Raw genomic sequence first — 72,089 nt, forward strand, 5'->3', positions numbered from 1 at the left:
TTATGCTGCGTATATAAAGAGCCTGTTTTGCAGCAACTTATTACAACAGACCCGTTACCCAAAACATTTTGCACAAGCAGATACCATAATGGTAGATCCCATAGAACAGATACAAGTCAACTTCATTTATCTGTGTAAAGTAGCATTTTCTTAGCACACTGTCGTGTTCCGTGTACTCAGCCGTGCTTTTATTGCAGCAATTATAAAGAGTCCGTTTTAATAAGGGGAAACCATTTTAATTTTCTAGAGCAGACATGAAGTAAAGCAATGTTATACTTAGATGTTAATTACACTTATTTACAGACATGTATAGTGTTGTCCATTACAGCTTTTTCCTCTGTTTAAAAGCTTTACCTTTCGGCCCGCCCATTTTATTCTTCCCGCCCCCAAACTTTGGGTTTTTACCCGCCTTTGGGTGTTTAGAGCCAAATGCTCCCGGTTTCTTGGACCCGGTGTTCTTTTTCTTTCCCTGAGCAGTGGGGTGTTTATGTGGTGGCTGACGTCCCATATTTTTATGGGTGTTCTGTCCTTTTTTACCAGGTCTGGCTGATTGTCCCTTAGGGCTTTTAAACCCTTTTTGGAAAGGCAATTTACCCTTCTGATGTCCGGCCCGGCCGCCAGGCGGATGGGAATCTTGTCTCGGTTTAAAGGGTCCTTTAGATTCTTTGAATTTCTTTCTAGGGGGACCAGATTTCTGCCGAGAAAACTTCTTTTTACTCCCGTGAAGGAAGAGATCTACATAGTGGGTGAGGGAAAATTAGACTTTAGCACTAAAGGGTAATCCTAAAAAAACATATACATGGGATCCTAGAAAGAGACAGGAGACCCCAGAAAGACACCTAGCAATTGATAGCGGACCCCAGAAAGACACAGAGGAACAAACGTGGTTACACATGAAAGATCCAGGCTAGATAATCAACAGAGGGAGGGAGTGAGAGACAGAGTTCAGGATAGAATGAACAGTACATACAAAGTTACATAAATAAAATATAATTAATGTAAACTGATACAGAAATAAGCCAATGCTTCGGACAGTGAGCCAGAAGGAGTCAGGCAAATAAACAAGGGAGGTAGTCTTTTGTCCCATAATCTATACAGGCCTAGAGAAAAAAAAAAAAAAAGATACCTTTGTCTGGCTCTTCCCCAACCTCTTGTCTGTAATACTCAGCATCATCATCCTCGGACAGGTCGGCGGGATCGACAGAAGTCCCAGGGTCCTCCACTTCACTGTCGTCACCTCCGTCTTCCCCGCGTTTCCGCTTTATGCCGGCCAAGCTGCGCTTCCTGTGTGTGGAGGGGTCAGAGAGTGCCTTAGTGCACTGTTCCTGGGATCTCTAGGCCAGGTAATGGGGAACTTTCTCCTCTGTCAAAGGTCACTTCTAACGGGAGTTTGTTTTGCAAAGTAACAAAACCAAACTTGTTCTGTTGCACGTTATTTAAAAGCTTTCTTTGCCTTAGTAGGTAAGACTGTAACTTACCCCTCCTAGGTCATCCACACAGAAATCAGATACCCCATATACAGTACAATGATAATGCTACGTTCCCTTCTCATACATCTATCCCAGACTTGTGTTGGCTTTTGCAGCTGCCCCCCAGGCACTGGGCCCTCACTGGCTACAGACTGACAGCACTTCCCACTCACTTATTCTCCTCCTTCTGCTGCTGCTTCTGCTGCACGTTCTGCTCCTGCTGCTTCTTCCGTTCCTTCTTCTGTTTCAGCTTCTTCTCTTTGCGCTCCAGCATTGCCAGGATCTCTTCCTCTGTCTTTTGGACTGAGCATAAGAGGTGAAACCATCAGCTACAGGCATTTAGTTATATCTTATCTACAAAACGATGGAAGTACAACATTACCAGTCCCGTTGCTAGGGAGACATGAGGGACAGTGGGACACACATGCAATGTCTATGTAATAATAACAAATAGCCTACACCAATGGTGGTGTATAGCTTGTATTGGAACCCTTGGTAAATCATGAAATTTGTCTAGGGGTGCTCAAACCTTTGAATACAACTGCAAAAAGATGCCCCCACCCAGCGGATTATTGGCCATTTGCTCACTAATATGGCTGTAAGTTCTGGTGCCACCACGTCCTATTACTCACTGAAGCTGTGATATAAAACTTTGCCATCATTTAAACCCTCCTCAATCTTCACCAGCTGCAGAGTCATCCGGGGACCGATCTGTAGAAAAGGAAAAAAAAAAAAAAAAAAGGGTCCTATAAGAACCTGGAATGACATCACAAACATCAGTGCAGACGAGCACTAAGGGGCACAGACCTCAGTAAGACGCACGGCGCTCTGCTGCGACTTCATGTTGCCTCTGCCGGCGCAGACCTGGGGCAGCTCTGTGATATTGTGTTCTCCGTCTTGCTCGGCCTCACTCTCCGAGAGGTTGGCTCCTCTGAAAGATATCAGCAAGGTTTCCAGACATTGGTTTCTGTGTTGTGTGTCTGGCAACCACATCATATCGGGATGGTTTTCCCATCTCTCCACTACAAAACGGTTTCCACTAATTACCAACTTTAACTTACTGATCTTTAATTGTCCACATGCAGAATTAACTACAGATGTGTCCTCATACATATAGCCACAATATACCGCTTGCCTGGAGTGAGTGAGCTGCCAGGTCCCGTGCAACTCTAGTCGCACGCAGATATACAAGTGTCACATACCAATTTATTCAGCAGTTTACTGGTGCGTCCTAGTCCCATCACACTGCGACACACTGAGGACCTCATTCAGAGTCGGTCGTTGTGGCCGCACGGTTGTACGCCACCGATGTTCGCTAAACTGCGCATGCGCAAAATTCGCAATGCGCGTGCGCAAACTAGCTGTTACGATCGGAAATATCTCTCTCCTTGAACTTGGCCAGGTCGTTAATTTGAGTGACAGGATGAGGCGTTTGTGGGTGGTAACAGGGGAAGGAGCTTGTGAACCAGGGAGTGGAGATAGGAACGCAGGCATGCCTAATTATGCGAACGGCGTTTTATGGGAGTGCATAATTAACAAAGTAGTGTCATGGGACACGTGACATGGGAGGATTTTACACTGACTTGATCGTAGAGCTTAAGAGTGGGTATGGTCAACCTTAAGCTCTACGACCAGTTCCGATGGTTCCCGATCAATCCTTATATGCCCGGAGATGACGTGTTATGCGAACGAGAAGGGGGCGTATTTTTAGTCTTACGGCCGCATCCTCCCCTTGGTCGTCCAGCTAACGATCCCATCTTAACGACGCAACTTGCGAGTGCATAATTTGCATATCCGGCCCCTTCTCCCTTATTTTTTGTTCTATGTTTTTCAACATTGTCTTTATAACATCCAGCCAGTGTTATTTATGCTTCCCCAGTATATCATAAATCTCGCTTTGGCGCCCTACAAACATGAACTGGAAAGGACTTATTAGACCCTTCAGTGTCCCCATTTAGTTCTCCTGTTTCTACCATCAGTGACCCCACTGAGCATCTTCATACCAGGATCAGACACTCACTTGACCAGCAGCTCACTGATATCGTCCCAGCGACTCATGTTGGGAAACTTTTCCTGAAGCAGCTTCTTAGTCCCCTTACTCATTCCTACAGGAACCACTTTCAGGCTGCTGTGATGACACAGACACGACAATCATTAGGAATTCTCTCCAGACACAACAGCACACCCTAAAGGCTGTGAGGTGTTATTGCATCTCATTAATAACATTATTTTGCCTTTATCGTCACCAATATGTGAATCACAAAATAATTGAGTTGAAGAGTGACACTGCTTATTTTCTTTGTGCTGAATACTGGATATAAAATATATAGAAGCCTCAATACATGCAGAGAACTTGAGACTTCGGGTATAAGGATATTTTGGCAAAATGAAGAACCATCCTTTAAACCAATGTTCCACAAGCCAGGTTTTCACTCCATGTTGGAGGCCTTTGTCTGTGGATACAGGTAGGTTAATCAGTGACCGAGCCGCCTCTTCATGATTAAAGAAATCCATAAAACATGACCTGTTGACTTTGCTCGAGGACTATATTTGGAAAACACCTGCCTTAAACTTAATAAAACCCATTTAAGAATTACCCATCGACCCAACATTCTCCACTCATTACCGGGTGTAGAAATGCTTCTCCGATGGGAAATTTTATGAAAACTCACCACAGTGCATTGTACACAAAGTGCTGTAACCTCTAGCTACCACAAGTTGCCAGGGAACACTCATTATACTAGAAGAACGTGCATCTCATATCACTTACTAGTGCCTGAATTCAAGCAGCTGAGTGTCGTCATTGTAGTTGATGAGAATACATCTTCGGATCGTGTTCAAGTTTACCTACGACAAATAGACCAAATGTCAGACGCAAAGTCATAGAGGGGGGATGAAGTGGATCATGTGACCCCAATCTCGGCACATTACAGTGCAGGACATGAGACATTAAGACTAACCACCCACCTGAGAGCACAAAATAGTCTGCAGGTCTCTAGTGTTGGGACCATATTTTATACATTAGAAGTTCTAGACAACATGTACAGAATGGATTCTACAGCATAGGATATTCCTGGTCTTGGTGGACCCTTCACATCTGGCTAAGGAGGGCACAATGTAGGACTGGTCACAACGTAAGTAGAAAAGGACATTGATAACAGAAGTGGCCAGTAAGTACTCGCGTCTCACCTTGTGCACGTTAATGGAGGGGAACATGTTCTGGAACATTGTAGCCATCACCTTGACGTGCATCCCTTGTGTGCCAAAGTTATTGAGAACCAGGAGAGGAGGGTGAGTGAACTGCTGCTCGTGCATCCGGTGCTTCTTCAGGGAGGAGACCACATCCTTCACCAGGGAGTACTGCCCATAGGAGAGAAACAATTAAAACTCTGCAAACTAAAAATAAAGGCTTCTAACAAAACATGGTAAAATGTGTACACACACACAGTAATTTATACCAAGCAATCGGATTATAGCTTTCATTTTGACAATGTGGGGTAGGATATGAATGCAAAGTTTGAATTGGTTGTGGTCTTCTCATTCTCTGCCACATTCACCCAAACATAACAGAAGGGGGGGGGGGAGAGTATGTTATGTCGACATTCAAAATGTAAACATGTTCAAAATGTCGGCATTAAAAATGTAAACATGTTCAAAATGTCGGCATTTAAAATGTTGACAGTTAGAAAGTCAATTTTTTTTTTATGTAAACCTTACTTTAAACCACACTGTCGACATTCAAGCGGCCGACATTCATACCATGTCGACATTATGCTATCAACATTGTGACTGCACACCAACAGAAGATAGAAGAGACTAACACGTGTCTCATAGACCTGCTCTTTCAACTATAAAGTACACTGAAGTCTTAAAATTGACAGGACGGAAGTAACAGACACGGAGGATGAAAGAGAGGGAGAAGCGATGGACACAAACAGGAGGAGGAAAGGGCATGGGGACAGTCAGGGGAGATAGAAAAGCAGCCTCAGGGTGATAAGTAAAGGGGCTTAAATGATTCCTTCTGATATTTTTGCCCCTCTACAACGTGAGGGCATCTTATAGTCTGCTAAGGTTCTGGTGGTTGCTTTACAGCAGGTAAATATTATTTCTGCATAGGATATATTCCCACTGCATGGAATGCAGAAGAGGAGAGAGCAGATCACCAAGATAGAGCAGTGACTTTTGTTTTAGTTTTTTTTTATATGGAGGACAGAACAATATGGGGACCACTGATAGTAGAAGATGGACAGAAGGTCATTCAGTGTGAGAAAAGAAGAAACAAGAAAGGGGACAGAGATGTGGGATGGACAGGAATGATGGAGGAATAAAGCAGAAATTCTTGACAGATAATTAAAATGATACCAACCTGGGTCACCTGGAAGTGCAATGTGGGTCCTCTGGGCAAGCGGACAAATTTCTGCAGAGAGCGACAAATAGATCTTTACTTTGGGAATTCTGAGAAGGTGAGGGGGGTATTGAAAATGGGAAACATTCAACAAGGAAGGAGGCAAGACTGTAGTGTGTGGTACTGATGGCATACAGAAGGGTAAATATCAGAGACAAGGTACGTATACCATCCCAACACTTACAAAGTTGATGTTACTTTCGGTCTTGCTGAAGATCAGGAAATGGGTCACTCCGAGGGGACCGGCTACTGCGACAAAGTCTTTCAGGGCATTTTTCTTGCGGATCTAGAAATAAGGAACATTGGTATGATTACTTATTTACTATTTATCTTTGATAAAAAGACTTCAGTTGTTTTACTTTTAACAGATCTACTTCTCCTCCCATGACCTCTCTTCTCACTCATGTCTCCAGCTGTCTCTGTCATTTCCTCCTGGATGTCCAGTGCTTAACATATCTAAGACTGAGCCGATCATCTTCCCACCCTCCCGAGACCCCTCATCTTCCTCAATTTCACCATCTCTTCTATCCTGCAAGTCTGCTGTCTTGGAGTTATCCTTGACTCAGCCCTCTCATTCAAACCCAACAATCAGTCCCTCTCCAAGTCTTGCATCTATTCAGAGAAGGGAGAGCTTAGGGGCTGCCCGGCACGCCGTAAGTGCCGGGCACGCCCCCAAGAGTGATGAAAATGGGGCGATGAAAAGAGTGATGAAAAGAGTAATGAAAATGGGGCTTAAAGACTCGCCCCTTTTCTCATAGCCACCCCCCCTTTTTCGGGCACGTGCTAGACTGCCCTTTCTCTAGGTACAGTGCCGGACCTAGAGTGAAGACGATAGTCTAATAACCTCAGTGTTGTACAACTTGCTCCCTCCGCATCACGGATTACCTTAAGAGTGGAGGCTGTATATGGCTCCATCGCCCGTCTCACATCCGTAATAAGTTGCTGCACATTCTTCCCAATCTGCCCTCGATGGAACACAAAGGAGTGGGGGACACTGATGTATTCTTCCTCTGCATTATGAATGGCTGCTGCGCGGAGCTTCTTCTGGTTCTTAGTCTAAACTTGAAGAAAGGGGCAGAGCTGGGGTCACCTAATGTTCTCACTTATTGCTCCACAATAATAAACACATCAGTAGTATGAATAATGAACAGACATAAGACATCCTAAGCAATCTGTGGTTATTCAATGTCACAGGTAAGAAGAAAAATGTTATAGTTACATCAAAACACAGGTTTCAACAATGCAATTCACCCATGTACAATGAATCAACATGACATATTCAGAACACAGGTATTGATTTATATTAATACTCTTTGAAGCAGGAAAGGGAATAAATTAGGTACTAATCTAGGTTTGTCATAAGTAATTATGTTGGACAAGTCACTTCCAGACTAAAAATAAACATATTCGTTAATAAAACTTCTGATTCCTGACCTAATCCTCATCGGTGAGTCCATGTTGGGGGCTTCCCGAAGAGGAAACGTTTAATGTGACATATAAAACCTAGGACATTTTTGTGTTGATGATCGAAAAAGCCTTTACCACTTTTATACTAAGTTCCCGGGTCTGACCCGGTATTTGGAACACGGATCCAAACTGGGACAGCTCTCCCTCAGAACGCGGCGCGAGCCCGGGTTATTCCTGGGTCTGCGACGTTCACACGGGTGGGGTGTAGTGGAACTGATGTTCCAGTGGTTGGAGAGGACATCTCAAAATCTGGAACTCTCAGTCCTGTAACTGGGACCTGGGTTACCCGTCACACGGGTCATTCCCGTGTTAAACCCTGCAAACTACCCGTGTTGGATTGCCGGGTCACTCAACCTGGGAATCCAAACCTGACCCCTTTTACACCTAGCAGCAACCCGGGTTTTAGCTGTAGTGTAAAAGGGGTATAACAAACAGCACAAAGAATAGTTCAAGGGTAGGGTTATTACTAGTAGTGTAAATTAAACAGCAACCAGACACCACCATGCTAGAGAATGCAAGCAGATGTTGGATTGGCTGCTCTGGGTCTTTGCACACTGAAAGAAAAGCAACATTGCAGAAGAGTCCTTATCCCAACCCAGTTATCCCATCGAGAGGTAGCTGAGATCCCGGCTGACAGGATTTCGGAGCTCAGAATGCTGGCGCCGGAATACTGACAGTAAATATTGGGGTTATGGGGAGGGTTAGGCACTAGGGGGGGGTGGTAGGGTATCCTAACCCTGTCCGGATGCCAGCATTGGAATTCTGACTGCTGGGATCCCAAGCACCAGCATCCCATACCCATCCCAGCCACCTTTCCATAACCACTATATGGATTTATGGGAATTTTGTTACACACAACAGACGTGCCTGGCTGTGAACCAAGACGAAGATTTTATTGATGTTTATCTCCAATATTCTTATGTGACTAATCTTGAGAAACTACTTCCTAAACACTTTATCAGGTTATCTTTCTCATGCTGTACATAAATAAATACAGTTTCTTAGTCATACTTTATAATTAGAGTACAAATAACTGGGTTCAAATCAACTAGGGGCAATGCCAAATCGCACCATTCCAGGGCGATGTACGTGCGCGCACATACCAGTACAGACAGTAGCCTCAACTTGGGCATATTAGTAAGCAGTCCTATGGGGCTGCGAACTGAAAAGCACAATTCAGGAGCAATGTAGGGTGCTGGTGTTCCAATGCTATCACAATGCGGCATTGCCCAGAATTTAATCAACCTGAGCAATAATGACAACCCATACTCCATTTATTATCCCGGACAGTTACACACCTGTGTGCTTCTACTGGTAGTACTAGGTCACCATACATGAAACATATAATAACACCCACACCCACGCTGACTCCTTCTCCAACAGAATCCCTGGGGCAGGAGAGCTCAGGAACAGGCGATCTGCAGCCCTGCTCATGTAGAACTACAAGTCCCAGCATTTGCATTCCGAAACTTGTAGTCCCACAGCAGCTGTAATGATGACGCCTCACATTGTATCTGAACCAATGATGAGTAAATCCGAGGCTGGTCCCACCAAAAATACCCCCCTTCCCCAGCTAGTGCGGCTCCCTCTCTCACCTTATCCTTCCCCATGTTGCTCCTGTCTCCTGCTGCTGCCCCACGTGTAGCCCAGGCACTTCCGGGTGTACTGTGTGTCACATGACAAATCCTGGGAAACAGCTGCACCGATCTAATAGTTCCGAAGCACGTTAGTTCCGGGCTGGTGGACACTCTTCTCATGGATATGTTTGTTTGTTATGTATATGAACAAAAGTATGTGGGTGGGAACTATTTTTTACACAAACTGCTCCTGAGGTGTATTGCAATAAGCAATATCATATCACTAAGGCCAATATATAGGACATTGTGCTGCTGCAATCCAAATGCTGACTGTAGGCTGAATTACTTTTAGTCCATGACATATAAACACAGATATATATATATATATATGTTTGCTGTGTCATCCTTTTCATTTGGGACACATGTAGTACATAGATTCTCCGCACTCTGGTGGCTAACCTATTTTGGCGATGTTGGTAATCACGAGGTGCCAGCATGACGCCTGCCTCAGCAGTGTCCTGACGACATTTTGCGGACACCGTTGAGAATTGAATTCCCCCTACAGAGGGTAACCTGGTGATCCATGTGGTGGCATATATCTGCTTAAGGTTGCAGTGGAAACCATCCAGCATCAAACTGATTCCGCACTTTATTTGGGTTACTTCTATGGGCCTAGTTATCATCACCCCCCCCGCGCTGCCCAATTGTCTACACCACACTCCCAGCATTGGCAACTTTGATATACAACCCCTTAAATACAGATTATGCTGGAACTAGTAGTTCCACAGGAACAGGAGAGCAACAATTTATCAAAGCCTGTCCTTAGTATTGGGAGATAGGAAGTATGTCTGATTAACGCATTTGTTTTGGGTTGATGAAGGAATCTGTTCTCCTACTGAGTTATGTAGCTGTCCGTAGCACAAGAGAGGCCATGGTATGTCATACACCGGATTTACAGAGCGTATTAGTTCATTTAACCAAAATACAATAAAACAAGCAGGATTGCAGGACAACTAAGTAATTAAAAAGCGTAGAAGAATATATATGCTTAAGTGTGTGTGTGCTTACAAGTGTAAATATAACTTAGACTTGTCTGTTTGCAATCTTAGGAAATCTGCGTGGCTGAACTTTTGTCTGTTGTTGACGCCACTTATTCCCAGATGTGAGGGAAGCAGGTGCATGCACAGTTGTGTTTTCTGTCCGCTGACACAGGAGCAATTTATATTCAATAATTTCTGTGGCACACACTGATATTACTAGCCCCCTGATGAAGTCCATTAGCCTTGTAGCCAGACGAAACGATAGGGACCCTCCACCAACTTTTGTTTCCTGAGCTCTTCTGAATACTGGGCCATAGAGGACACCTGGGGCCTGATTCAGGTTGGATCGCAAGGCTGCAGTCGCACGCAACCGGTGATTCTGCATTCTGCACATGCATCGCAGTGCGCAAGCCTGCCACTGCGATCGAGTATGCGAACGCAGCGGACATGCTTCGGCACAAAGAAATGATTGACAGGAAGTGCCATTTGGGGGTGGAAAGGAGGGGGTAGTCAAAAGAACGCAGGCATGCCTGTGCGTTTGAACGCCGTTAAAGGTGCGTGCATAATTAAGCCTCAGCAACGAAATACGCAGCCAGAGCTCTGCATGGTGACAGGAAGCTTCGCAGGTCGTGAGGCTTGTTATGCTCAACCACATCTCTGAGTATGGGTCCGATGTTACTCAATGTTACCAATGTTTTCGCTGACTTGCAGATGTATGGAATGGGAAGTGGGCGGCTTTATGAGATGGGGGAGTCTTGGTATAGTGCTGCAATCGCATTCATTTGCATATTTTCGCTACGTGCGGGGGCGTGCGATTGCAGACTTGCGATCTGTGCTGAATCAGGCCCCTGGAATCCTGCCTTGGAACTTATAATTTACCACATAAACGTTATTATATTGTTATTGTGAATGCAGGTGCTGCGACAAGATGATGACACCATCATTTGTTTATTCCGGCACCTCTCCTCTCCCACTGTAGTGAACACAGACTTTGGGGTCTATTTACTAAGCAGTGTTAGGAGACAGGGTCTCATTCAGACCCGCTCGCAAGCGGGTCAATGGTGCCCAAGTGCGCACGACGGAGGGAGCTCCGTCGTGCGCATGCGCGAGACCCGCCGATCGACGGGGAAGCTGTCGCTCGGGATCTCGCACCAAAGGGGGCGTGCTGTCGATGGTGATTGACAGCACGCCCCCTTTGGTGGGCGTGCCGGGGGCGTGGCTGCCCAGACGGAGGCGTTACCATGGGAACGCCTTCAGTCTGGGTCCGGCCCCACTGATATCACTAGTGATGTCAGTGGGAGTGATTTTGGCTCTGATAGAGCCAAAATCACTCCAGGGCTTGCGGCCACGAGACCCTACCGCAAGGGTCTCGTCGCAAGCCCGATGGTCGCGATGGTCTTGTCCAAGAGGCAGCTCCAATTTTAGGTAGGCCGGCCCTGATTCAGAGCGAGCGCTCTGGTCAGAGCGTCCGGCTCTGACTCAGGCCCACAGAGTGAAAAGTGATATGGTGCCAGCCAATCAGCTCCCAACTGTCATCTCACAGGCTGTGTTTGCAAAATGACAGTTGGGAGCCGATTGGCTGGCACCATATCACTTTTCACTCTGTCTCCTAACACTGCTTAGTAAATAGACCCCTAAGTGTTTTTATATCCCTTCTCTTGTTCCCTAGATTCCCCATGTTATGTCTACTAACGTATATTTACATGTGAGGTTGATTTATTTACCTATTTAGACAGCGCCGTAACAAGCAAGGACCCCGCAGGTAGCACATCGCATCTTCAGATCTGCCGTGCTGTAGGGCAGATCTGACAATCTCAGTCACGATACACTGGAATAGTTAGGAGGCACGATAGATCGTTTGTCACATTGGACAGTTTTTAACACCAAATCGAATCGTGCCCACGACTGTCGGGGAGAGTTCAAGGGGATATCGGGCACAATGTCGGATCGTGAGAACATCGCCAAGTGTGTAGGCACCTTTAATGTATGTGATCTAGGTGCACATGTTGGAAATAATACCAAAGCAATATAATATAACTTTTATTGGATCAAATAAAATCTATAATTGGAATACAGCAAAATATTAAGAACAAAATATGTGCTTATAGGAAGAAATAAAGTGAATAATAAACTTTTGTTCAAAGACCAGTGTGCGCCATTTAGGAGTCATTTCTTCACTGTAAGCAGTCTGTTATTGTAAGAAAAAGCAGCTGTGTCTGCTAAATATCGCTTTACCAAAGACACTATGAGACTTCAATTAGTCCTTATATACGGGACTAAAAGTTTATGTTATAGACCAGTATTAATATACCCACCATAAATATGGAAGTGACTGCTGAGAGACTTTTGTTAACAGGTCAATTCTTGTGCTTTAGTGTGTAGGGGTATGGATGCAAGACTGTCTTTATCTATTGTATAATTAATTACCCAGGTAAGACAGAGTCATCATTAAAACCCTGGTAAGTTTAGCCTTGTGATAATTCAACCATAATAGATTGCTTAATGACACAAGCACACGTCTTTTATTATGTATAGATTTACCCTTATATTCCCGCTGGTTGGTACATGTATTTATTGGTACTCATAAATTTTAGTGGGTAGTGTCTCAAGAAAGATCTTTATTCCTTTATCACAAATATGTGCCAATCCCAGGACTACTTAGCAACAGCCATTATATATGATGGTACAGGTCAATGTATTCCGAATTGTATTCACTGGAGTTAAAAAGCAGACAAATTTATATATTTTATGATAATGGTAAGAACTTACCTTTGTTATCTCTCTTTCTTTGAAGTCCATATGGAGACCTTGGGGTTTAGGTGATGGCAAGGAGATCCAGGCACTACGCAGTTAATTTTTTCACTGGGCCTCTCTCTATACCCCACCCCCGGGCCAGAGGCACCTCAGGGCCTGATTCAGAGCCGGACGCTCTGACCAGAGCGCTCGCTCTGAATCAGGGCCCTCCTAACTAATATTTGAGCAGCCTCCTGGCCGCTTGCATAGCTGTGGGTGACCACCCACAGCTTATGCGAGCAGCCAAAAAGATGGTCGCGATGGTCAAGACCATCGCGACCATCGGGCTTGCGACGAGACCCTTGTGGTAGGGTCTCGCTGCCGCAAGCCCGGAGTGCTTTTGGCTCTATCAGAGCCAAAAACACTCCCACTGACATCACTAGTGATGTCAGTTTGGCCGGACCCAGACGGTAGGTGTTCCTATGGGAACGCCTCAATCTGGGTAGCCACGTCCCCGGCACGCCCACCAAAGGGGGCGTGCTGTCACTCACCATCGACAACACACCCCCTTTGGTGCGAGACCCCGAGCGACGGTTTCCCCATCGCTCGCCGGGTCTCGTGCATGCGCACGACGGAGTAGCCTCCGTCATGCGCATGCGCTTTTGGGTAACATCGACCCGCTTGCGAGCGTACAGCGCTCGCGAGCGGGTCTGAATGAGACCCTCAGTTCATAACAAGCCAAAGGCCGGAGGAGGATAAAAGAGAGAGAAGATCTGGAACACTCAAGAATCACATACTCACTTAGAAGGAGATGGAAAAAACGATGACCAGAGCGAAGCCCATCTGAAGCCAGGTGAGTCATGGTGGGTGCCCTGTGGACCCTATGGACTTCAAAGAAAGAGCGATAACAAAGGTAAGTTCTTACCATATCTCTCAATTTCTTCTTCAGGGTCCATAGGCTCCACAGGGAGACCTTGGGGTTGTCCCAAAGGGGATGCAATCAGGAAGCCGAAGGTCCAAAAGCCGACCGCCGGCTTCCCGACTATCAAATCCTGGCAGGGTACTAACGATAGGCATCGAAATCCCGACGCCTGTCATTATACCTACTCTGAGAGCCCGACGCCCGGTATACAGATCGAAGGTAAGCCAGGTGGCGGGCGCAGACAGCCATTGGGGTGAGGGTTCGGTAAGGGGCTCCCAAGGGGGACTTAGGGTTAGGTACCCCCCCGGGAGGGTTAGGGTCAGGCTAGGGGAAGGGGGGGTTAGGAACCCCCGATGGGAGGTTATGGTTAGGCCCCCCCCCCCAGGAAACTTAGGTTAACGCTGCGGGGAAGGGGGGGTTAGGTTTAGGCACTTAAGGGGGGTTAGGCAGCCCTAAGTGAGGGTTGGGGGGGGTAGGGTTAGTTATACTCACCTAAATCCCCTGTCAGGATTTCCACTGCTGCCGGTGTCGGGATTTGAACCGCCGACTTTACAGGTCATTCATACTGATTCCGTACCAAAGCAGTCCTTTTAAGGATGGGGACGCTCCTGTGCTGAGAGGAGAAACCGCTGCCCAAAGGAAGCATCCTGAGAGGCAAAGGTATCAAAAGTATAGAACCTCAAAAGGTCTGGACAGAAGACCACGTGGCCGCCTTACAAAGCTGAACAGCCGAGGGACCCACAGACTGAGTAGAATGAGCGGTAACAGAGGGCGGAACAGAAAGGCCCTCCTGAGTGCAAGCCTCAGAGATAGTTATGCGCAGCCATCTAGCCAACGGCTGCTTATTGGCTGGCCATCCCTTCTTGAGAAATCCGTAGAGGAAAAGCAAGGAGTCTGACTTCCAAAGGGAACTGGTACGGTCCACATAAATTTTGAGGGCTCGCACCGCATCCAAAGAGGCCTCACCTGCCGAGAGGTCTGGAGACTGAAAGGCCGGCACAACAATTTCCTCATTAATGTAGAAACTGGAAACCACCTTAGGAAGGAACCCAGTCCGAAGCACCACCCTGTCCTGGTGAAATATTAGAAATGGGGAGCGACAGGAGAGTGCCCCTAAATCTGATGGCCAGAAGAAAAACAGTCTTTGCTGTAAGTCATTTGAGATCCACTAAAGCCAGGGGTTCAAATGGAGGGACCTGGAGGGACCTAAGTACCACAGCCAAATCCCAAGGAGCCACGGGAGGGACAAAGGGAGGCTGAATCCGGAGGACACCCTGGAGAAAAGTCTGGATATCAGGTAGAGGAGCAATTCTCTCTGGAACCATACGGACAGAGCCGAGACATGAACCTTCAGCTAGGCCAAATGGAGACAAAGATCCAAATCCACCTGAAGGAAGACCAACACTCTGGAAATCCGAAATGTCCGGGGATCATAACCTCCAGGATGACACCATTGGATGTAGGTAAAGCCTGGCAGAGGCTGGTTTCTGCGCTCTGATCATAGTATCTACAACAGAGCTAGAAAAATCCTTAGACCTTAGGAGGGATGTCTGAAGAGCCACGTTGTCAAAGACAGACGACCCAGGTCCACGTAAAGGCAGGGAGCTTGACACAACAGGTCTGGATGTTGAGGTGGAGACTCCGAAGATCCGAGTACCAGTGCAGTCTGGGCCATGCTGGAACCACCAGCAGGATGTATATGCGAACTGAAGAAGTCGGCCCACCACTTTTGGATCCCCCAAGGGGAGGCCCGTCCCATGAGGCTGAAGACTTGTGATTGGACTTGGCCACCGGACGTCTGGTACTCCAGGCCTGCTTCTTGGGCTTGGTAATCTTTTTGAGAGCTGACTGCCTAGGAAAGGGCTGACCCTTAGGCTTACCTTCGGGCCGAAAGGACGAGGTCCGGGATCCTGAAGTAGTAGATGCCGAAGGCAGACACGCCAACTTAGCCACTGCTAATTTATCCACAATCTTGTCCAGGTCAGGACAAAACAAGATCTTACCATTATAAGGTAGACACTCTAATCCTTTCTTAGAGTCCGCTTTCGAGCGCAGCCATAAGGAACGGCGAGCTGACACCGCAGCAGCCGAAATCCTGGAGGATAAGAGGGTGACATCCAAAGCAGCCTCGTTAATATATGCTGCTGAATCACGTAGGTTACCCACCAGAGCCACTTGATCTGTGGTTACCCACCAGAGCCACTTGATCTCTAGGGAGTCTGCCCAGAACTCCATAGCCTTGGCCACCCAGGAGATAGCCATAGCCGGTCTGGAGACTGCCCCTGAAAGAGAATACATTAACTTTAAACACACCTTCCTATCCGTGGTATCCTTTAAGGAAGAAATGGACGGCATAGGCAGAGTAGCACTTTCAATTAAGCGCGTCACATGAGAGTCCACCACAGGAGGTGATTCCCATTTAGTGCAATGTTCCTCAGGAAAGGGATAGGCATAAGCCAGGCATCTTTGAGGCTGATATCGCTTCCCAGGCGATTTCCACGCCACTTCCATGTGCTCCACTAGCTGATCAGATAAAGGAAATACTGCTGAAGTAGTCCTTATTTCCTTGAACAGAGCATGTTTGGACTGGGGAGTTGGTGGTTCGTCCTCCTCTATGACTAGGGCCGAATGGACAGCACATATCAGAGCTGGAATACTGATCTTAGACTTAGACTCCTCCTCTCGCTGAGAGGGCTCAGAGTCATCTTCCTCTATAATCTCCGCGGTATCAGTGTAATCGTCACCATATTGTTTAGATTGGGATGACGGCATAGGCCTTTTACCCGGTCTAAGGGGTTTTTTACCCCTGCAACATAGCCTGGAGGGTATTAAGGTGCCCTACCACTAGACGATTAAATTGAATGATAACGATATCATTCAATCGTTCATAAATCTTTTGCAAAAATCTAAAACGACCAGCGATGCGCGCTCCCGCTGGTCTTTTAGACATCTGCAAACATGCTGGACAACATGTCAGGTTCAGCATGTTTGCAGATGATTGATGTGCCTACACTGAACGACTGCTCGTTCAGTGTAGGCACATCACAGACTGACAAACGACTGCACGATTACAATGTCGTAATCGTGCAGTCGTGAGGTCTGCTAGTGGATGAGCAGCCAGGGTCTGCACTGTAGTAGACAGTGAATCTAGACATGTAGGGGCCACAGACTGAACCTGCATGGGTGAAAACTGTAGAGGCAGGCCCTGTGGGGGCAAAACCGCCTGCTGTGTGAACCCCATCTGTGGAAAAACAGGGGGGACTGCCCACCGCCCTGCCATGGTTGTCAATGCCTGAGCAAAGCACGCCCAAGGAGGCTCCTGCAAGGTGGCTGGGACTACAGAGGGGTCTGGAGGATTATAACACCTCACACATAATCCCCCTGAGACCATGTCCCCCACACCTAGTCCTGCAAGACACGACTTGCATGATAGCATGGCTGGAGCAGAAACGTGCACATCATCCCCACTTTCATACATTGCAGGGAGGGGAGTGTACCCTGATTGTGATAAACCATAATTCAGTATAAACCTGCAATTTGTCCGTTTCTTAATATGATAAATATTTCACCTAAACGAAAATAATTATTCCTATGACCGGTGGTGCTCCCCTTTGAGTCATTGAGTCAAATAACAAGCAAGAGAAGAGAAAGAAGACTCTCTATGTGGGGGCACTCACATAGAGAGTCTTATTTCTCTTCTCTTGCTTGTTATTAGAATAAAGAAGAAACACAGACAGACAGCACTAGCATAAAGTCACATACAATGCAGAAGAAACACCTGCACAATGGTACTACAAGTCAACTACCCAGATTTAGTATCTGGCAGGCTATAGTGCTAAATACGCTGACCAGGAGGTGAGGTATGTAGGGGGACCTGGGCTCCGCGTGTCCTGAGAGATCTGTGACTCGCCAAGGAGAAAATGGCCACCAGAGGCCACAGAGGGGGCGTACCCATGGAAGGAGTGCTACCTCAGCTAAGCCAGACCACAGTGGAAAGAGGGGAGGAGCCGCTGTAAACAAAGGAGGCTGGCTCCCCTGGCCAGCAATTAACCCCTGGGATGCTGGCTTGCGCACGAGCATGTGTCCCTGGTGGTCTAGTGGAAGTGCCAGTTATGTGTGCCTAGCTCCACTGCCGTCATCCCCGGTCTGTCCCCTAAGATCCGGAGGAAAAGACTGCCACAAGCGGATCACCGCAAACGGTAATCCACTTCTTACCTGCCCCCCGTACATCCGGCCGCAGTACTGGGAGTCCCGCGAGGTCTGGCAAGCACAGACACTTGGGTCTCACTGCTATCCCCGGTTCAGTACCGGTGTCTCAGCGCCTGCAGGGTGATGGAGCGGCAGTGTGGAAGTCCCCTGGACTGTCCGACGGTGTCCGCTAGAAGTATCAACTTGAAAAACTCTTCAGTGACCCGACTCCGGCCGGGCACCAAACGAAACTGAGGTGCCTCTGGCCCAGGTGTGGGGTATAGGGAGAGGCCCAGTGCATCCTGGGAATTAAAAAATTAACTGCGTGGTGCCCGGATATCCTTGCCATCACCTAAACCCCAAGGTCTCTCTGTGGAGCCTATGGATTCTGAAGAAGAAAAAGACTTTTGTACTGTATGGATGTCTTCTGTAGACTTAATAAAACCAAGTTAAGCAATTTTGAAAAGAATGTGTTGGAGTACCTAAAACAGAACGAAGATATAATTTATAAAACAGACTGATATAGGTGGAGGACTTGTAAATAAGAATTGAGAAAATTAGGAAAAATAAGCCAGACTACTTCTAAACGAAACCATCCAACAGAGCACAGGTTCTCAAACTCTGTCCTCAGGACCCCAAACAGTGCATGTTTTGCAGGTCTCCTCACATAATTACTAGTGAAATAGTTAGTTGCACCTGTAGATCTTTTAAAATGTGTAGGTGAGTAATGACTACACCTGTGCACCTGCTGGGTGACCTGCAAAAAGTGAACTGTGTGAGGTCCTGAGGACAGAGTTTCAGAACCACTGCAACAGAGGAATAGGAGACAAATCTTGGAACCCTTTGGTCCATGGTATAAATGAGGAGATTTTAATTAAATATAAATATTTAACAAAAAACTCAGTTACTCTTATATTTCACTTTCTCTCCAAAATCCAAACGTCTTGTATAAACTCACAAAGGTGACCAATTGATTTGGGTATTGCTCTTGACCTCCCATCATATCACTAGAACAGTTTTACCATAAATTGAAATCATTATGTGGGAGAGTAAGTGTATGTAGCCTACCATTAATGTTCATTCACTTCACACATCGATTGAACATGAGACTTGAATTACTTCTTGTAAAGTGCTTTTCGGTAAAGACCCTCCAACGAGTAGCCCACACAAGGATTTTATATGCAATTTAACCCAATTCATTTTAAATCAGGGATGGGGAACCTCCTACCAGGGGGCCGTATAAGGCCCTCAGAATCATTTGGCCTGACCCTCTGAGCTTCTTTTTTGCTAGCCTCATCTGGCTAGCAGGGTGCTTAAATGGCACACTGCAGCCAGAATCTATGCAGCAGTGCCGCCTTGAGCGTCCTTGGGACGCTTCAGATGGTCACCCAGCTGCCCTTACAGTTCCCCCAAGCATCCTCAGGATGCTCCTGGCATTGCTGTAATCACTGGCAATTGTTGCTATGCCCCCATGTGACGTCAAGCGGAGGGGGCGTGGCCTGCACCAGGGCCGCTGTTATATATATCAAAATGGCCCTCGGCAGAAAACAGGTTCCCCACCTCTGTTTTAAAATCATATTGATTTTAAATTATTGGATGATTTTTATCGGCAGACATGTGGGACAGCGATGGGGACAATTTTTGCCATCAGTTTTGCTCATTTGCACATGGGCAGTTGAGAGAGTAGAAATATCTACAACAACAAACCATGCAGTGGAAATTGTCAACTTTATAAAATAGGACATCATCCCAGTATGAGAAGGGGATGAAGAGACATACCAACAATTTTTACATTGATAAAAACAAAAATAATTTAATCTTAACATCCAAAATAGGTAAAGAAAGAATTAAAACCTAGATGTCACTCTCATAGGAGGAGGCAATGAAACAACTACAAAAAAAACTATAGATACTAATAGCTACCTTTACCACAAGGGTGGCCACATCACAAAGTGGTTCACGTAATATCCCTTATGCTCAGATAGAATATGCGGACCCCACCCTCAGTTTTGTCATTCTCCTTACAGCATACCTTCCAACTCTCCCTATTTAGGCACAACAGTCTCGATTATAATGGCTTGTGATGTCCCACCAGTTATGACTTTGGTTCCAACTGCTGCAATGTCAGGAAGCATGTCCTGCTCACTACCAGTTTGGCAGAGGAGTCATCAGGAGAGGGAAGGGGTGTTGCGGCAACCTAGCTCTTCAAAAGTGCTAAACACACTCCAGGTTGATGTGGCCAAAACCCAACCAATGATATGATCACATCCCTGATATGGCATTGTAAAATCCCCTATTCATATGGGGCTGGGGGTAGCAGTATCCTAATTCCAACAAACAGACTATTGGCGCTCAGAGGTAAATTTACTAAAGTGAGAGTTTTTAGAAGAGATGTTGCCCATAGCAACCAATCAGATTCTAGCTATTATCTTCTAGAAGATGCTAGTTAATGGTTAAGTAGAATCTGATTGGATGCTATTGGCAACATTTCTTCTAAAACTCACTTCTAAAAATGCTCACTTTAGTAAATTTACCCCTTAGACTCTATTCACTTAGTAATATTTGCAATTTAATAGAGAGTTTATATGCACTTACTTATATAGGACCCAATTATGAGTTGGACGGAAAGCTAATGCTAATATCAGCCTATCTTCATGTGTATGGCCGCAGCGCCTACTGTTTTTCCATCTGCAGCCATCAGTAGTATTGGCACTTACACCCACTTCAAACTGGGTGCAAAAGATCTGCATCAAACAGATGACTACCATCTCTGTCCACACACCTCAAACAAGCACAGAAGTCGGCCTACACCTCCACAACAACCCCACGAGACAGAGCTGTTCCGTGCGTCAGCATGGTAACCCCTGCAGATGCTGCTTGGAAATGTCTATTTAACAGACGGCAAGAAACAGCCATGTGCGGAGCAAAATGACCACTCTCGTATCCGCTGGCAAGGTGCATACGCATGGTGTGATTACTTTTTTCTGCTTGCAATCGCGGGATGCGTGCATTTTTTGGACTTGCATCTGATTCAGGATCACCCATAGTGACAACATCCAACACGGTGTATACAGTGCATCCGGAAAGTATTCACAGTGCTTCACTTTTTCCACAGTTTGTTATTTTACAGCCTGATTCCAAAATGGAATAAATACATTTTTGTCCTCAAAATTCTAAACACAATGGGCCTGATTCAGAGCCGTTCGCTATTTGTGGTCGCTCGTTTAAAAACAAGGGGTGGCTATTCAAATGATCCGTACACACATTGCAGTCTGTTCACACCTCTAAGTCTGAACGAGCGAGCAAAACATACGCTCGTTTATTTGTTAAAAACGCCCCCTGGCCGCTCGCATCCTACGTCATGTCCGCTATTTATTAGATTAATCGAGTACATCGACCAGCGTATGAACTGCTCGCTATTCTTGTGGTTGGTGTTTGCTACCACAAATTTGCGAGCAGTTCTGGCTATAAAATAACCCAGTGACGTGGTCAATGACGCTGCTGTTTTAAATATGCACACCCATAAAACGCCCGTTTTGACCTTTAAGCACGCCTGCGTTCGGATCTCCACTCCCCATTTTCAAGCACCTTCCCCTGTTACCACCCACATACGCCTCATTCTGTCACTCAAAATAGCAGGCCCTCGCTATATTGCGTACCAACGATTTTCGGCCGCACTGACTGGTTCGCGCATGCGTACTAAAAACCGTACGCATGCGCAGATGTGCAAACATCGCTCGGAACGAGCGTACTGCCGCTAACGAGCGGCTCTGAATGAGGGCCAATATCCCATAATGACAACGTGTAAAAAGTTTTTTTGAGATTTTTGCAAATTTAAAAAAAATAAAAATAAATCACATGTACATAAGTATTCATAGCCTTTGCTCAATACTTTGTTGATGCACCTTTGGCAGCAATTACAGCCTCAAGTCTTTTTGAATATGATGCCACACCTATCTTTGGCCAGTTTCGCCCATTCCTCTTTGCAGCACCTCTCAAGCTCCATCAGGTTGGATGGGAAGCGTTGGTGCACAGTCATTTTCAGATCTCTCCAGACATGTTCAATCGGATTCAAGTCTGGGCACTGGCTGGGCCACTCAAGGACATTCACAGAGTTGTCCTGAAGCCACTTCTTTGATATCTTGGCTGTGTGCTTAGGGTCATTGTCCTGCTGAAAGATGAACCGTCGCCCCAGTCTGAGGTCAAGAGTGCTCTGGAGCAGGTTTTCATCCAGGAAGTCTCTGTACATTGCTGCATTCATCTTTCCCTCTATCCTTACTAGTCTCCCAGTTCCTGCCGCTGAAAAACATCCCCACAGCATGATGCTGCCACCACCATGCTTCACTGTAAGGATGGTATTGGCCTGGTGATGAGCGGTGCCTAGTTTCCTGGAAAAACATAACGCCTGTCATTGACGCCAAAGAGTTAAATCTTTGTATCATCAGACCAGAGAATTTTGTTTTTCATGGTCTGAGAGTCCTTCAGGTGCATTTTGGCAAACTCCAGGCGGGCTGCCATGTGCTTTTTGCTAAGAAGTGGCTTCCGTCTGGCCACTCTACCATACAGGCCTGATTGGTGGATTGCTGCAGGGATGGTTGTCCTTCTGGAAGGTTCTACTCTCTCCACAGAGGAATGCTGTAGCTCTGACAGAGTGATCATCGGGTTCTTGGTCACCTCCCTGACTAGGGCCCTTCTCCCACGATCACTCAGTTTAGATGGCCGGCCAACTCTAGGAAGAGTCCTGGTGGTTCCGAACTTCTTCCATACCACAGGTAGACTCCAATTAAGCTGTATGAACATCTCAAGGATTATCAGTGGAAACAGGATGAACCTGAGATCAATTTTGAGCTTCAAGGCAAAGGCTGTGAATACTTATGTACATGTGATTTCTTAGTTGTTTTTTTTTATTAAATTTGCAAAAATCTCAAAAAAACTTTTTACATGTTGTCAATATGGGGTATTGTGTGTAGAATTTTGAGGACAAAAATGAATTTATTCCATTTTGGAATAAGGCTGTAACATAACAAAATGTGGAAAAAGTGAAGCGCTGTGAATACTTCCGGATGCACTGTATAATAATCTCTTATTGCTTATTACAGTGTGGAGGGACAAAACTCCCCATGGCAGTGTTAGGGTAAATGTAATGACTGAATAAGAGGAGACTGTAACAGATAATCTGTACTTAAACTACTGAGCAATTTATTGCTGACAGTAATAACAAAGAATATAGAAATCTTAATATCAAAGCAATAACAAAGCATGTAAAATAAAACAACTCCGTAGCGATGCAGTATAGTCTAAGAAAATAGAAGAAACATCTTTAACAGCAATGAAATGTCACAGGATCTATATACCATCAAATATAGAAATAATATAAAATAAGAGTGAGTTAGTTTATAGAAGTATAACCAGAAGTCTACTTTAAATATGGATACAATATACACACATTATGCGATGCCCGATGACACAGCTGGCTGTTGGTACACACTGCACGAGCTAGTGACCGTCCGCTCAATATGTCGTCCACCAGCACCATTAAACTTGCTGCCGTCAGCAACTGGGTCGCTCTGTTGTCGGTGCATGCAAGGACGATAGAACGACCCTGATGTCGGGCAGAGGGGGCGCGCATAGTGGGTACACTCTAGATGATGTGCCCAATATGTTATCCGAATCCGTGGGATGGGACGACATATCATCTCATGTGTACCCGGCGTTGGTTTAAACAAGGGCCTAGATTTATCAACAAAAGATATTCTTGCTAGCACTCGTTACTCATTTTAATTGGTTCTCCAACCATTCAGCTCCTGTCATGTGTTTGAAAAATGACAGGTAGGAGCTGATTGTTAATCTTAAATGGTTCTCCAACCAAAGTGTTAAAAAGAATATCACTCGTTGATAAATCTGGGCCTACAAATCTATTCTGGTAACTCAACTTTCCCGACCCCACAGGACAGAATATTGTAATACAGAAACTCTGATAATGTACGAAGCATCTCACAGCCTCCCTAAAGATAACCAAGATATATACAAGTACACACGCTATACTTAAACCAAAAACAAGTGACATGTATAATGGCGCTTTGAATTAACAAACAGCAAATAGCACTCCCCTATTAATGGGATAGTCCTCCTTCCAAGAAGAGTTCAATTGTAACATGAAAGAGAAAAGAAAAACATACAACCAATCGTGTAATCCTGTTACATGACAGATAATATACAAATAAAGTTCAACGACATATTCGTACTTGTCTGCTCTCCCTAAGTGTCAGGGAGACTCCAAGATTTTGGACATTTCCACCAGAAGAGGATGTCACCCCCTATCCCACATCCCCTCATTTCCCTAATGAATTGGACAGGCGCTTGTTATAATGTCACCAGAAACATATCAGTCTTCAATAACTCTTCTCCTTCAGGAGATTTACAGAGACAACATCCCATTCACCCCCTGCATACATCACAGCAAATAGGAGCAAGGATTGCACTGTCAAACCGTAATAGATAATACACTGAATGACAGTTATTACAGCCAATCACGGCCTGTGAATTAGAGTTGGACAAATCCCACAGAAACCTATATTTATAATGAAAGTATAACACAGTCCAACCATGGCTACATGTTCCACCAATCAGATTACACTCCCTGTTATGTCACCGGCCTCCTCATTTCTTTTTGCTCATATCTCCCACAGTTAGCATTATAGAACCACTGTATACACAGAATACAGCATGAAGGGGCTCAGTGAAGGTGGCAGTGAATGTGTGTAAGTGTCTGATCGGGTCACACAGAGAATAAAAGGACAGCTCTCCAGCCTCATAATCCAGACTTATCCGTACTCTATCACAGGGAATCTTGCTAGGTAACTGGATGTCTTTACAGTCATGCCTCACTAGATGCTGACTATAACTAGGCCAGCCATTATGATTCACCTTACACAACCCCCAGGACTTGTTATTACTTCCAATGTATGACTGATCTCCTCTCCTCTCTATACTGGGATAACATAGCCCTACCCTCCAGTGACTTGATTTACTGACATCCATTTCCCAGAAATGTTGTCCAGAGGAAAAACTCCTGATGCTTAACACCTGTTCACACTGGAACCGCTCTGGTTTTTCTGGAAGAGATTGGTAGGAGCCTGAATAAGATGCTGTTTTCATGTAATTGGATATATGTATAATTCTTGCAGCTGTGTTTATATCCAGTAATAGGTCTGTAGCTTCCTGCAAATAGATCCCTGTATTTATACCTGTTATTATATCAGATAATTTGTGTAATGTCCCTGAGATAAGACCCACATTCAGACTTCCTACATCACGGATCCTTTCAGAATGTCTCCCTTTATCCTCAGCATCACAGAAGTCACCTGTGTCTGGTTCCTGTAAGACAGTCACTGGATCAGACATGTCACACAGCTCCTCAATGTGACGCATCTTCTTAGAAAGCTCATCCTTCTTTATTTCCAGCTGCTGGATCAGATCAGAGACTGTAAGTGAAGTGTGCTCTTCCTGTCTAGAGACTTCACTCAGGACTCTCTTCTCCAGGTCTTCCAGCTGCCTCTGGATGTCTCTAAACAGGACGGTGACGCTCTTTTTTACACCTGCTGCTTTTTGATGATAATCTCTCCTGAGCTCTTGCATGCTCTGGACTTTTCTTTCAGTCTCCTCTCTCTTTCTGGTCAGTTTCTGCAGAACATTTCTCAGCTTCTCCTTCTTCTTCTCAGAGGCCTTATCCAGCATCTCCACCCGGTGTCCCCAGTGATTCCCGGCCAAACTGCAGGACACACAGATACAGACTGCATCCATAGTGCAATAGTATTCCAGGATCTTCTTATGGACGGAGCATTTCTTTTTTCCCGGGGAAGTGGTGGGATCACATAAGACATGTTCTGCTGACTTGCTGTGTACCCTCAGGTGATTATCACACAGAGAGGCTTCACAATGCAGACAGGATTTAGCAGCAGGTACATAAGAGTGAAAACAGTAAGTGCAGAAGATTCCAGTCTCCTCCTGATCTGGCTGAGTGGACAGGAAACTCCCCACTATGTTACACAGAGTTACATTCTTTTGCAGTGCAGGGCGATCCTGACACTCTGCTCTGCATTCAGGGCAAGTATAAACTCCAGACCCCTCTTGTGTATCTAGCGCACGATCAATACAGACTCGACAGAAGTTGTGTCCACATTTCAGATTTACAGGGTCTGTATAAATGTTCAGGCAGATGGAACAGTCCAGCTCCTTTCTCAGATCATACAGAGATGCCATCCCTGGCAGGAGAAGAGAGAGATGAAAATGAAATTCTCTAAAGCTGGGTACACACAAGTACATATATTGTTTGAACGATATAGTGGTAGCGAATCGGCTGGTCTGTATACCCGATATGTCTGTGAACGACGTTGTTCGTAGACATTTCAGTTCATCCCTGCAGCACAGCCAATGCTGATATCATGCATGTGTATACGGGCAACCCACCAACCGCACGTACACAGTCTGCAGGGACCGCCGACACGGACATCACAACTGGGCGGGAAAATTTAAATGCCCATCCAGTTGGGATATCTGGCCAGCCATATTTAGTGGCCAATTTGTGCGTATAGCTTACCAAATCGGCCGCTCAGTCAGAGTGACGACTGGTCAGTTGCTTGATCGGGTATGTGTGTATGTAAAATAGAAACCAGTGCATGCGTTTCACATTCAGGGATCGGTTGAGTTTATCACTCATATCAACAGGCATCATTATACTAAGGCACAGGTTCTCAAACTCGGTCCTCGGGACACCAAACAGTGCATGTTTTCCATGTCTCCTCACAGAGGGTTCTATTTACTACAATCCACATCTAGAATGCAGATTGTAGCGTGATATTTCCGACTGGCAATATCACAGGGATTATTAAAATCCCTTGCAGGAACAGAGCTTGCGATAAAGCTCTGTCCCTGTGAATCCCTCCCCAGCCTTATCACTGTATTTTTCGGAAAAAATAGTGACAAGGTGGCGCGCATGCACGCACCGACCGGCCGCCACCCTCCCCCCCCCCCCCCCAAGATCGCGTAGAAAAAATACTTTGAGCAATAAAGTTGTATAGTTTATTTAAAGAAAATAATACATTGCAAAAAGAAAATGCGTTTCATTCCTGAGCATATAGTAAACACTTAAATTGGTTAATGTGGTTATTTAAATGGAAAAACATCAGTTCTCTTTACCTACTAACTTTATTAGAAAAACTAGTTTTTAAGCAGGAAATATATAACTTTTATAGACAGGGGCTGCTCTAGGAATCGGGGTCCGTTAAAAAGTTTGAGGGGCCCCTGCCTCTGTCACTTACATGTAAAGTAAGTACTGTACATACGTAAGACAACTTTCAGCTAGGAGAAAACATATAACAAACAAGGTACCGACCTTAGATCTATATACACAGCAGCTCAGCAAGCACATCCGTGCACAGGGCGGGTGTGGCTATACTGCTGCTTTGTGTTGCAGCCAGGGAGCGTGGCCAACTGCCCTGTCCAAGATATCCTGTAGTATGGGGGGGTTGATGCTGAGCAGCCCTCTCTGTAGTGACTATAATAACCCTGGTCAAAATCCTCTGTACTAAGTAATTATAATGTAAAAGTAAATGTACTGAAGGATGAGAGGACCGTAGTATGAATCGCTCCCTGCAGTGTTTGATAGATTAATGCTGCAGGACAGGTTAGGGAGCGTGTCACAAGGCTGTTAGTACAATTCAATCTATTAAAATAATACTAAAAAACAATCTGATTAAAAAAAAAAACACAAGAGGGATCTACTGCAGCTTCCCATCACCACTTCTATTTGTATACAAAGGTGTGTTTAGCTGAGTATTTGGCAAAAATAAATAAACAAATATTTTATTCGCTATTTTTGGTAGCAATTAATCAACACGCCCCTAGGTCACAGACTTTTCCTATTCACATTACGGGCCTGATTGGATGCAGCTGCACAGGGGTGTAGCCAGAACTTTGTGGGCCTCATAGCAACATTTTGAAGGGCCCCCTGCCCCAATGCTTCTAGAGAGATACCTGTTGCTCATTTTACGTCCCATCCAGGGCCGGTTTTACAGTTACGCGGGCGAGTAAGGTGTCTGACTCCACCACGCAACAGCGACAGGCAAATAAGAAACTCACCTGCCTGGTTCGGAGACTCGCACAGCAGGCAGTGTTACTGGTGCCTGTATCCAGCACCGCACTGACTACAGTCAGTGAAGAAACTCAAAATAAATTACAGCTCCCAGCAGCCCTTGCTGCCGGGTAGCAAGGGCTGCTGGGAGATGTAGTTTATTTTGAGTTTCTTCACTGTAGTGCATCCCTCCCAAGTGTCCCGCATTCAGCGGTACAGTCCCGTTTTTCTGGGACTGTCCCGCTGTTCCACCCGCAGGCCGCAGTGTCCCGCGGTGGGGGGGAAGCATACACCGCTGCTCTCACCGCTGCTCTGCATGCCCGCATAGCAGAGCAGCGGGCATGCAGAACGAGAATAGATGCTTGCGCACAACATCTATTCACAGTACAGGGGGAAGCTCGGGGGCAGACCAGCATCTCAGATATGCTGGGCACGCCCCTAAGTGATGTAAACGGGAGTGTCATCAGGCCACATCCACTTTACTATCAGACCACGCCCCCTTTTCAGGAGCGAGGAAGTCCCAAATCATCTGGGACAATTGTTGGGAGGTATGGTAGTGTAGTGTGGTGCTGGATACTGGCACCAGTAACTGCCTGCTGTGTGAGTCTCCGAACCAGACACTACCCAGGGGGGCACACCAGGGTTCGTTTCTTATTTCTGTGGGCATAATGTGTAAGGGGCAGTACTACTGTGGGCATTATGTGTACAGGGCAGTACTACTGTGGGCATAATGTGTAAGAGCACTATTACTGTGGGCATAATGTGTAAGCAGCACTACAACTGTGGGCATAATGTGTAAGGGACACTATAACTGGGTTTTTCCCATGATACAACGCCCCCTCAATTTTTTCAGGTGCTTGCCTTCAGTGTGGGCAAAAGTATGCCGGAATGCGCCAAAATATATTTTTGCTTACCAAAATAATTGGGCTCGGACCGACTCTGGCCCCATTGTTGTGGCCTACTTAATAAAAGCTGTAATCAAGGAGAAGCCCATTCTGTGACTGGACTAGAGTCACTGATTAGTCTGAGAGGGTTAAACAGGAGCATGGAATATGGATCATACCAGTGTGGAGCTTTACTGAGATGGAGAGACCACCACCTATATGAGTGTTGACGAGTCCCCCTTTTTAGACCTGGAAATGGTACAAACCCAATTGTGTAGCAGGAAACTTTGGGAACTTGGTAGACTATATGACCTGAATCCCAGGGCCCCGTCAGCCTGTGGGCCTCATAGCAATGGCACCACCTGCACCCACTATAGCTATGCCCATGGCCTTACCACACCTAGGCAGGTCTGGAACCTGCCAGGCCTGCATACCCATTACATTGCTAATCTATCCACACCTGAGTCTTTACTTTAAGTTAAATATTTACTGGGGGCCTCTAGAGGTTTGATTGGGGCACCTAGAGCCTCTGACATAATTTGGAAACTAGAGCAGTCAAGTCATAATTCCTGCACTGAATATTTGAGGATTATCACTAGTGTACTATTTTGAGTTCAGTTTTCCTCGTCCTAATGTGGAGATTATATAAACAAACTAGGAACCCGCCCCGGCCGCGCACGGGAGCAATTTAATCTCGCCAAATCCCCCTGCATCCCATAACAACCTATAACATGTCACCACAGGCCATTGCATCTCACCACAACCCCCTGCTTCTCATGCCTGCCCCCTGCATCTCACCAGTGTCACCACAACCACCATTGCTGCTGCCCTGCAGCTGGCTGGGGCCTGGCCACTGGGATGTGCTGGGAAGGGCAGGAGGAACATGGATGAGAGATTTGTATTGTAGCTACCATAAGCATTATCATAAGCATTGTCATAAGCAAGTCCCGGGGGCTGGGGCACCTGTGCATATTTCCGCAGCCTCCATGCACACCCCTTCCCAGCTGCTGAACATGGCGATGAGCAATGTCCTCTTTGCACAATGTACCCTTGAACCTGGTATTTCCTGGGCTTCCTGTTGAGCTTCCTCGACGTGGTACCCCTGTCCGAGAACAATGCTGACTACCATGGGAGGTGCCTCCTGTTCATCAACATCATGTGGCTGAGCAGGAACATCACGCTGGAGAGGGACCACTTCACAGTGGAGGAGTGGTGGCCGGAGTCCAAGGTCCGATAATTGCCACTATCAAATGGAAATCATTTGATGGTGTTTCGATGTTTTTTTTTAATTACTGATAGTTATGCCTATACTTGCTCCTTCCTGGCTACTGTTTCTGCATCAGGGCATCTTTATGGATTTGTTGGAGGATGTTTCTCAATGTCTGCCTCAGATGTGACCCTGCTCAGTCCCTGACTCCCTCCCCTCTCTAGGCTGCTGCTAAGCAACAGGGCACATTGCTATCTCTGATTGGCTCTAACTGTCTCAGAAAAACAATTAGAGTGCAGCTCACAGTCCTGCAGCAGCAGCAGACAGCCACACAGCACAACAGTTTTCTGTGACTTGCCTTCATTCCAAGACTCAGTTTCAGATGCTCTCTTGCTATTTCAGCACCCTGGCCAGCTCCTATACAGTAGCTTGGTGATTTTTTCTGTGACTTGGGCCCTCATTCAGAGCCGCTCGTTAGCGGCAGTACGCTCGTTCCGAGCGATGTTTGCACATCTGCGCATGCGTACGCTTTTTAGTACGCATGCGCGAACCAGTCAGTGCGGCCGAAAATCCTTTGTACGCTATATAGCGAGTGCCTGCTATTTTGAGTGACAGAATGAGGCGTATGTGGGTGGTAACAGGGGAAGGTGCTTGAAAATGGGGAGTGGAGATCCGATCGCAGGCGTGCTTAAAGGTCAAAACGGGCGTTTTATGGGTGTGTATATTTAAAACAGCAGCGTCATTGACCACGTTACTGGGTTATTTTATAGCCAGAACTGCACGCAAATTTGTGGTAGCAAACACCAACCACAAGAATAGCGAGCAGTTCATACGCTGGTCGATGTACTCGATTAATCTAATAAATAGCGGACATGACGTAGGATGCGTGCGGCCAGGGGGCGTTTTTAACAAATAAACGAGCGTATGTTTTGCTCGTTCGTTCAGACTTAGAGGTGTGAACACACTGCAATGTGCGTACGGATCATTTAAATAGCCACCCCTTGATTTTAAACGAACGACCGCAAATAGCGTGCGGCTCTGAATGAGGGCCTTGGTTCACTAAAATCGTGGCTGCTCGGTTTCCTTTTATCATAGATGAATGGTTCACCTTAACCCTTCTCCACCAATGCTGTATAGAATAGTGAAACCCCATCAAAATCCGTCCAGTGGGCCAAGAGATGTGCCTGAACGAACAGACAGACCACTAAACCGGGGACATTCTATATGTATTAGGGGTGAGCGGGTTCGGATTTCTGAAATCCGAACCCCCCTGAGCCCCCCCGATCCGAGGCCGATCCGAGTCAGGCTCGACTTTTCCCGCCTGACTCGGATCTGAAATCGAGGAAAAACGTCATCATCCCGCCTTCCGGGTCTCGCTGGTTTTGGATCCTATATAAGGTACCCCCGTCGGCGCCATTTTCTCACTCGGCTGTGGATAGTGAAGAGGGAGGGTGGGAGTTAGGGCTGGCTGGGCTGTGTAGTGTAGTGCAGTGTAGTGTTGTGCTGTGCTCTCTGTTGTCCATAGGGGCTGTGTCCACTCCTCCAAAGTCCATAGGGGCTGGCTGGACTGTGTTGTGCAGTCAGTTGTCCATAGGGGCTGTGTCCACTCCAAAGTCCTGTGCAATGTCCCAGTCCTAAAGGGGTGCTGTAGTGTTGTCCAGGGGGTGCTCTGTCCATCAGGGGTGCTCCCCCCAAGTGCAAAAAAAAAATATATTTTTTCTGTGTTTGTGAATTGTGTGCACAGTAGCCGCACGTGCATCAACAAAGTAGTGCCAAGCGTGCGCCTGTGTCATAAGTAAAGGGCCGGCTGGCTTGACCGTTAAAGGGTGCTGTAACCCCCACAGTGCACTCCAAACAAAATAAAAAATATTTTCTGTGTTTGTGAATTGTGTGCACTGTGGCTGCACGTGTATCAATAAAGGAGCAGCGCCAAGCGTGTGCCTGTGTCCCATTAGTAAAGGGCCGGCTGGCTTGTCCGTTAAAGGGTGCTGTAACCCCCAAAGTACACTCCAAACAAAATAAAAAAATATTTTCTGTGTTTGTGAATTGTGTGCACTGTGGCTGCACGTGCATCAACAAAGGAGCAGCGCCAAGCGTGCGACTGTGTTCCATTAGTAAAGGGCCTGCTGGCTTGTCCGTTAAAGGGTGCTGTAACCCCCAAAGTACACTCCAAACAAAATAAAAAAATATTTTCTGTGTTTGTGAATTGTGTGCACTGTGGCTGCACATGCATCAACAAAGGAGCAGCGCCAAGCGTGCGCCTGTGTCCCATAAGTAAAGAGCCGGCTGGCTCATTTCTTAAAGGGTGGTGTAACCCACAAAGTGCACTACTCTCCTGCAAAAATAAAAAAATATTTTCTGTGTTTGTGTGCACCTTAGCCGCACGTATATATCAAATCAATATAACATAAATGGAGGACCAAACTTTCTCCGATAAAAATAAAATAGGGAAAGATCAAGAACCACTTCCTCCTAGTGCTGAAGCTGCTGCCACAGGTCATGACATAGACGATAACATGCCATCAACGTCGTCTGCCAAGGCCAATGCCCAATGTCATAGTAGAGGGCACATACAATCCCAAATGACAAAGTTCAGGAAAATGACCTTAAAAAAAACAACATTTAAATCATCTGAAGAGAAACATAAACTTGCCAATATGCCATTTATGACACAGAGTGGCAAGGAACGGCTCAGGTCTTTCCCTATGTTCATGACTAGTGGTTCAGCTTCACATGACGATTGAAGCCCTCCTCCCGCTAAAAAAATCAAACGAGTTAAGCTGGCAAAAGCACAGCGAAGAACTGTGCGTTCTAAGAAGATATCACAAATCCCCAAGGAGAGTCCAAGTGTGGTGGCGGTTGCGATGCCTGACCTTCCCAGCACTGGACGGGAAGAGGTGGCTCTTTCCACCATTTGCACGCCCCCTGCAAGTGCTGAAAGGAGCACCCACAGTCCACTTGCTGATATGCAAATTGAAGATGTCACTGTTGAAGTACAACAGGATGAGGATACTGGTGTAGCTGGTGCTGAGGAGGAAGTTTGCGAGGAGGATTCTGATGGTGATGTGGTTTGTTTAAATCAGGCTCCGGGGGAGACAGTTCTTGTCCGAGGGATGAAAAAGCCCATCACGGTCATGCCTGGGCAGAAGACCAAACATTCCACCTCTTTGGTCTGGCAATATTTCTATCCAAATCCGGACAACAACTGTCTTGCCATATGTACCATATGTAAAGGTGAAGTAGGGGTAGGGACGTTAACCACCTAGGAACATCCTCACTTATACGGCACCTGCAGAGCGTTCATAAAAAGTTAATGTCAAGTTCAGAAACTTTGGCTAAGACCGTAAGCAGTCCAGGGACACCTAAATCCCGTTGTCCTGTTGTATCCAAGCGCCTGCAAACCACACCGTCAACGCCCTCCTCGTCAATTTCCTCCTTAGTCAGGATCGGAAGTAGTCCTGCAGGCCATGTCACTGGCATGACTGACTCTCCTATCCGGCATTCCTCCGGAGGATCCTGGATTGCTACGCCTCCTGCTGCCGCTGCTGCTGATGTTGCTGCTGCTGGGAGTCGTTCATCATCCCAGAGAGGAAGTAGGAACACCACTACTTTTACTAAACAATTGACCCTCCAACAGTCCTTAGCAAGGAGGGTGAAGTACGACAGCAGTCATCCTGAAGCAAAACGGATAACTGAGGCCTTGACTGCTATGTTGGTGTTAGACGTGCGTCTGGTATCCGCCATTAGTGCAGTGGGATTTAGACAATTGATGGAGGTAGTGTGTCCTCGGTTCCAAATCCCGTCTAGATTCCACTTCACTAGGCAGGCGATACCGAGACTGTACAGAAACGTCAGAAAAAGTGTCCTCAGTGTCCTGAAAAATGCGGTTGTACCCAATGTCCACTTAACCACGGACATGTGGACAAGTGGAACAGGGCAAACTAAGGACTATATGACTGTGACAGCCCACTGGGTAGATGTATCACCTTACGCAGCAACAACAGCAGCGTCACCAGTAGCAGCATCTCAGAAATGCCAGCTCGTTCCAAGGCAGGCTACGCTGTGTATCACCGGTTTCAGTAAGAGGCACACCGCCGACAACCTCTTAGAGAAACTGAGGGAAATCATCGCCCAGTGGCTTACCCCACTTAGACTCTCCTGGGGATTTCTGATATCTGACAATGCCACCAATATTGTGCGGGCATTACATCTGGGCAAATTCCAGCACGTCCCATGTTTTGCTCACACAATAAACTTGGTGGTGCAGAATTTTCTGAAAAGCGACAGGGGCGTGCAGGAGACGCTTTGGGTGGCCTGAAAAATTTCTGGCCACTTTCGCCATTCAGCGACTGCGTGCCGAAGACTGGAGCGCCAGCAAACACTCTTGAACCTGCCCCGCCATCACCTGAATCAAGAGGTTGTGACGCGGTGGAACTCAACCCTCTATATGCTTCAGAGGATGGAGGAGCAGCAAAAGGCCATTCAAGCCCATACATCCACCTATGACATAGGCAAAGGAGGGGGTATGCACCTGACTCAAGCACAGTGGAGAATGATTTCCGTGTTGTGCAAGGTTCTCCAACTCTTCGAACTTGCCACACGTGAAGTCAGTTCAGACACTGCCAGCTTGAGTCAGGTCATTCCCCTCATCAGGCTTTTTCAGAAGCAGATGGAGAAAGTGAAGGAGGAGCTAAGACGGAGCGATTCCGCTCGGCATGTGGGACTTGTGGATGAAGCCCTTCATTCGCTTTGCCAGGATTCCAGGGTGGTCAATCTGTTGAAATCAGACTCCTACATTTTGGCCACCGTGCTCGATCCTAGGTTTAAAGCCTATGTGGTGTCTCTCTTTCCGGCCGACACAAGTCTGCAGAGGTGTAAAGACCTGCTGGTGAAAACACTGTCAGCTGAAGCGGAACGTGACACGTCAACAGCTCCTTCTTCATTTTCTCCCGCAACTGGGGCTGCCAGGAAAAAACGTAGGTATCCTAAGCAACCCGCTGGCGGTGATGCAGGGCACGCAGGACCAAGTTTGGACATCTGGTCCGGACTGAAGGACCTGGCAACAACTTCTGACATGTCTACTTTCACTGCATATGATACTGTCACCATTGACAGAATGGTGGAGGATTACATCGGTGACAGCATCCAAGTAGGCATGTCAGACAGTCCGTACCTGTACTGGCAGGAAAAAGAGGCAATTTGGAGGCCCCTGTACAAACTGGCTCTATTTTACCTGACTTGCCCCCCCTCCAGTGTGCACTCCGAAAGAGTGTTTAGTGCAGCCGGGAACCTTGTCAGCGAAAGGCGTAGGAGGCTGCTTCCACAAAATGTGGAGAAGATGATGTTCATAAAAATGAATTACCAACTCTTTCAGGGAGACCAGCCTCCAGAACGTACAGAGGGACCTGTGGTGGTGGATTCCAGCAGGGACGAGTTACTAGTCTGTGAGGATGAGGATGTACCCAACACTGAAGAGGGTGAGGAATAGGTGGATGAGGAGGATGAGGACGACATCTTGCCTCCGTAGAGCCAGTTTGTGCAGGGACAGATTAATTGCCAGCTTGTTTTGTAGGGGCCCAAACGAACCAATAAGGGTCTCATCGCAAGCCCGATGGTCTTGACCATCGCGACCATCATCATGGCCGCTCGCATTAGCTGTGGGTGGTCACCCACAGCTATGTGAGCGGCCAGGAGGCCGCTCCAAAAAAAAAAAAAAAGCCAGGCGCTGATTCAGAGCAAGCGCTCTGTCAGAGCGAGCGGCTCTGAATCAGGCCCATGGTGTGGTGACAGTTAAGATGTTCATCAGTAGCTTGGGAGCAGCGTACCAATACTAGTGCTGCTGCTGATGCCAGTCATAGTTCTTCAACATCTACTCAAAGTGGCCAAGTGGAAAGAATGTTTAAGAAATGGGATTTGAAATCTAAACAATATTTCACAATGTTAAAGAAAACATCACCTCTAATAATAAAGGGAAAGTTTACGGCAGAAAAAAGGAAAATTGCCAACATGCCACACAACACATGCAGTGGCAAGGAAAGGTTCAGCCCATGACCTTTTGTGACTGGTGGTCCTGCTACTACTGTTTCATGCACTAGAATGCCAATTGCAGGAGCCGGGGGCAAACAATGTTCCTGATTCATTACGGATTGCAACTGCGATTGCAATAGCAATTACGCACTCAGGGCCTGATTCAGACCCACTCGCTAGCGCTGTGCGCTCACAAGCAACCCGATGTTTTGCGAACGCGCATGTGCACGCTTCATTCTGCGCGTGTGCGAAGTACTCTGCGATCGCAGGCCGCTCTCTCGCCCAGCAAAGACAGCCCAGTGAAATGAGAGACAGGAGAGGCCGTTTGTGGGTGGTAACAGGGGCAGGACACTAGAGGTGTGAACGCAGGCGTGCCTGGGTGCTTCAACGCCATTTTTAAGGTGTGCATAATTAACAGGCAGCGTCATAGTACACGTCACATGCCTGTTTTTTACACTGAAGTCCTCGCAGTGCTTGCGACATGGTAAGGCAACCACAAGCGCTGCGATCGCTCCCAATGGTGCTCGATGTACCAATGTATTAATACACTTCCTGGAGATGACGTGCGCTAGTGGACGTCTCAACATATGCTAATGGGTGTCTGCATACACAGAGCGATCGCTCGCACAGCCAAAGTGGGTGTGCTTATTCCTTGGCGAGCGATCGCTTCCCATGCCGTCACTTTGAAAAATTTGCATACGCTGGATGCGAGTGATCGCATCTAGCGAGCGGGTCTGAATCAGGCCCTCAGTCTCACTGCAATAGTATGCTAATTGCGATCGCTATGCTGCGCAGCACAACATAAGGACACCCACTTTACGTTACATACATATGTAATCCTTAGCAAGACTGCTAAACCATCAGTAACATTGAGTACTATCGCAGTCTCTCGCACACTTGCACAAGCTCTGACCTTACTCAGGAATTGCTAACCTCGTCACACGCTATGAGTACTCAAGCAGCGTATAGCATCGCAGTGGATAATTTATGCATGTCCATGCAACGGTGTTCAAACGCACCGGCACACCTACGTTTCTCAAACCATCCCCCATCACCTCCCACAAATGGCACTTTCTGTCAGTCACTCTGCGATGGATCTGTGTAGTCACTGCAATCGCTGGTTTGCACCAACAATCGTCTGATTGCGTGTGTAATTGCAGTTGCGATCGGTAATGAATCAGACCCAAAGTCAGGCATCTTCTGTAGCCTTGCATGCAACACCTTATCACTCTGATTCTAGAAGTATCACCTTTTAAACAGGCAAATCAGGGCACACAAAGAACACTAAGGCTAAAGAACAAACTGTGTTCACAAGCTTCACAGATCCCTGAGGAGAGTCTAAAGGTGTCAGCAGGTACTATGTGTGAGCCTGACATTTCTGAAACTGCAATTGTAGAAAAGCGTCCTTCCACAATTTCTTCACCCACTGCGAATGTGAAGATGAGCTGCAGTAAAATTAATGATTGTGACATAGAAATTGAGGGTTCTACTGTGGAAGTGCAACAGGATAAGGGGGGTATTTTGTGTATCTGATTCTAATGAAAATGTTAATGATGAATGTGTTGGACAAGAAGAATTTGCAAAGGCTATCTCACTCCTCCCCTCTCCAGAATTCCCAAGACTACTTCTTGTATGCTAGGGCTCTGCTGCTGGGAGTGAATCTTCATCAAAGAAGGGGACCAAGAAGACTAGTAGTATCAAACAACAATTGACGGTGAAACAATCATTTGCAAGAGGAGACAAGTATGAAAACTGCTATCCAGTTGCACAGCAGATCACTGAAGTCATGATGACTATGCTGGTTAAAGGAGTATAACCCTAAGGAGCTAAGGAGATGCCCAATGATGGCTCACACATTAAATATGGGAAAAAGTCTATCTCGCATGTAGTACTCGCCACAAGGGCATATCAGGGCATAGAATACGAATTTGCTCATACATGTTAAGTGATGTTCTATTTTAACCCTGCTCTGGTACCATGAAAAAAGTTACGATGACAGTACCATGGGGTCAAATTGACCCCATGGCAAAAAACGTACTATAACATCAGAATAAAGACACTGTTTATTACAATATTTAGTTTTTTTCCAAATAATATTATACAACAAACATTTGTACTCAAATATCGACAAACAGAGGTGTATTTGTCTTAGGAACTTTCAAATAGCCTATATAGAAGCAGATACAGAAAATTATTTTTTTCTTATTTTACATCACTGTAGGCCTAACTTTTACTGCTGGCATTGGTTGCACAACCACTTACTGTACTCATTGCACACAAACTTATTGCACTCAAACCATCTTCAATATCATCCTCATCTTCACTGTGGAGGTCACTTACTGTAGGTCACCTAAAATGGCCGGAATGTCTTCACTTGACGATCCCTGTCATTTCGCCATTGTGTTACGCTGTGATCAGTGGGTTTTACAAATAATGTGGTATTGAGGCCGGAGTCCTGTTTTAGATAGTAGCATCCAGAAAATGTATGGATTCAAGATCCATTTTATATGAAACTTTAACAGGTCTCCAGACTATTATTTTGTGAATCCAACAAAGAACACAGCCTGTTTCTATCACCCGTCTGCAGTTACAGAATGTCATCTATCTACCGGGTGTAGTACTGGACATGCTGTGAAACCTCTATTACTAGCATGTATGAGTTGGCGTAGGATAGGGGTACATTGGACCCCATCGCACAGCCTGATGTTTGTACAGTATATAGAACTGGCTATCATAATAGAAATAACCATTTCTAATAATTCACCCCCCAAAATTTAGGTAATTGCCAGGGTACTGTATAATGATTTACCTTGTACCATATATGCCATTTAATATGGGGTATACACCAGGGTGTTTGTCATCATACCACTCGGCGCACTACAATGCCCAGCAACATCCTCCTGCTCCAGACGTCTTCCACTGTCACATACTGCCAACAGGCTACAGACGCAGTCCAGCAGCCACAAGTTAATAGGTTGCGGACACCAGCAACTTACCACTTCACGATACTCTGTAAGCCCATGTGTACTCTGGGCACCGTATATAATAACGGCTTTATTGGAATGTTGTTGCTTGTGCTGTAATGATAGATGTTTCAAAAGCTCTATGCAATAGTGTGTCCTCTTCTTTTGTCCTCTTCTTTAGTGAAGCACACGGTCAAATCCGACTACAGAATTATATACGTTTTAATGTCTGCTAATTGGCAACTAATTTCAATATCACAGTCTACCAAGTCCTGTATGACGATAGACTTGCCTTGGTGTGTGGCACTTATAGCAATATCTTCCCTCCTGCCCAAAGATTTCAAAGCCTAAAATTCTGTAGAGTTTAGAGAGTGATTTTCTTACTAGTGAGTCCGGATTATCCACTGCTATATCTAACAATTTAATGAAAGATTTAATTGAAGCGCTTATGGATTGCGGTTCAAAGTAAGATCTCGGTAACAGTTTCTGTATCTCGGCTGGAGTCTCTCTGTCTGAGATTTCTCTTGGATGTAAAGCAAAGGTATCCTTCAATTTTAATTGTACAAAACCTAATCCTTTTGTAATACACTCGTCTCACTGGTCTCAAGGGGGGCTGAAGATAAATTAAATATTTTTTCTTGGGCAATGGGGGGCGTTTGGTTTTTGCCTTTTTTTTCGGCCACAGTTTAAATTTTTTGTGATGTTTTGTGATTTTAGACAATTTTTTTTATTTAATTAGACCTTTTTTATAGGTAAGAGTTAAAACATTACCATATAAGGCACTTTCCTATCTTTTTATTTCCTCATCTTTGCTCAAGAACATGTCATAAATATGCCTATACAAGCACCATCTTGTGGTGCCAAAAAATATTGCAACTTTAAACAAGATTACTCTTCCTTCATACAGCAGCTAACACACCACAAGTTCTTCATTGCTGTGTAAGTCCACAAGATGAAATTCACTTCCTCTGAGAAGATAATTGTCACCTTGAAGACCATTTTCGCCCAAACATGGTTACCTGAGCAAATCTGCAGTGATAATAGGTAACAATCTATCTCAGAACAGTGCATTATGCACTTCAGTTCGGCCCAGTATCATCCCACTACTACAGGGTTAGCAGAGAGGTACATCAAGTCCACGTATCATGAAAACATCATGTTAAATAAAAAGGATAATTTCCTATTTATTTGTTGTAATGCAAAACATGCCACTACTGGTCAACCGCAATCAATGCTATTTGTTAACAGGTCCTTAAAACAACATTGGGACTTTTTAGAATCCAATGTATGCAAACGGGTTTATGATAAACAACTCAAATCAATAAATATGAAAAACCCACTAGACGTTCTTGTGTTGGTCAAGGTGTGTGGTCTGTGATTTGTGGGTTGATAAATGGCAGCTGGGTAATATAACATTCAGGTTGGGACCTCTAAAACACACGATGGATGTTTGAGGCAGTGAGTCAGGAATAATAGATGAAAACTGAATAGGTTTGAGGATATGTAAGAATACAGTTTTTTTGGGTGTAGTGATGACAGCCTTGTTGCTGGGAAACTTAAGGTAGTTGGGAGATTGAGTCAGTTGGTTACAGGGGCCAATGATAGGACTGTTGGGAGTGGCTAGATAGCCAGTATATATTGGCCTGTTTTACATTAATCAGCCTCTTTTGCAATATTCTGATGACCCACCACCTCACCCGTTATTGTTCTATTGTGTCACATTAACCCTGTTTTTCTTCCATAGGGGAGGCGCAGCATGGCAGGAGTACGCTGCAGCTCAGTGGCTTTATGTGGCGCAAGATAACTTTGTGGGGGCATTTGCCTTCGATGTCCATGGCGAATTTGTCCTGCTCCGTGCGAGGGCACCCGGGCGCTTTTGTACGAAAGTGCCTCGGATTGGCCCAGGAGGAAAGTGGGACCCTCGCAGCGTTAGTGCTTCTAGAGGGGGGACGTGTTAGTCGTCCCCCGAGTATATGAGCGAGGTGAAAGCTAGAACTGAGCTTGCAGCATTTCATTGCCACCCTGGTTAGGTTAATTAATTTAATTACTAAATAAAAGCTGTGACCTTTTTTAGATAAGCTATGGTGTTCGTGTCTTTATTTGTAGTGTAAGTTAAGTAAGATAATCAAGGTTGTTAAGGTTTGAAGGCAATGAACCAATGCAGATCTTATGTCAGAGAGACATCAGTGACTCAATAAACCACTCACAGTAAAGGACCATGTAGCAGTGGCTGATGAGGCATTACGATTATGCAGCTTCAATTGGCGGTGCCTTGTCAATATGACTTCCACAAGCGTTATCCCAGAGAGGCATTGAAGGCCACCCCATGGACTAGGCTTGTGATTTTGTTGGTTTAACTTTCGGACAAAATACCCTCTATGTATGTTATTTAATGTATTATGTTGATTATCTATGTCTTGTCTGAAAGGGTAGAGTGTACTGTATTGTGTTACTATTTGCTGGGCCTTGTACCTGGGAGCACTATTCTGCATATAGATGCATTGATATGTTGTGCTATCTGTTTAGATATGGAGTACGCTACAACACGTAACTAAAATGGCCACCATAGGTCTTCTGCGCATGCACGTTGCCATCTTGTCTCTGTGAATGAGCGCCACAGTGGGGCCTGGGCATGTTCCACAAAGTTCTGGGAGCCCATGTGATATCCTGCATCATATGCTTCTGTCACCGCTTAATACAAGCACCGCTATCCACATGCAGTTACCGGCTGGTGTCCTGTACGCTTCACACAAGCTCTCTCCATCCAAGAGTCTGTACATGCACAACTACAGTATGAGTATGGCCAGGGGCGGACTGGGAACTAGAAGTGGCCTTGGAAAATTTCTAGAAATGGCCTCATGTGGGCGGTACCAAATTAAGGGGTCTACTTACTAAGCCTAGTATAGAGATAAAGTCAATGGAGATAAAGCCCCAACCAACCAGCTCCTAACTGTAATTTTTCAAACACAGACTGTAAAGTGACAGTTAGGAGCTGATTGGTTGGGACTTTATCGCCGTTCACTTTATCTCCATCCAAGGCTTAGTAAATAGTTCCCTAACTGTAGGCGGAACCAACTCTAGTAGGCGGGATTAGTACATCGCTATGGGGCCTATTCATCAAAACATAATTATCACATGTGATAGTTATGGTTTGAACTCGAGTTCAAACACAGTTTAGGAGGCATTAATCATGCCTCATCCATCATGCCTCCTGACTTAAAACTAGAGATGTGCGCCGACCATCGTGTTTTGGTTTTGGATCTGCATCTACCCTGGTTTTGGATCTGGTTTGGTTTTGCCAAAACCTCACCTCCGTGTTTTGTTTTTGTGTTTTGATTTTGGATCTGGATTTTATCTTAAAAAATCATAAAAACAGCTAAAATCACATAAAATGGGCCTGTTTTTGTTCCTACAGTATAATTAACCTCAATAACATTTATTTCCAGTAATTTCCAATCCATTTTGACCACCTCACAGTATTATTTGCTTCATCTAGTTAAGGCCACAAGGTTGCATCCAGCTAGCTGGCTGACTAAGCTAAGTGACACAGTGGGCGGCACTAACATGTGGCAGTTCAGCTTCTAATTTCCAACACAGACACAGTGTGTTATACAGTGTGAGTTGGATACACCAATAGTGCACTTACTGTGACAGCAGTGTCAGCAGAGAAGGGTTGCTGACGGTGTCCTCAGTACATAGAATGGCAGTGCTGCGGTGCAGGCAGTGTCCTCAGTGAAGGGTACCGGTGATGTCGACAGTGCGGGGGTGCCAGCGGTGTCTTTAGTACAGGTTTGCTGGCTCTGTCGGCAGTGCAGGGGTGCCAGCGGTGTCTTTAGTGCAGGTTTGCTGCCTGTGTCGGCAGTGCGGGGGTGCCAGCGGTGTCCTAGTGCAGGTTTGCCAGCTGTGTCGGCAGTGCGGGGGTGCCAGCGGTGTCTTTAGTGCAGGTTTTCTGGCAGTGTCGGCAGTGCGGGGGTGCCAGCGGTGTCTTTAGTGCAGGTTTGCTGGCTGTGTCGGCAGTGCGGGGGTGCAGCGGTGTGTTATTGCAGGTTTGCTGGCTGTGTCGACAGTGCGGAGGTGCCAGCGGTGTCTTCGTGCAGGTTTGCTGGCTGTGTCGGCAATGCAGGGGTGCCAGCAATGTCTTTAGTGCAGGTTTTCTGGCTGTGTCGACAGTGCTGGGGTGCCAGCGGTGTCTTAGTGCAGGTTTGCTGACTGTGTCGGCAGTGCAGGGGTGCTGGTGGTGTCCTCACTGTGGGAGTGTCGGCAGTGCCGACAGTGTGGGGGTTGCTGACTGTGTCCTCAGTACGTTGGGCAGCAGTGCAGGAGTGCCGGCAGCGGTGGTGTCGGCAGTGGGGGATGCTGCCAGTGGGGGTGCCGGCGGTGTCAGGCGGCGGAGGATGTCGGGTGCCATCTTTTTTTACTCCTCCTTTCTAATGTTTTCAATGGGTTTAATGCCGATTGGCTGAGAGCCGTGACAGACGGCTCTCTCAGCCAATCAGCGTTAAGCCCGCTGAAAACAAAACCTCGCGACTCGACAGAGGGGTCGCAAGGTTTTGCCTGGAGTCAGGGATCTGTGCTCGGATCGCCCCGGATCCCCGAAATTCGGGTGGGGCCAGTTCTCAGGGAACCAGACCCGCTCATAAGACTATCACTTCCGAAAAACTGCTGTTTCTACAAAGCAGTTTTTCATAAGTGAGAAACTTTTCACTGCCTATCTCCAAGCTGTGCATGTATCAGGCTGCGGACTTCACTGCCCCCTCCTCCTACGTGGGTGTACAATCGCCTCCCCCTCGGGTGTATTCCCCTCTGTAGGTGGACGATCCGGCCCTCCCCCCCCCCCGCCCCGGGGATGTGCAAACCTCCCCTACTGGTGTCTGACTCTTCTGCTTCTTGTCGCCACATCTCCTTAGCCCGGCTCACCTGCCTTCTTTTGGTAAGCTGGGCCACATGTCTCAGCTTTCGGCTCTGCAGTGCAGACACAGCAGGGAGGGACCTGAATAGATCCCTGTGCTGTGTGGCTGCCTTGTAAATCTTCACAGGCTGCCATGTAAACAGCAGCCTGTAAAGGTGATCGGGGGCTGAACCCCATCTCAGAGTGGCGTTCTTTAACAAAATGTTTTTTCTGGGAACTTGATGAATAGCCTTGACACTTATTTTTTTACAAAGGTATGTGATAATGTTAATTTTCACATGCTTTCGTGAAAAATAAGTGATGATGAATAGGCCCCTATACCGGGAGACAGTGGTGATAGGCAAGGCTAAAGCAACAAGTAATTCTAATGTAAAACCATTAATGTGTGGAGCAATTACGCACATCCAATAGAAAATCCTAACTACTGTTAGCTAGCGGGGAAACGTTTTATAAATAAAGAAAGAACTGGGAGATTTAAAATATATTAATGGATGAACAGTAAATAGATTTACAGTAGTTTTAACTACTCAGCAAATGAATCACATGTAAAATAGACAAATACATATTGAAATACGCAATATGCTCATGGTCATAACTTTAGTAGGTAAAGTAAGTTTTTCCAAGGCGAATAAAGTGAGGAATACATAGTATTTTACATAATACAGAGTAAAAAAATATGAATTCATGGTGATAAATTTAATATGAACCAGTCATTACCATAAAAAATGTGTTTGTATTCTAAGCAATAACTACGGGGGGAATTCAATTGCATGTGATGTTGAATAGCACCAGGAATGAGTGCCCAGAACAATTCAATAGGCTCACCTCCTAAGGTGAAAGCAGAAATCCAACTAAACCAGTGCCACAATGCTAGTTTCAGCCTTAGCGTGTGCGCTTACAGCATTGCATCGGTACTTAAGTTAGAAAATACAGTTTACCGTGACTAAACCCCTGACATTAGGCGCGGTAAACTGAAGCTCCTACCTTAAGTGCCAGGCACATTGCCAATGCTATTCAACATTGCATTCAATTGAATTCCCCCCTAGGATTGTTGAGCATAGGCAAATGTGTTGTACAGTGAGGGCCTGATTCAGCTTACGAGGGAACTGCAAAGCTGCACGCAAGCAGCTTTGCAATTCCATCCTTGCATTTATGTTATGGTAATGTAGCAGGAGGCATCATCACGCCTCATACATACATTACTTATCCGAGCTGCGTTGTGAATTTTGGACTGTCACACACTTAGCACCCGGTCACTGCCGAGGGACTTTCAGAAATCCCTGTATAAGAAAACACTTCTGCAGTGACAAATGAACTCCCCCACCCCTCTCAAAACATACAGTGGCCATTGTTCCTTATAAACTACACTGTCAATTACTGTAAATCCTTCTACTCCCTTTCCAAATACTAAAGACAAGCATGATGATGAAATAATAATGTTCTATTTATGCACTGTTATAACCGCCATATAACTGTAAGTGGAGGGCCCTGCAGCTGTGCACTGTTTAGTATGGGACACCCACTATTGACATTTCTTCTGATATAAAACAGCATGTAGTCAGGAAGCCGGCGGTTGAAATGCTGACTGCCGACTTCCCGACAGTGAAAGCTCGGCATGGGACTAAAGATAGGCGTCTAAATACTGACGCCTATCATTAGCCCCATGCCAAAATCCCGACACCAGGCATACCGAACATAGGTAAGCCGGGCGTTGGGAGCTCATAACCATGGGAGGGGGGTTAGGTTTAGGAACTCCCGGGGGGGCTTAGGGTTAGGCACCCCCTTGGGAGGGTTAGGCTAGGGGAAGGGGGGGTTAGGGTCAGGCACCACTGGGGGGGAAGGTTAGGGTTAGGCACCCCCCCGGAGGGTTAGGTTTAAGGTGTGGGGAGGGGGGTTAGGGTTAGGCACCCCTGGGGGGAGGTTATGGTTAGGCACTAGGGAGGGATGTTAGGGGGGGGAGAGGGGAGGGTTTGGGTACTTACTCACCTCAGTCGGGATCTTCATCTGCCGGCCTTCTGGTGTCGGGATTTCATCTGCCGGGCTAAGGTCCGGCGGTAATACATACCGATTCCATGAAAACATTTGATCAGACATTACACAATGTAAAGTAGCCTTTAAAGTCATATTCTGGGGCGTAACTACCATAGGTGCAAGGGGTGCAGCTGCTATGGGGTCCAGAGCATTGGGGGAACTATCTTCCTTGTCACAGTTACATGTGTTATATATATTTTTCACTATTGAGTGGTACATAGGGGCCCTTTTTGCTATGGGGCCTTCAAATACCTAGTTACGCTGCTGTAATCTATCTATTTATCATCTCTTAAGCTGGGTACACGCTAGGTCGACATACGGCCAACCCGTCGACCTATCTGACGATTGGTAAGTATATGCACCCTTATCTGCCGGGCTTCACAGCTCAAGTGGGCGAACATTTCAATTGCCCACCCAGTTGAGCGGTCAATCACTGCCGGCAGATGTATGACATATCTTTCATATATATCGGCCATCTTCTGTGCTGCACAGCAGATCATATATGTTTGTGAATGACATAATTCACAGACATATACGCTGTACACACTCGGTGATGCACTATAGATATAACGCTTGTTCAATGGAACGGGCGATATAGCTATCAGTGCGTACCCAGCTTTAGGATTTTGACAATGCTGTACTATAGAAACTGATGGAAGACATGTTCTCAGCGTGCAGTAATCCAGGCCCCGCTTAAGTGAAGGAGTAGGTTAGTGAAATGATAACATGTAACTGGGAATACGGCGTTAACCAGACAGTATGTGAATGCAGTAAATGATCACCACATGCCTGTTATAAGGGGAGGGCAATATACAGTATGCTGTTGGGGAATGTCCAGAGGCAGACATTCCCATTAGTGTATCTGTATTATGACGATGAAATGACAGCATAGGACAAGGCAACCACAACCATACTCCTTATGATTTGGCCTACACTATGCAAGGATCACACTACACAGGCTTTGCGCTACCAAAGTTTGCAATATTTAAATATAATTTCCAGGACAGCCTGTATGTGTAGCTAAGCACATTATGGCCTCTACCTTTTAGGTGGACCCTTTAATTGCATGTTACAGACTGTGAGTATTATTGGATATTAAGACCTGTATAGGTCCCCTCCATTAGTGCCCCCAGTATAAGTCCCCTCCATTAGTGCCCCCAGTATAAGTGCCCCCATTAGTGCCCAGTATAAGTGCCCTCCCAACAAATACACATTGAAAATAAAACAATAAAAAAGAAAAATACTTACCTGAATCCAGGCTCCGGCTCCAGCCGCCGTCCGCACGTCAGTCCTCCTGGGCTGGCGCGCTCTGCATTATGGGAGAGATGTCATGACGTCTCTCCCATTACCCACTGCAGACTCTGTCTGACTCTCATTGACTGCTGATTAACACACACATCGCCGGCGCGCTGGCGACAATGTGTGTTAGAATGCACAGCATGAGCCCGTCTGCCTCCTCCTCTTGGCGCTATTGGGCAAGCGCTCAGGGGGAGGGAAGGGGCTCGGCTGTGCAGCACAGGACCGGCGCTGGGAACCCTAGCGCCGGTTCTGTATAAATGTGTAATGCTGACCGCACTCACTGCGGTCGGCACGACACTGGCAAACTAGGACGGGCCGGTACCGTGGCTGGTGGCGCCCGGTGATCTCTGTGGTTAATCCGCCCCTGAGTACGGCTGTACAATCACATTACTGCTTAATAAACCACCCTAATGGCTAAATACTGGGCTGTTCCGTGACTAGAGGGACCCGTCAGTGTATACTATTACTCTGTTATTACCACCACCAATAGTGCACACATATTCAACACTATCTGTGTGCGTGCGTAGTTAACAGTTGGAAGTATACAGATGTGCAGCAGATGCTGTCCAATATTAAAGTCTCCAGAGTAATTTATTTGGAGTTCAAACTCTACGCTCCCAAACAACCTTTTAGATTAAGTCAAGTGTGGTTGTCCCATCTTCTTGCTGTGGTCTCCCCATTTGGGTGATTAGTAACTTCAAGGGTTAGGGACAGTGCCCGCGCTACCACTAGGCAAACTTAGGCAGCTGCCTAAGAGCGCCGGCCCTGAAAGGGCGGTAGTGTGGATGGCACATAAGTGCAGTCTGCACTACCTACTAGGAACAAACACAGAGCCGCCGGCGCAGCCGCTGTGTGTTTGTTTTAGCAGCCGATGAGAGTCAGACAGACTCTCATCGGCTGCTGCGCCCACTGCCGGAGCCGGGCTGGAGCTCACTCATAAGCTCCATTTTCTGGCTCCCGCAGTGAGTGATGTGAGAGACGTCATGACGTATCTCCCATAATGAAAAGCGGGCCGGCCCGGGGGACAGAGGAGCAGACGCCGGAGCAGGGATTAAGGTAAGTGGAGTTTTTTTTTATTTTTTACTTGTGTGATTGGCTGGGATTACTGCTGGGGGGGAGATCACTACTGGGGGCACTGCTGGGGGAGGCTACTACTGGGGGCACTGCACGACTACTACTGGTCTGGGGGGGAGATCACTACTGGGGGGAGGCTACTACTGGGGACACTGCACGACTACTACTGGGCTGGGGGGGGGATCACTACTGGGGGCACTGCTGGGGGGAAGCTACTACTGGGGACACCGCACGACTACAACTGGGATGGGGAGGAGATCACTACTGGGGGGAGGCTACTACTGGGGACACCGCACGACTACTACTGGGCTGGGGGGGGGATCACAACTTTGGGGCATTGCTGGGGGGAAGCTACTACTGGGGACACCGCACAACTACTACTGGGCTGGGGGGGAGATCACTACTGGGGGCATTGCTGGGGGGAGGCTACTACTGTGGACACGACTACTGCTGGGGGGAGGCTACTATTGGGGGCACTGCTGAGGGGAGGCTACTATTAGGGGCACTATTACTACTGGGTGCATTGCTGGGGGGGAAGCTACTACTGGGGGCACTGCACAGGGGGGACTAGTACTGGGGGCACTATATAAGGGGCACTGCACAGGGGGGGACAACTACTGGGGGTATTATATAAGGGGCACTGCATAGGGGGACCACTACCTGGGGCAATGTGTAGGTGGGACTACTACTGGGGGCATTATATAAGGGGAACTGCATAGGGGGCCACTACTGGGGGCACTGTATAAGGGCTTGTGTAGCTATCCGAGGGTGCAAGGCTGAAGAAATGCCTAGGGTGCCAAGAAACCTTGCACCGGCCCTGGTTAGGGAGTTATAGGCAACCTGATAACCTTCAAAAGGGCGGCTCATCACTTATAATGGGAGATGTATCAAGCCTTAGAGAGAGATAAAGTGGAGTACAGTAGTTGCTCATAGCAACTAATCAGCCTTTATCTGTCATTTCATAAACTGTGCTAGATGAATGATAGCTGGGAGATGATTGGTTGCAATGGGCAAGTTCTCCACGTTATCTTTCTTGAAGGTTTTATACCTCTTCCCTCTAGTCTAAAGCTGGCCACACACTAGACCAACTTACATCCAACCAGCCAACTTGTTAATTGGTTGGAATGAAAATCTGGTAAAGTATGGGAGTAACTGATGATCAGCAATTTGCTCCTAATTGCCAGAAAACAGATGAAAATGGTCGTCAGACAAGTTTGTTAAATGTTTGATCTAAACAATTTGTTCAAACAACAGTTTTTGTCCATTTTCCGGCGTTTGGGAGCAAATTGCTGATTGTCATTTGCTTTCATTCCTTACCAGATTTTCATTCCACCCAGTCAACTAGTTGGCTGGTTGGACAGATAATCTTTAGATGTGTGGCCAGCTTTAGGGATACAGGGCCTGATTCAGACCCAGACGCTATTTGCAGACGTAAAAAAGGGGCCAGATATTAAAATTAAGCGATCGCTCTTTGCGCTGTGTTGACGCCTCTATGTCTGAGCGAGCGTCCGAAAAATGCGCTCGCTATTTTGTAAAGACGCCCCTTTGCCGTTCGCATCACACGTCATCTCCGGTATTTATTAGATTAATCGGGAACATCGAAAGGCATCTGAACTGCTCGCAGTGCTTGTGGTAGGATTTTCTTCCCGCTATCACTGCGAGCAGTTCAGGCTGAAAGACAACCAAGTGACGTGGTCGATGACGCTCCTTTACTAATTATGCACTCCCATTAAACGCCCTTTTGACAGTTAGGCACGCCTGCGTTCGGATCTCCACTCCCCCGTTTTCAAGCACCTTCCCGTTATCACCCACAAACGGTACATTCTGTCACTCAAATTAGCAGCCCCTCGCTGTTTTACGAGTTCACGATTTCCAACCGCAATGACTGGTTTGCGCATGCGCATTACGACCCATACGCATGCACAGTTGTGCGAACATCGCTCAGAGCGAACGAGCGTCCGCTTACGAGCGGCTCTGAATCAGGCCCACAGTACATTTAATCAAAGCAAGATGCAAATATCTATTATAACATATCAGCAGGCATTTTAAACAAGTGTTACACAAGTTATAACAAACAAATCTGGAAATAAAGCAGGAAATAGCTGGGGGCCGTAAGTAAAGGCTCGGGGGGCCGCACGAGGCCCTAAGGATGTCTGTTGCCCATCATTGGGGTAAGAAGTTCTGCCACATCCACTATTAAATTCTGACACCATTTTATGTCATAACAGAAATAATCTCCTTGCAGCACACGTCATTGAAAGCCCATGCAGCACAATAAAATGGATATCACGTCTTAGTTTAAAATCCTTTTTTATTCTTATAATACAGTTTTGGTATAATCGTTCTAGCACCATATAAAACATTTGTTTTATTTATAAAAAATAAACAACCAAAATTGTGGTATTTTGGTCAGTAATTAGTAGCAACATATTTAAACACGGGACAAGATATAACAATGGTCTGTGTCCTGCTCAATACGAGGCAGCAGCACCAATCACAGTGCTAGCTTTTAGCATCATGTGACCTAGCGACAGCAAGTTTAGAGCCTGGGTTTCACTTAAAGGGGGAACTATCACTATTTTATTTTTTATTACAAATGTTTTCATTTGATTCACTCAAAGCAAGGGACGTAATGGTCAGCATCCCATCCCTGAGATGCCTGAAGAAGTCAACATTTAATCTTTCTTCTTGGACACTCTTACCCAAAAAAGCCAAAGTGCTGAGAAGTCGGATCGCAGAGGGTGGAAGAATTGGATATTGTAGGGGTCTCTGTGTAATGTACGTATAAGTAATATAAAAAGAGATAGTGATAACTCCTCCTTTAATAAAACTGCAGATACAATGTAAATAGTTTCCATTCGGTCCACTTAAAGAAAACTATTGCTAAAATATTCATTCGGAGACCCTACAGCCAATAGTTTCTTCCATTCACCCAAGGCTCAATGCAGCTTGAACATAAAAATGTAGGGAGCAATGATCCCTATGGTAAACAAATAAAACAATCCATCTTTTTTTATCTCCAAATGTACAATTTTATAGTTTTGGACCTTTGGTCTTGTGAATACAGTTACCATAAGGATCAATGACACCTGTGTTTCCATCCATCCAAGCTACATTCACAATGTGGTGATGACTGGTGAACTCTTCAGCTAAATATTACCGAGTTATTAGTGTTCATACTAGCACCCTGCACCTGTCACAACCCGTGCTGTTCCTCTATCCTTCCTGGGGTGTCGCTCTCTGCTCTGGTGCTTCTAGCACACACTGGTCTGTATCTCAGCAGTTTGTTGCATCATCTGTGAGTGCTAGAAGCACCAGAGCAAAGAGCGACCACCCCAGGCAGTAAAAGAGCGACTGCATGGCATAAAGTTCTAAATGCATATATATCTCTTTTGATTTAAAGGGAAATCACTGCTTCCCTGAGCAATAGGCACATCTTCCAGGAGGGTAGGATGCAAAATACAATGTTTAGGGATTGAATATTGGTACCTGAAGTTATTCATTATTTTCTAAATGTTTTGCTACAAGGGCAATGCACATTTTATATATAGTTTATCTATACACAAAGCCAGACTTCTGTTTTATATAAGAGCACCATTGTTGGTGACATAAACTAGGCAGCAGTTTCTTCCACAGTTCTGTCTCTCCATGGGTTACACATAATGCATTTCCTCACACCCTGCTTCATAAGTTTATTCAATGATTATGTGATGATCGCGACACACAGTGGCAGAAGCCATTTTGTGAGGCTTAGAAAATATTTACAGGAAATGGGCCTATCAATGAACTCCAATCCAGGGCCACAAGATGGCTGCTCCCATTGTGTGAGGTGAAGAATTGCATTTTATATATACATATTTTTTTGGAAATAGTCTTGACATAAAAACATTTTCTCCCTCTGATCCCTCTACCAGTAGTGTGTATTGTATACATGGTGACAATTTCCACAGGTTTCATAATCATACTAATAATAATCAAATCAAACAGATGCGTAAAATACATGCAATTTTAATACATATAATATTAGATGGACAAACACCTACTCTTCTCCTCACTAACTTACTCTTTGGACGGTTTTGCATTCATCTTAATTATAATTATATATTTTTTGTTACTGGCTTTTGAGGTTGGGTTGTTAGACTGTTCCTATAGGACTTCCCAAAGACCCTTCAATCCAGGGCTGAAATACTACGTCAATCATCTATCAACAAGTCCCCTTTTATACTTTTATTCACACCCAATAAGCTAAGTTGTGGGTTAAAATTCTAGTCTTAATGAAGGTACAAAGTCCTATTTATATATTAAGCTCATAAAATAGTATTTTTATGGAAACTGGTTAAGGCATTGAGATGTTCAACTGCCGGGATAGTTAATGGTTATACTATAAATGCCTCTGTATATTAGTCTACCGTCAAAGACTCCTTAGGTAAAATTTACTAAGCGGCAGGTCCTAAATCCCGGCAATTTGGTGGCGAGTTCTAAATCCCGGCGGTTTGGCGGCCCAAGCCCTGTTCTATTCTATTCTAAAATGTGTTTTGACAGCGGTTTTTGAAGCGGTTTTGGCCTTAGTAAATCTGTGGGTAGCAAAACCACTGCCAAACCGCCAACAAACTACCGGGTTTTAGAACCCGGCGCTTATTAAATGTTGCCCTTTCAAGTCATTTGAGAATTTATCAGGAGGCGTCAGTAAAGTTACATTATGAATAATTATATTGTGGGGAATAATTAGAGCAATGTGTGGCTATCTGGAGGCTGAGAGGATTAGGAATATAAAAATAGTGCGTAACAGGTGTTAAATGAAGAAATATAATTTAATTTGTCCTTTACTTTTACAGAGCCCATTTTCAAGATTAATAGGGAGTTTGAAAATCTATACACATACAATATACAGTACACTTATATCAATGTAGTTAGTGACACTATTCTCTCCATTGGTAACTGAGAGTCTCAACACAAGACAATCTTCTATTTGAGGTAGGTGCCACTAACTTATTAAACCTTTGCAAATCGGGGATCTTGGTTTACAGATACATAATGTGTGTTTAACATTCAAATATAACATTATTGCAATCAGAGTAGGGGGAGGCAACGTTCAGTGTATGGCTGACGATGGCTTAAGCCAATCAGAGCACTTTGTTTCAGCAAATCCCATAAATGGAGCACCAAAAGAAACATCCTGATTGGACAGTTATGCTCCAGTGCAAAATCAGGAGTGCTTCCAATTTCGGGGACAGAGAATCCTGTGTAATGAGCAGATCTAAATCACACACACCAGAGGCGATCACATCTCTCTTAGCAACATATCGCAGAACTTTTCCACTTTAAAGACAGTGACATGTACACCGGACAAGCGAGATCTCCAGGGCCATAATTATCCCCTAATGAAACCCTACAAGGGTGGGCACTCATTGGAAACACAAATCAAAAATCCCCTGCAGTAGAAAAAAAAAATAAAATAAAAAATATATATAACACAAAATCAAAATAAAAACCACGTAAGTAAATCTTTGCCAATGACGACCAGTGGAAGTTGCCTAGTCCGTTAAACCATGAAACTCAAGTTCTTTTTGTTTTCTTGAATAGAAAGATGATTTAAGAGTCTTTTGTTTAATTGTTTCTCTAGCCATTAAAGCAGATTGGACCCAGCTCAAACCCAAACTTTTGGCTGCTGTCTCCAAAGTCGCTGACGGCAAGGTCCCTGAGGGGTAGGTGTTCCACCTTGTAGGTGTTGATCTCAAGCACCGTTCGTTCTACACCCTTTCGAAGCTGTTGAAAGGGAGCAGGAGAAGAAATCATCACATACAACAACTTTTGGGTCATTATAAACTGTGACATGTCCTGTTCTTAATCTTTCCCGTTATTGTCTATATTATTGCCCAATGCCACGGCCATTCTATAGTATAGTCAGATGTTCTTCTATTACACGTTTTATTGCCCAATGTCCAGTCCAGCTTAGTGTATATATGTTCATCAATGTTGTTGTAAAAATTGTCACGATGTGGAATGGTGGAAATAAAATAACTAAACTTACAATAAATACAGTATATACAAATAGGTTTACTATAGACAGGCCATCATGTAGCCCAGTGCTTCTCAAATGCAATCCTCGGGAAACATGAACAGTGCATGTTTTCCAGGTCTCCTCACAGAATCACAAGTGAACTAATGACAGCCACCTGTTTGGGGGAGATGTACTAAGCCTTGGTGAGAGATAAAGTAACATCCAATCAGCTCCTAACTGTCATTTTTCAAACACAGCCTGTAAAGTGACAGTTAGGAGCTGATTGATTGGTACTTTGGGGTCTGTGATAGGCTAATTTATTAAGCAGACTTAAGTTGTTTAACGCTCCTTGCAAAAGCTGAAAGCACAGGCAGCTATTTATCATACCTACAATGAAGTAAATATGTTATTTTACTTAAAATTTCTTTTGGCCTGTTTAACATATTAGGCTCATTATTTACTAACGAGCTGTATTTTAGTAATACTGCTTGTTGCGCTATTTCGGACTCGCCTCTTCAAGCTGCTGTTAAAACAGCGCTGGCGACCGTAGGACATCCGACGGCCAGTGAAGTGCATTAATTAGCTCCCACAAATCTTAGTGGTGATTGGTTGGGAGGGAGTGTAGACAGAGGTGGGGTGACTTATATTACACCAAAACTGTCTTTAAGACCTGCACTCTTTTGAGTAATTATCTGCTGGGTTAACAAACATTAGCACCCACATGAAACAGCTCCACTGGGACAGAAAACTTGTTTGCTAAGCTGACAATAAAGCCATCTGCACCGGATTACACCCATCCTACATGGTGCCCTGCCATAGTGTAGGGACCTGAGCTGCTGCCATGCCCAGGGATGCCCTCTTGTACTATATCCCCAGCAGCCCTGGAGTGATGTGCTGCTCAGTGACCGGAGTAGAGCGCAGCTGGCAGCCGCAGTGTGACACCCACCTGTGAGGTCCAGGCGCTGGGACACATGTGCTGATTGGAGGAGACGCCTGATATCAGCGTCTCCTCTACGAGCTCCCCGGGACACACAAAATGTCTGCAGGGCATCTCCAGGCTACTACTTCTGCTTCTCTTCATTCAGCTCCACAGGACAAGTGTCTGCGGAGCTGATAAGCTGCTACGGCGTCTGGGAAGTATGACAGCGCATACGCCCGCAGGACCGCGCCCACGAAGCCCCTGATTCGTTCAGAGCAAAAATAAGGATTTTACTGCATTACTAAAATTTCATTTACCGTATTCGTTTGCCGGATGATATTAGTTTAATAAATAGCTGTAGGAAATGATAGATTATCGCTTAAAACGATAGTGAAAGCGAACGGTAAATAACATATGTTTTAAATTTCATTGTGAGCCTGTAAGTCTTAGAGAGAGATAAAGTGGATGGAGATACAAAAAAAGTACCAACCAATCAGCTCCTAACTGTCACTTTACAGGCTGTGTTTGAAAAATTACAGGAGCTGATTGGTTGGTACTTTGCCTCCGTCCTCTTGATCTCTCTCCAAGGCTTAGTACATCTGTCCCTTTATCTTTTAAAATGTGTCAGTCAGTGATGAATACACCTGTACTCCAGCAAGGAGATATGGGAAACATGCACTGTTAGTGTGTCCTGAGGACTGGATTTGAGAAGCATTAATGTAGAGGACTGAGTATTTCACTCATTTTTTGAATCTTTAACTTTTCTGTATATAATCGCTCAATGAATACTCAGAGACACACTGCCTGCTTCCCAATATAGGGCCTGATTCTGTACTGAACGGAATTGCAAAGCTGTATACAAGCAGCTTTTCATCCTTGCAGCTTTGGTAATGCAGCAGGAGGCATCACACATCAATTATCCAAGCTGTGTTGTCCAAAGCAGCATCGGATAATCTGCGAGAACATCGACCTGCTAAGTGACCCATGGGGTCAGCTATAGACGCTTGTCTTTAGCTGTCTCACTTGGATAAGGTCTGAAGGTACAGTCTAGTGATGAGAATGACCATCAACAGTTCTAGCAGACCGCTTCTGATTGGCTAATTGCAAACTGACATCTGGGCCTGATCCTGAGTTGCACATAATGCGTTTGCTATTCTAGATACCTACAGCGATTGTAAGTGCTATGCGATTATTGGTTATTATTCTGAGTCGTACAAATCTTTGCGATTTCACCACCCCCTGCCCTCCATCCATGAGAGCAGCCATTATCACTATCATCAGCACTTACACCAACCTCATACTAGGTGTATAAGCAGGATATAGAATACATTGCAACTCTGGATACTGTGCATGCCCACAACACACCCACAGGAGGTTTCTCTTATATGTGAATGCCCAATTGCTGCCCTGTTGCCACCCAGTAATGCCCATCAGCTGTCACAGAGAAAAGACTGATATATAAACAAGTCAGAATTGCTCATAAGTGCTTAAAGATGCAAATACAGCCCATGACCCATGCACTTTGCTAGAAATTGCTAGATGCAGCCTCATTCGGACTTGTGTGCGACTTGAAATCAGGCCCTATGTGGATAGAATCAACAAATTCTCCTAGTTCCATAAGAGGACAAAATAAACTTTTTAAATAGTAAGTGGGAGTCACAACTGTTTTCACCTGGCTATAGAGAAGACATTAGTCGTACTATATATTTTGGGTACTTACTTGACACCCATCGTATAAGGCCTTTAGTTCGGGAGTACGGCTGTAAGAAAGTACTTCCTCATTGTCTGCCCGTAACTTTATCGACCGGTCGTGGTTTCCTTTTGACAAGTCAAACCAAGCCACTGACTGTTGGCAATTATAGGTGACGTTTTGCCGGCCGACAGCACTCAGCAGTTTCAAAAATGTCATCTGCACCACATGGACAGGGTTACCATCGGCGTCAATGTACTGGAACTGTAAGGATCACAGCATGGAAAAAAATTCAAATTTATTCTCCAAGAGAAATATTAATGCAATGCTGAAAGGGCTGGTGCTATAGGAGATGTGTGTCTTTTCCTGTGCTCTGTGTGGTTTAAACTTAAAAACTAAGGATTAAAGATAATTTAAAGGTGCCAGAAAATAGGGGACTGCTACCTGAAGCCAAGACACTCATGAGAAGAACTAAGTGCAATGGAAATCCTCAGCTTCAGGTAATGGGGTGTTCTCATATTAGTAGTCTAACATCACCCATGAGAAAGGTATATAACCAGTAAAACATTTTCTTGATAAGGGAGATAAATTCTTTGGGAATTCAGGTGACTTTGTATTGTTAGCAATTGATATAATTTTGAAGCAGAATTATTTTCATTTGACTCATAACTGTATTTGCAAACACATGGGACTGCTATGGAAACCAGGTTAGCCCCAAGTTTCACTAACCTTTATATGGGGCTCTTTGAGGAGATTAATCTTTTGTGTTGGTCTATTACGGGCAAACCTGGTTCTCTATGGTAACTTCATGAAAAAAAAATACCCTGTAGATTTTATGTCATACGTGTCAAAGAAAAATGTATCATTAAAGACTGAAATGCAGGTCTGAATGTTTATTTGTATGATACAGTGTGGGTGTGGCCAGCAGTATGTTGGCCATACCCCACAACTTCTCCAGACACAATGTTCTGTAAAAAACTGAAGACGCACAGAGAATGTGTTTATTACAGCTATTGCATGGAGATGACCAAAATACGGGCAGATAGATTTAAATGACTTTGTAAGAGGGAGTTTTATTGGATATTTTGTTGACAAATACCTACTCCTCAAGGTCGCAATGATACAATAGAACATAATAATGTTTGAATTTATTCCTTTTTATATATGTGACAAGATAACTACATGTCACCTGTTTATGTAACTAGAACCATTTTTAATATGCGATTTTTTTTTTTTATATATATATATGGGTACTAAAAGCTGTTTTTGATACGATTTGCCTGTATCATTTTGGTAAGAATGTTTATTTTGCTCTGCAATGCTGTATTCATTTATAATATTAATATTTTAATTTTACATATTTTTATCTCATTTCCATTTGTTCCAAAAGAGTTTTTGAGGTATGATAAAATATGGTACATGTAACTCTCTGTAATAATCACAGGCAAAACAACCCCAGGCGCTAAACCTCCTAGTCAAATCTATCCAGCTCTTATGATGCTCAAATCGCACCACCCTACTGATAGCTTGCCCTCCACAATAGGGGGGAATACTGGCTAAAGAAGATAAACAAAAGTATATAAAGATGTAGGGCGCTAGTCAGTCAAAGGGTGTTTTTAATTGTATAACAAATATTCATACCATATAATAAAAATAAAACCATATATAGAAAAATAATGAAAATAAATATCAAATAACAGAGCAAAAAATATATAAAATCGGCATGTACCACATTTATTGCATAAATGCTACATATATATATATATATATATATATATCTCATCACTTCATATAGCACCATTCAGTTCTGCTCAGTAGAAAAAGTATCATGAAATAATTAAAATATTTGTAACATCAAAGTGTCCAAATGTAACTCCATTTGAAAGGGATATTATAATTTGTATCCTTTTTTGGTGAGAAAGAAAAGTGCATATAGCACTGTCTCAGTATATTTGTAATATTGTCCTCAAAAAGAGTTCCAAAAAAGAGGTACAATATAGTTGATAAATTGCTTTTGTACCACAGTCCCAGTAAAAAGGTTTATATATTTTTCCACCTGTTGAAAGGCTAAAGGAAACACGGGTTGCTGTTGTTGTTGGATGTGGTTCCCCGCTTCACCTAAATAGAAACACCGTGAATGATAATTATTACTGCCGGAGTAAGAATAACGACACTAGGTAAACCAAGTGCTTTTTTGAACTAAAAGACTTTGTCAAAATACAAGGGATACCACGGGGGATAGAGTCTCCGAGACGCTAATATAAAACACATGCATGCTGTTTAAACTCTCTCTGCAACCCACGCCTAACAAATTCCACAGTACTAATTACCTTCAAATTGGATAAATATATATACCTTTTTACTGGGACTGCTGTACAAAAGCAACTTATTAACTGTACCTCTTTTCTGGAACTATTTTTGAGGACAATATTACAAATATACTGAGAGAGTGCTTTATGCACTTTTCTTTCTCACCAAAACAGGATACAAACTATAATATCCCTTTCAAATGGAGTTACATTTGGACACTTTGATGTCACAAATATTTTAATTATTTTCATGATACTTTTTTCTGCTGAGCAGAACTGAATGGTGCTATATGAAGTGATGAGATATATATATATATATATGTAGCATTTATGCAATATATGTGGTACATGCCGATTTTATATATTTTTTGCTCTGTTATTTGATATTTATTTTTAGTATTTTTCTATATATGGTTTTATTTTTATTATATGGTATGAATATTTGTTATACAATTAAAAACAGTCTTTGACTGACTAGCACCCTACATCTATATATACCTTTGTTTAACTCTCTGTCATGACCTCCATTAAATTATCAAAATGAATCAATGTATTAGTATGACTAGTGTACAATATACTAATATATAAATATATATACAATTCAATGTACCCAGCGTGCCTTCAAACTAATCATAATCCTACTCCTGATGCAATTATAGCTACGTGAATGGGCATGAGATTGAAGCTTGGAACACATAGCGTGAATGCGCATGTGCCGGTGAATGGCATCTATGGCAGACAGGCACATAAAAGGGAATCTGCAAGGGTCAATTGCCACTTTCTGATGAAAAGAAGGCGGAGAAATGCATCAAAGGAAAACTGATATTCCGCAGAAGGACATTTTATCCTGGATTTGAGTTTGCACTGGAATTCATTTAAACATCACTGGAGTATTTACACTCTGAAGACAGATGTGTGCACCACTGGCTGAGCAGTATTGAGACATGGAATATCTTACTAACATTAAATTCACTGTATGCAAGTTATATAATTACTAACAACCAGGAGACTGGATTATATAAGAGCTGCTGCGCAGGACATAGGCTAATATCAGGAGTCCTCAAGATATAAATTACCAGCTAATTGCTGAAGATATGTAACCTGCCCCTTTAAAACCTGCTTGCTGTGCCTGTGGGAATCAATATGCATTCTTTAGTTTTATTTTATTCATATTTATGTATAGGTCTCATATTGGCCATGCATAAAAGTATTTTTTATGGCGTTTAAACGGACTGCGCTTTAGTATATTTTTATTTTGTTATTCCCAGAGCTGCAGTACGTGGTGCACAGATTTTATTAAAGAAGGGCCAGATAAAGTTGGCGATTTAAATTAGTTATTGCAGTTATTCAAATTCCCCATAACTAAAGCTAAGGTTAGTTTTTATATCAATGGAGACAAGCCGGCTTGAGCCGTCTTTCTATGGGGGCGATTCAATTCAGCGGGAATTGAATAGCACCGGGAGGGAGTTCCTGGAGCTACAGTATTCTATTCACAGCAATGTTTACTCCAACGGGAAGCAGTTAAGTCGGAGAATGCCGGTTCACGCAACTTAACCTGGGTGTTTAGTCACCAGTACCGGCATTCTCCACTGGGTGCGAGAAGAAATCGTTAGACTGAACAGTGCGCTGAATTGAATAGTTCCCTCCCAGTGCTACGTAATTCCAGCTGAATTAAATCGCCCCCTATATTTTATTATTCAAATACCATTTTGAACACAGTAATAGCGTTTATCCAGCTGTCTTACACAAAGTCAGCTCTAGGAACTCAGTCTAGGAACAGGACAGGACTGATTTACCTTCTTTCCTCTTTTATAAGAGCTGTACCAATCTCCTGGGGTTTCTTTGTTCCATGCTGCAAGTTTAACCTAGAGATATAAGCAAACATTTGTAAGATCATTTTATAGTGTAGTGACTAGTGAGAGCTGCGTTACTTATTATCACACATGGTGATATCAGGGGCATGGAAAGGGAGTGGGGGCAATCTGGACTTGTCAGGGTGGCATGGCCATGCCCCCTCACACCGCGCCATGGCTTCTCGGCGGCATGCAGCTTCTTCTGAGGTCCCACCATGAACAAAGGAATGTGATTTCTCGTACTGGGCCTAACCGATGTCTTGGTGGCCCTCATTTACCATAAGCTAGATTCCTTGCACAAAAGCACATTAAACATTACTAAGTGCTAAAATACGTCTTGTCCTTTAGGTGGCGACCTGCTGATTACATACTGACGCTCTGCCTCCCGCTGTGCTGCTGTCCCTTTCCTGTCCCGCCGTACACCCTGCGAAGCACAGTGTCCTGCAGAAGGGGAAGTTCTGCATGAACACTCACTGAGGGATGAATATATGCCGTGTGCTGTGGAAAGGGGGGAGCGCCATGAAGCCACATCCCATCCCGAGAGTCCACGTCCCCTGTTTGGGAGCGCAGTATTGCCCTCGTTGCCCTCTCTCATTACCGGCACCCTGTCCTAATTACAAGCTAGAGTGAACACTATTTTAAGGCATGAACAATAATAATAATAATAATAATAATAATAATAATAATAATAATAAATAATGAAACAATAAACTAACAAAAAGACAATAATATAATACCAGATATAGAACCACATCAACCCAAAAACATCAACAATACATAATAATAATAATAATTATAATATTCAACAGCATTTAATTAGCACATACATACAAACATACATAAATGACACAAGACTGGGGTAGAAGAATCACGCCGAGCAGATATTAATCAAACATAAAGCAGGAAATTAAATTAAAGTATTTGTGCAGGATTTAGACTCTGATTTACACAAGGACATAGGAACAGTCACACCTCTTTTTTGTAATACTGACCGACTCAAATTTTTTGTCTGGGAATAGACAGGTTTCCCCACCAGCTGTGAAATTGCAGAAGACTTTGAATGCATCTCTGTTACAACCCTGGTTTGGATCAATCCAGTAGTCTCCTAAAATGGAAACAGAGAATAAACAATCACACTTATTCCTCCTATTAACTGATCATATATCTACTGCTATTACTCCATATAACCTCTCCCGATGGGGCATATTCAATTAGCCGCGGGGTTTCACCTGCGGCTAATTGACAGGCAAAAGTCTTGCAATGCGGGGTTTAGCTATTCAATTAAATAGCTATTTCCCCGCATCATTAGACCGGGACTCCTGCGCGAGAACACACTGATTCCGCGAGAACTGCGGAATCAGTGTGTATTAACCTCTCGCGCGAGGCCAAATATAGCGGCCTCACGGTGATTTTACCTTGCACCTTCATGAGGTGCGAGGTAAAATAAAACAATGGGGACTCGCGCGCGGGGTCTCAGGGACACCCGCGCGTGGAATCCCCGCTAATTGATTCCCGTCCAGCGCGACAATTAGCCGCGGGATAAACCCCGCGGCTATTTGAATATGCCCCAATAAATGCTCCTTTTACTCCTTCTACACTCTCCATATATCTCCTCTCTATTACGCCATATAACCTCTCCCTATTACTCTATATAACCTCTCCCTATATCTCCTCCTATTACTCCATAAAACATTTTCCTATACCACCTCCTATTACTCCATATAACCTCTCCCTATATCTCCTCCTATTACTCCATATAACCTCTCCCAATATCTTCTTCTATTACTCCATATGACCTCTCTCTATATCTCCTCCTATTACTCCATACAACCTCTCCCTATATCTCCTCCTATTACACCATATAACCTCTCCCAATATCTTCTTCTATTACTCCATATACAGTCAGGGGCATAAATATTGGGACATTGACAGAATTTTCATATTTTGGCCTCTATTCACCACCACAATGGCTATGAAATGAAACAAACAAGATGTGCTTTAACTGCAGACTTTCAGATTTAATTTGAGGGTAATTACATCCAAATCAGGTGAACGGTATAGGAATTACAACGGTTTCTATATGTGCCTCCCACTTTTTAAGGGGCCAAAAGTAATTGGACAAACTAAACAATCCTAAATCTAACTTTCACTTTTTAATACTTTGTTGCAAATCCTATGCAGGCAATTACAGCCTGAAGTCTGGAACGCATAGACATCACCAGACCCTGGGATTCATCCCTGGTGATGCTCTGCCAGGCCTCTACTGCAAATGTCTTCAGTTCCTGCTTGCTCTTGGGGCATTTTCCTTTCAGTTTTGTCTTCATCAAGTGAAATGCATGCTCAAATCGGATTCAGGTCAGGGTGTGACTTGGCCATTGCATAACATTCCACTTTTTAGCCTTAAAAAACTCTTTGGTTGCTTTTGCAGTATGCTTCGGGTCATTGTCCATCTGCACTGTGAAGCGCCGTCCAATGAGTTCTGAAGCATTTGACTGAATATGAGCATATAATATTGCCCAAAACACTTCAGAATTCATTCTGCTGCTTTTGTCAGCAGTCACATCATCAATAAATACAAGGGAACCAGTTCCATTGGCAGCCATACATGCCCACGCCATGACACTACCTACACCATGCTTCACTGATGCGGTGGTATGTTTTGGATCATGAGCAGTTCCTTTCCTTCTCCATACTCTTCTATTCCCATCACTCTGGTACAAGTTGATCTTTGTCTCATCTGTCCATAGGATGTTGTTCCAGAACTGTAATGTTTTTTTTAGATGTTGTTTGGCAAACTGTAATCTGGTCTTCCTGTTTTTGTGGCTCACCAATGGTTTACATCTTGTGGTGAACCCTCTATATTCACTCTTGTGAAGTCTTCTCTTGATTGTTGACTTTGACACATATACACCTACCTCCTGGAGAGTGTTCTTGATTTGGCCAACTGTTGTGAAGGGCTTTTTCTTCACCAGGGAAATAATTCTTCTGTCATCCACCACAGTTGTTTTCCGTGTTCTTCCGGGTCTTTTGGTGTTGCTGAGCTCTCCGGTGCGTTCTTTCTTTTTAAGAATGTTCCAAACAGTTGATTTGGCCACACCTAATGTTTTTGCTATCTCTCTGATGGGTTTGTTTTGATTTTTCAGCCTAATGATGGCTTGCTTCACTGATAGTGACAGCTCTTTGGATCTCATATTGAGAGTCGACAGCAACTGATTCCAAATGCAAATGTCACACCTAGAATCAACTCCAGACCTTTTACCTGCTTAATTGATAATGAAATAACGAGAGAATAGCCCACACCTGTCCATGAAATAGCTTTTGAGTTGATAGTCCCATTACTTTTGGCCCCTTAAAAAGTGGGAGGCACATATAGAAACCGTTGTAATTCCTACACCGTTCACCTGATTTGGATGTAATTACCCTCAAATTAAATCTGAAAGTCTGCAGTTATAGCACATCTTGTTTGTTTCATTTCAAAGCCATTGTGGTGGTGAACAGAGGCCAAAATATGAAAATTCTGTCAATGTCCCAATATTTATGCACCTGACGGTAACCTCTCCCTATATCTCCTCCTATTACTCCATATAACCTCTCCATATATCTCCTCTCATTACTCCATATAACCTCTCCCAATATCTTCTTCTATTAGTCCATATAAACTCTCCCTATATCTCCTCCTATTACTCCATATAACCTCTCCCAATATCTCCTCCTATTACTCCACATAACCTCTCCATATTACTCCATATAAACTCTACCTATATCTCATCCTATTACTTCATATAACCTCTCCCTATATCTTCTATTACTCCATATAACCTCTCCCTATACCTCCTCCTATTATTCCATATAACCTCTCCCTATATCTCCTCCTATTACTCCATATAACCTCTCCCAAAATCTTCTCCTATTACTCCATATAACCTCTCCCTATTACTCCCTATATACTCTCCCTATATCTCCTCCTATTACTCCATATAACCTCTCCCTATATATCATCCTATTACTCCATATAACCTCTCCCTATATCTACTACTATTACTCCATATAACCTCTCCCTATATCTCCTCCTATTACTCCATATAACTTCTAATATCTCCTCCTATTACTCCATATAACCTCTCCCTATTACTCCATATAACCTCTCCCTATACCTCCTCCTATTATTCCATATAATCTCTCCCTATATCTCTTCCTATTACTCCATATAACCTCTCCCAATATCTTCTCCTATTACTCCATATAACCTCTCCCTATTACTCCCTATCTACTCTCCCTATATCTCCTCCTATTACTCCATATAACCTCTCCCTATATATCATCCTATTACTCCATATAACCTCTCCCTATATCTACTACTATTACTCCAAATAACCTCTCCCTATATCTCCTCCTATTACTCCATATAACTTCTAATATCTCCTCCTATTACTCCATATAACCTCTCCCTATTACTCCATATAACCTCTCCCTATAGCTCCTCCTATTACTCCAAATAACCTCTCCCTATATCTCCTCCTATTACTCCATATAACTTCTCCCAATATCTCCTCCTATTACTCCATATAACCTCTCGCAATATCTCCTCCTATTACTCCATATACCCTCTCCCTATATCTCCTCCTATTACTCCATATAACCTCTCTCTATATCTACTCCTATTACTCCATATAACCTCTCCCTATATCTACTCCTATTACTCCATATAACCTCTCGCTATATCTCCTCCTATTACACTATATAACCTGTCCCTATATTTCCTATTACTCCATATAACCTCTCCCTATATATCCTCCTATTACTCCATATAACCTCTCACTATATCTCCTCCTATTACTCCATATAACCTCTCACTATATCTCCTCCTATTACTATATATATCCTGTCCCTATATCTACTCCTATTACTCCATATAACCCCTCGCTATATCTCCTCCTATTACACTATATAACCTGTCCTTATATTTCCTATTACTCCATATAACCTCTCCCTATATCTCCTCCTATTACATTATATAACCTGTCCCTATATTTCCTATTACTCCATATAACCTCTCCCTATATCACCTCCTATTACTCCATATAACCTCTCACTATATCTCCACCTATTACTCCATATAACCTCTCCCTATATCTCCTCCTATTAATCCATATAACCTCTCCCTATATCTCCTCCTATTACTCAATATAACCTCTCCCTATATCTTCTCCTATTACTCCATATAACCTCTCCCTATATCTACTCCTATTACTCCATATAACCTCTCCCTATAGCTCCTCCTATTACACTATATAACCTGTCCCTATATTTCCTATTACTCAGTATAACCTCTCCCTATAACTCCTCCTATTACTCCATATAACATATCCCTATATCTCATATTACTCCATATAACCTCTCCATATATCTTCTCCTCTTACACATATAACCTCTCCCTATATCTCCTCCTATTGCTCCATATAACCTCTCCCTATATCTCCTCCTAATACTCCATATAACCTCTCCATATATCTTCTAATCTTACACATATAACCTCTCCCTATATCTCCTCCTATTGCTCCATATAACCTTTCCCTATATCTCCTCTTATTACTTCATATAACCTCTCCCTATATCTCCTCCTATTACTCCATATAACCTCTCCCTATATCTCCTCCTATTACTCCATATAACCTCTCCCTATATCTCCTCTTATTACTTCATATAACCTCTCCCTATATCTCCTATTACTCCATATAACCTCTCCCTATATCTACTCCTATTACTCCATATAACCTCTCCCTATATCTCCTCCTATTACACTATATAACCTGTCCCTATATTTCCTATTACTCAATATAACCTCTCCCTATATCTCCTCCTATTACTCCATATAACCTCTCCCTATATCTCCTACTATTACACCATATAACCTCTCCCTATATCTCCTCCTATTACTCCATATAACCTCTCCCTATATCTCCTCTTATTACTTCATATAACCTCTCCCTATATCTCCTCCTATTACTCCATATAATCTCTCCCTATATCTACTCCTATTACTCCATATAACCTCTCCCTATATCTCCTCCTATTACACTATATAACCTGTCCCTATATTTCCTATTACTCCATATAACCTCTCCCTATATCACCTCCTATTACTCCATATAACCTCTCACTATATCTCCTCCTATTACTCCATATAACCTCTCCCTATATCTACTCCTATTACTCCATATAACCTCTCCCTATATCTCCTCCTATTACACTATATAACCTGTCCCTGTATTTCCTATTACTCCATGTAACCTCTCCCTATATCTCCTCCTATTACACTATATAACCTGTCCCTATATTTCCTTTTACTCCATATAACCTCTCCCTATAACTCCTCCTATTACTCCATATAACATATCCCTATATCTCCTATTACTCCATATAACCTCTCCATATATCTTCTCCTCTTACACATATAACCTCTCCCTATATCTCCTCCTATTGCTCCATATAACCTCTCCCTATATCTCCTCCTAATACTCCATATAACCTCTCCCTATATCTCCTCCTATTACTCCATATAACCTCTCCCTATATCTCCTCTTATTACTTCATATAATCTCTCCCTATATCTCCTCCTATTACTCCATATAACCTCTCACTATATATCCTCCTATTACTCCATAAAACCTCTCCTTATATCTCCTCCTATTACTCCATATAACCTCTCCCTATATCTCCTCCTATTACTCCATATAACCTCTCCCTATATCTACTCCTATTACACTATATAACCTGTCCCTCTATTTCCTATTACTCCATATAACTTCTCCCTATATCTCCTCCTTTTACGCCATATAACCTCTCCCTATATCTACTCCTATTACTCCATATAACCTCTCCCTATATCTCTTCCTATTACACTATATAACCTGTCCCTATATTTCCTATTACTCCATATAACCTCTCCCTATATCTCCTCCTATTACACTATATAACCTGTCCCTATATTTCCCATTACTCCATATAACCTCTCCCTATAACTCCTCCTATTACTCCATATAACATATCCCTATATCTCCTATTACTCCATATAACCTCTCCATATATCTTCTCCTCTTACACATATAACCTCTCCCTATATCTCCTCCTATTGCTCCATATACCCTCTCCCTATATCTCCTCCTAATACTCCATATAACCTCTCCCTATATCTCCTCCTATTACACCATATAACCTCTCCCTATATCTCCTCCTATTACTCCATATAACCTCTCCCTATATCTCCTCTTATTACTCCATATAACCTCTCCCTATATCTCCTCCTATTACTCCATACAACCTCTCCCTATATATCCTCCTATTACTCCATAAAACCTCTCCCTATATCTCCTCCTATTACTCCATATAACCTCTCCCTATATATCCTCCTATTACACTATATAACCTGTCCCTATATTTCCTATTACTCCATATAACCTCTCCCTATATCTCCTCCTATTACACTATATAACCTGTCCCTATATCTCCTATTACTTCATATAACTTCTCCATATATCTTCTCCTTACACATATAACCTCTCCATATATCTTCTCCTCTTACACATATAACCTCTTCCTATATCTCCTCCTATTGCTCCATATAACCTCTCCTTATATCTCCTCCTAATACTCCATATAACCTCTCCCTATATCTACTCCTATTACACTATATAACATGTCCCTATATTTCCTATTACTCCATATAACCTTTTGCTATATATCCTCATTTTAGGTTTACACTTAGCTGCGTCCAATACGCAGTTCTCGGCCCTCAGACTTGGTTCCCTAGTACAGGTGCCGGTGTACTCTGGATTTGAACGAAGTATGATGAAAGCATACAACGTAGTCAACAAGCCGGGTCAAAACCAAACAGACAAGACGGTACCAAGGATCAGAATATATCGGGTCAGGAACAAAGCCAAAGGTCAAAACCAGAATAGCAAGCGCAGTACTAGGGAGAATATGGAATGAGGTCACAAACAAGCCAAAGGTCAGTAATGAGCAGCAGGAATCAATGGTGATAATAGCGTTGGAGAAGGGTTTGGGAGCCTATACTCTGGCACAGGAGTGCACCCTGGGACTTCCCTATATAGGAGACTTGAAGTTGATGCTTCCTGTGATGTCATTTAGGGGTGTGCTTGCTCTTTAATATTTGTGCTGAGTGGCCTGTGCGGCCCTATGGGAGCCGCAGCTGCAACCTAGAAGCTGCCGGGGACTCACTGCAGCATGCCCCGAGCGGCTGAGAGAAAGCAGAGCCAGCCAATTCTCATGGCAGCGGGCACCGGAGATCTCCCCCCCTGCTGCCCCGCAGACAACATCCCCTGACACCAGCGCTGTTGGACCCGGTAAGTAGACACCGGGATTTGATGCGCTGTGACAACACATCTGTATGTCCACCTAATGCTTCATACATCTTTTCTAAATTAGCCCTAATACAAGGCAGTCTATGATGTTACTTACCATCTTTATAAGTGGGGTGACACAGTTGGAGTTCTTTACATGATCTTCCTGGGCTGTCTTTGGACCCCACAGGCCACCTCAGCTGCTCCACCTCTACTTTAAGAGACCCTAGTGTGGCATAAACTTCTTCCATTCCATCAGCCATATAATCGGGTAACCCCTCATCGGCTTGTACACCTTCAGAGTATCGGCGCCTCTTCCTGGTCGGTTCATAGGTGTCGAATGGGTTCGGCTCTGCAATTTGAGCTGGACGACCCTGTCACATGTTATACAGTGTGAACAGTTAAAAGATGTTTCATGAGAAGCCCCCAACAATAACTACAGCCCTGTAGAATGTCCGGTACCATGAGATAAAATTTCAACACTAGTAACAATGGATGTAAAACAAAATAGGGCTCATCTTTATGAAATGACAAGAGTTATCACATAATGGGGATCACTGTAAATATATGAAACATTACAGGGATTATATACTTTTAGACAACCTCCTTGATATCTACTCACAAAGTATTGAATAAAGAGGAGTTCCCTAGATGATAGGTTCTCAAACTTGGGACTTCATTCAGAGTCGGTCGAAGCGGCCGCACGGTCGTACGCAGCCGATGTTCGCTAAACTGCACATGCGTACAGTTCGCAATGCGCGTGCGCAAACTAGCCGCTACGATCAGAAATTTCTCTCTCCTTGAACACCGCCAGGTCGGTAGTTTGAGTGACAGATTGCGGCGTTTGTGGGTGGTAACAGGGGAAGGTGCTTGAAAACGGGGGAGTGGAGATCCGAACGCAGGTGTGCCTAATTATGCGAACGGCGTTTTATGGGAGTGCATAATTAACAAAGTAGTGTCATGGCACACGTGACAGGGGAGGTTTTACACTGACATGATCGTAGCGCTTAAGAGAGGGTAAGGTCAACCTTTAGCTCTACGACCAGTTCCGATGGCATACGATGCTCGCGATTAATCCTTATGTAGCCGGAGATGACGTGTTATGCGTACGAGATGTGGGCGTAATTTTAGCGATCCGACCGCATCCACCCCTTGGTCGGCCAGCTAATGATCCGACCTTAGGGACGCAACATGCGTGTGCATCATTAGCATATCCGGACCCTTTTTCTGTACGACCGTGCGGCCGCTTCGACCGACTCTGAATGAGGTCCTTGGTTCTTAGGACCCCAAACAGTGCATGTTTTCCAGGTTTCCTCACAGAATCACAAGTGAAATAATTAGCTCCACCTGTGGATCTTTTAAAATGTGTCAGTGAGTAATAAATACACCTGTGCACCTGCTAGATGACCTGGAAAATGTGACCTGTTTGGGATACTGAGGACCGAGTTTGAGAACCACTGCCCTAGATGATTCCACCCACGCTGAGCTTTCCTCAGCTGATCTGATACCCATAATATGCCAAAGTGTAGGACACCCAGGTGTTTCAGAGTCCAAATATGGGGGAGGTGTGGGATTCTCTGTTAGAACTGGCTGGAAATTACGGATCACACTGGACTGAGCTGTGAGGTTGGACAAACCAGCCAAAAACAAGGAAAAAACCTTAAATAGCTGCTGACGACCTTAGGGATAAGAAGCCAATATGTTCGGGACAGTAACAACTGCTAAAGCTGCACTCATTATTAGAGATGAGCGGTTCGGATTCTGTGGAATCCGAACCGCTCCGAACATTGGGGATCCGAATCCACCCGAACCCTGTTCGGGTGTTCACCGCCTGACTCGGATCCCCGTTCGGGGCCGAACGGCGGCCGCCTGATGTCGGATTCTCACTAGAGAATCCGACATCAGGTCTCCTCGCGTGTAGGGCAGAGCGCAGTGATAGCGCTCTGCCCTACACAGACACAGACACACAGCCGCCAGCGGCAGCTGTGTGTTTGTTACAGCAGCCAATGAGAGTCACACAGACTCTCATTGGCTGCTGCACGGAGGGAGCCGGCTGGAGCTCACACATGAGCTCCGTCTTCCGGCTCCCTCCTCAGCGTGTGACAGAGCGGACGGCGCGGGAGCGGGGAATCAGGTAAGTTTTATTTTTTTGATTTTTTTACTTGTCAAAGGTCCGGGGGCGCTACTGGGGGGGGTCTGCACTACTGGGGGGGTGTGCTACTGGGGGGGGCTATACTACTGGGGGGGCCATACTACAGAGGGGCCTGCTACTGGGGGGGGGCTATACTACTGGGGGGGGTCTGCACTACTGGGGGGGGTCTGCTACTGGGGGGGGCAATACTACTGGGGGGCCATACTACAGAGGGGCCTGCTACTGGGGGGGGCTATACTACTGGGGGGGGTCTGCTACTGGGGGGGCCATACTACTGGGGGGGATCTGCACTATTGGGGGGCCATACTACAGAGGGGCCTGCTACTGGGGGGGGCTATACTACTGGGGGGGTCTGCACTACTGGGGGGGTCTGCTACTGGGCGGGGCTATACTACTGGGGGGTCCATACTACAGAGGGGCCTGCTACTGGGGGGGGCTATACTACTGGGGGGGGTCTGCTACTGGGGGGGCCATA

The 72,089-nt window shown here is 44.7% G+C and overlaps 3 protein-coding genes across 7 annotated transcripts in view; all 3 read right to left on the reverse strand.

The window, feature by feature from the left end:
- Positions 1 to 214: 214 nt before the first annotated feature.
- PPAN (peter pan homolog) lies at positions 215 to 27,287 on the reverse strand. 3 transcript variants are annotated; one of them, XM_088479868.1, is made up of 12 exons: positions 27,196 to 27,287; positions 6,760 to 6,930; positions 6,059 to 6,160; positions 5,836 to 5,886; positions 4,659 to 4,829; positions 4,240 to 4,316; positions 3,490 to 3,597; positions 2,277 to 2,400; positions 2,102 to 2,180; positions 1,643 to 1,772; positions 1,127 to 1,284; positions 215 to 735 (listed from the first exon to the last, which is right to left on the reverse strand). In XM_088479868.1, the coding sequence occupies exons 1-12, from the start codon at positions 27,229 to 27,231 to the stop codon at positions 323 to 325; spliced, it is 1,620 nt and encodes a 539-aa protein (XP_088335994.1). In that variant the 5' UTR covers positions 27,232 to 27,287; the 3' UTR covers positions 215 to 322. The 3 variants fall into 3 exon arrangements, with proteins under 3 accessions (XP_088335994.1, XP_088335995.1, XP_088335996.1); XM_088479869.1 differs by lacking the exon at positions 27,196 to 27,287 and adding an exon at positions 8,937 to 9,049; XM_088479870.1 differs by lacking the exon at positions 27,196 to 27,287 and adding an exon at positions 8,937 to 9,030 and having other exon boundaries at positions 6,760 to 6,935.
- LOC148515559 (E3 ubiquitin/ISG15 ligase TRIM25-like) lies at positions 23,073 to 27,992 on the reverse strand. Of its 2 annotated transcripts, none has more exons than XM_088479872.1 (2): positions 27,942 to 27,992; positions 23,073 to 26,065 (listed from the first exon to the last, which is right to left on the reverse strand). In XM_088479872.1, the coding sequence occupies exon 2, from the start codon at positions 26,061 to 26,063 to the stop codon at positions 24,462 to 24,464; it is 1,602 nt and encodes a 533-aa protein (XP_088335998.1). In that variant the 5' UTR covers positions 26,064 to 26,065; positions 27,942 to 27,992; the 3' UTR covers positions 23,073 to 24,461. The 2 variants fall into 2 exon arrangements, with proteins under 2 accessions (XP_088335998.1, XP_088335997.1); XM_088479871.1 differs by lacking the exon at positions 27,942 to 27,992 and adding an exon at positions 27,196 to 27,290 and having other exon boundaries at positions 23,075 to 26,065.
- A 22,628-nt stretch (positions 27,993 to 50,620) lies between these two features.
- The window catches only part of COL5A3 (collagen type V alpha 3 chain), a 348,363-nt gene continuing 326,894 nt past the window's right edge, over positions 50,621 to 72,089 (reverse strand). For both annotated transcript variants that reach the window (XM_088479876.1, XM_088479875.1), the window contains 5 exons: positions 69,581 to 69,836; positions 62,092 to 62,204; positions 61,043 to 61,111; positions 56,968 to 57,201; positions 50,621 to 54,093 (listed from right to left, as the gene is read on the reverse strand). In XM_088479876.1, the coding sequence (XP_088336002.1) occupies positions 53,947 to 54,093; positions 56,968 to 57,201; positions 61,043 to 61,111; positions 62,092 to 62,204; positions 69,581 to 69,836 (819 nt within the window). In that variant the 3' untranslated portion in view covers positions 50,621 to 53,946. The remainder of the gene's footprint in view (positions 54,094 to 56,967; positions 57,202 to 61,042; positions 61,112 to 62,091; positions 62,205 to 69,580; positions 69,837 to 72,089) is intronic.

Source organism: Taudactylus pleione, unplaced genomic scaffold, assembly GCF_031769625.1.
Source record: "Taudactylus pleione unplaced genomic scaffold, aTauple2 ptg000248l, whole genome shotgun sequence".
In the NCBI taxonomy this organism is placed as follows: Eukaryota; Metazoa; Chordata; class Amphibia; order Anura; family Myobatrachidae; genus Taudactylus; species Taudactylus pleione.

Bases quoted from the DNA above. Each gene is read 5' to 3' on its own strand.
- LOC148515559 (XM_088479872.1), bottom strand. From the start codon at position 26,063: ATGGCATCTCTGTATGATCTGAGAAAGGAGCTGGACTGTTCCATCTGC.
- PPAN (XM_088479868.1), bottom strand. From the start codon at position 27,231: ATGTGCTTGCTGAGCTGCTGTGTATATAGATCTAAG. The intron at 1,773-2,101 runs GTGAGTAATAGG...TCTTATGCTCAG, and splicing joins AGTTTTATATCACAGCTTCA to TCCAAAAGACAGAGGAAGAG. The intron at 736-1,126 runs GTATCTTTTTTT...CCCACTATGTAG, and splicing joins TGGGGAAGAGCCAGACAAAG to ATCTCTTCCTTCACGGGAGT.